The 72,089-nt window shown below is 35.6% G+C and overlaps 1 protein-coding gene across 2 annotated transcripts; it reads right to left on the bottom strand.

Annotated features, from left to right (window-relative positions):
* Positions 1–3,612: 3,612 nt before the first annotated feature.
* Positions 3,613–15,447, bottom strand: tcaim (T cell activation inhibitor, mitochondrial). 2 transcript variants are annotated; one of them, XM_058748147.1, is made up of 11 exons: positions 14,729–15,447; positions 13,517–13,562; positions 13,247–13,379; positions 12,868–13,018; positions 11,724–11,979; positions 10,028–10,150; positions 8,629–8,726; positions 8,439–8,530; positions 8,102–8,334; positions 6,465–6,596; positions 3,613–4,750 (listed from the first exon to the last, which is right to left on the bottom strand). In XM_058748147.1, the coding sequence occupies exons 2-11, from the start codon at positions 13,546–13,548 to the stop codon at positions 4,525–4,527; spliced, it is 1,476 nt and encodes a 491-aa protein (XP_058604130.1). In that variant the 5' UTR covers positions 13,549–13,562; positions 14,729–15,447; the 3' UTR covers positions 3,613–4,524. The 2 variants fall into 2 exon arrangements, with proteins under 2 accessions (XP_058604130.1, XP_058604132.1); XM_058748149.1 differs by lacking the exons at positions 13,247–13,379; positions 13,517–13,562; positions 14,729–15,447 and adding an exon at positions 12,602–12,621 and having other exon boundaries at positions 12,868–12,987.
* Between the last annotated feature and the right edge of the window lie 56,642 nt (positions 15,448–72,089).

Below are 72,089 nucleotides of genomic sequence, written 5' to 3' on the forward strand. Positions count from 1 at the left end.
GTGAACGGATGATTGAGCATTATTGATGGGGCCGTGGGTGTACGCAAGACAAAAAAGGTTAGTAAACATGTTCTAGGACATGAAGGTCCCTTTGTATACCATTATTTCTCATTAATTCTCCCAGCCATCATCTTTCAACAGTACATGCTAATTTCCCCCCACACCTGAACCTATGAAATCAATCTCAACCTTTTTGTAATCAATACTGCCCCTCCCAAGGGCCCCTCCTGTAATAGATAGCTACCACATGTAGGACTGGCTTTTGTGCATGTTTATGGGCACTTAGGATGGGGTGCTGGGGTGGCTCTTGTGACAAGGGAGGAAGCTTCTCGGTGGGGCTTAGGCTCCAGATGCAGGCTGCCCAATAAAGCAGTGGGATGCCAAGCTGAAAGACAGGGCTTTGGGAGGGACCCTTTGACCCCATTATTATGGCTGGGATTAGGGGTAGTGGAGGCTGCCCACACTCAGCTGCAGAGCTCTGGCCATCCCAAGGACATTCCATTGATCTACATGAGGAAAAAGCCAGAACGGGGGGTTGGGTGAGGGCAGAGGCTCAGTAAAACCAAGCAACGCAAGGAAGGGTCATGTCACATGGTGGAAATGTCCACAGGCAATGTAGACAAGGGTTGTGCGTACGTGTGAGTGTGGATCTGTGTAATGAAGCGCTGATTCTTTCTCAAGCCCAGGAAGTAGCTAGTCCTTTTAACTGTCACTCATAATCAACATGTAATGAATGCTTTTATTAAACTCCTATTAGTGTGTTCCCAGCTATCAGGGAACATCAGAACTTTTTAAAAACATTTTTAAAACATAAAAAAACAATGTTTTTATAACTTTATGGGAACATTAGCAAACCGTTATGAGCCATATTTTTGTTAGCTGGGACGTAGCCCAAGGAAACTCTCTGTATGTGATTGTCCATTTTTGATGGCTTTATGAGATTAAACCTCAACAATGCAACTGATAGATTGGTTATCAGCAGGGGTTTCCTGCAGGCCCGTCTTAGTCACAGGATTACATTTATATCCACTTACTGAACAAAGAGTCTTGACCTGTCATACCTTGTCGTATCACTGTTGAACTGACTAATTGATAATTAGTCTTGCTTAGCTTGTGAACATCTTTGAGATAGCTTTCACTTTAATTGCTATGAAATACACACTGCTGAATATACATGGAATGTTGGCAGAAAAAAAATATAGATATTCTTCAATTTCATTCATGTGACTTTTCCACTCACCCAGTCATTTGTAGAACAAAGTAATGGCACTAAATACAAAACCAAAAGAACCTTACAAAACAGATGCTACCTGTATGCATAACATTGACATTTTAGGGTAAGGGTTAGAGTCAAAAGTTTGTAATAATTAAGACTTTTTGTAATGTTTTTTTTTTTTTGTCTCACTAAAATGCAGTAAAATCAGTAATGTTGTGAAATTGTATCACAATTTAAAATAACTGTTTTCAAATTGTAATGTATTTTAAAAAGTCATTTATTTCTGTGATGGCAAAGCAGTATTTTCAGTAGCCATTTTAACATGCTGATTTGGTATTCCAAACTTTTTACCGGTAAATATTATTCACAATCCAGTAAGAATCTGTGCATTATGCCTCTCATGGATTGTGGGTTTAATATCTAATGTCTATATCTATGTTACATTCAAGGCACAATGCTAACTTGAGATCTGTTAAAACGTATTTTGGGACCTGGTATGGATCAAACCTAATGATCAGCATTTTTCATGGTGTATTTGCCACCATTACTTTGCCCCACTGATGGTCATAAATATGGTGAATGGTTAGAGAAAAAGTCATGTGACTGGAACAGGTTAATCGAGAAAACTACTGAATGTCTTTCACTCATTTACAGGTTATAAACTCAAGATGCTGTGAAGATGTTCTTTAGTAAAAATGTGTAATATACATGACGCAAAATGATAATTATTTAGTATTAATAGTTCTAAAGCTAATTGTAAAATTTGACTTATAGCAGTAGCATCTTTGGTTTGTTTCTTCAGAGAAGATATGTGTGTTATCTCCTTCCCTTTAGAGTTCCTCTCGTTTTCTGATGAGGGGGTTTCTTAAAGTTCACTAATGAAGGAAAAGAAGAATGTCTGTCAGAGTTCCTGTGGCTGACCCATTTATTACCCTTAGAAAATGGGATGTGGTTGTATATGAAGATGTCAGACATAATCTTAAATGACACATCTGCACAGTGTTATAAAGCCATAAAAAGCACATTGGGCTGGATACTAACACAGCTTTTAATTAGACCCCAAACCTGCTTGTCATTCAAATTTCAAGTTCTCATAACAGCATTTTTTCATATTTGTGTGAATGGATATCATTTTTCATGGTCTGACAGTGCATGGTCCAGGAGAGCAAATAGGATCTTTTAGTTCATAGTGTAACCTAAACAATTTCATTTTTGAGATGCATTAACAAAACATAGGGCCAAATGCAATTTGGCATAGAAAGACCATTTAATAGCTATTGCTTTTATTTATTTACTTACACTATGTAACCGATTATTTGTTCACAGCCCCAACAACAATTGCTGATTAGTAGGTATTCAAGTATTTTCAAGTAGTTTAATTTGTAATGATAATTTAGACTCCAGGCAGGGTTTTTGATGTACAGTATAATGAGTAAAATGAGCAGGAAAAAGAAAATCCTCCTGCCCACAGTGAAGCAAATATGTCTGACTGGTCTGTGACCTGCTTGCTGATAGCCTCTGTCTCGATCCTCTGAGAGTAAATCTGTCTAAAAGCAGACAGTAGAGGGGGGCAGAGCATGAACAGACTCACAGGTAATGTTTGAAAGGGCTGAGATAATGCTCAAAAATGTGAGGGTGCCTGCAAGTTCAGCTTCGAGATGCATAATATGACATCTGCGCTACCAGTCAAAGTCATTTTTACAAATGTTTCTTTAAAAGAGTCTCTTGTGCTCACCAAGTCTGCATTTGTTTGATAAAAAAAATACTGTAAAAACAGTAATATAGTGAAATATTGGATTTTATATTTTATTCCTGTGATGGCAAGGCTGAAAGAAACGAATACTTTTATTCAACCAGGATGCATTAAACTGATCAAAAGTGCCAGTTACAGTTGACAGAGATGTTTAATAATAATAAAAAACTGTTCTTTTCAACTTTCTATTCATTAAAAAAAATATTCATCCACAAAAATAAGCAGTGAAACAGCTGTCAACATTGGTAATAAGAACAATTATTAATACTTGATCACTAATAATCCTGCACATCCTGCACATCCTGATGTTTTTGTGGATGTATATATATATATATATATATATATAGTCTAATCTAGAATGGTGAAAATTATTTGGCACACTAATAGATAAAAACCTGTTGATACAAAAAAAAAAAGACTACACACTAGGCATGTGCTTACACATAAAAAAACGAGTCATATTTTCTGCGGTTATTGCATCATCATTATTGTAATTAACCCAAACTATTCCTTTAAAATAGTCCTCCTGGCTATTCTGACTCTGGATCATCCAGTAGACTACAAAATTGGGAAAACATTTATCTACTATAAACCATGTGTTGCAATAATCTTCAGATTCATATATCACACAACTTAATTATTATATTATCATTTATTCATTCCCGATAGAGTGGAAAATTCATGGACTCTTTTAAACATTGTAAACCAACAGGTTCATATTAACAATGTATACAATAGTGACTGGTTACATTTGAACCATAGTGTAAATTTGTGTGGCTACACAGTTTTGATATTTATCGTACGTACAGATATCAGTATAAACCTTTGAAACACAATAGCAGCAAACAACATGTATACACTGTACACTACATCTTAAGACAGATTATATTACAGAATTTAGGATTGCTAATGTACAAACACTACATTGGAAGAGAACCCAGTCAGATTTTCAAAGAACACTTTTCGCTTTTCCAATTCTTAATACTTATATATACTCAGCATTTAGACAAAATCATTCGTCCAAACACATCTGAATTTTGACTGCATTTTAGATTTTGGCAGTTGGTACTACAGTTTTCAGTCAGGCTTTTGAAATGATAAAGATGACTCAAGCAGTCACTCGTATGGAGCATCATTCCAGAACCAATCAAAAATGTATTTAAAAACCCAAAGTTGCATATTAAACTACCAAAACATGATTATAATTACTGCAGTTTTAAATCTCTGATATGGTGCAACTAGCAACTGATCGTTTTAAGGCAAAAAAGAGCCTTATCAGTATTTCCAAGAGCTATTTTCATAATAGATTGAGATATGATACTTAAAAAAAAAAATGCTCATGTGAAATGTTGGCAGTGCAAATAAACTTTGTGATGTAAGTTATAACATACATCACATGACTGGGACCCACTGCCTCAAAAGCACAACACTATGTGCTAGATCCAAAGTGCAGGTATAATGCCTATACACTAGGCCAAATCTCAAAATCTTCAACAAATTGTGACTATGAGCCTGAGAGGCATAGTAATAAAGTCCAAATAGAGTTCAGTGTGTTTCAGCACTTCCAGTCCCAAGGAATACACAGATCCCCATCCTGCATGACTGAATAGAAGTGAGAGATGTAGAGATGAAGGCCCTGCATCTGAGGCGATTTCTCCTCCATCAGACGCCTGCAGCAGGGGATCATCTGACTGCTCGACACACTGGGCTCTTTAGACAGACTGCGCAGAGACAAATCCTGCAGACAATTCGAAATGATGTTTTCTTCCTCCGCCTCCAACCTGTGTAGAAGGGAATAAACAGTCATTATATTACAAAAAAAAAAAATAGCAGCCAGAGACACTTGACAAACATTTTAAGACACATTCTCTATAGAGCAGACATTTGTTTTTACAATTTTGCTTATTAGGTAAAATTATTGTTTTAACAATGTTTAGAAAAACTGTATAAAAAAAATAAAAATAATAATAATTGTTAAAAATATGAAATACATGATTCTCAATATAGCACTGAGATTTGACTCATTCTTATCGTTATGGATGAAGATTTTAATCACGGCTGCATTTATTTGATCAAAAATACAGTAAAAAGTAATACTGTGAAAGAGTATTATAATTTAAAATAGCTGTTTTCTAGGTTAATTTTTAAAATGTAATTTATTCCTGTAATGGCAAAGCTGAATTTTATGCAGCCATTACTCCAGTTTTCAGTAGCTGGGTTTCAATCACCCTGTTTTAATGCCCATTTTGAAGTGTCGCATGAGAAACGTCAAATTTCGAATAAAAATCCCTTAATTCGCAAAAAAGTTTTTACGCTCGCTTGAGGTGGTTTTTGACTTGTGCGAAAAAGGGTCAAAGCGAATAAAGGGAGATGGAAATGCATTTTGCGAGTAAATTCCTCCAAGCGCATCAAAAGTCATGTGACTTTGCGCTATGAGACGGGATAACTCGACTAGCAGCGGACTGATCTCATTCACAGCATCCGAAATGTTGTTATGGTCGTTCTGAAATGCCTGAGCAAAGTCTGTCATCAAAGTATTTCTGTATAATTGTCCTACATGACTGTGTTCCCAAACAGCAGCTTTCACCTCCGAAAGCAATGACAGCATTTACTGTGTTTCGTCTGCTCGCTCTGAGGCGCAATTCATTTTTCATATATGAAGATGATTATATTCAGTAGCTTATCCTAGTTTTCTATAGGCTATTTAGTACCAGTTTACCAGGAAGTGACGATTTTGTTCTCTTTGACTCGTTGGATGGAAACGGTGCTCGTTCGCAAATGTTTTACGTGATATTATATTGCATAAGTTAAATTCACAACTTTGGATGGAAACCCGGCTAGTCACATGATTCTTCTGAAATCATTCTAATATGCTGATCTGGTGCTCAAGAAACATTTCTTATTGATATCAATATTGTACTGCTTAATATGTGATTAACAGAAAGTTCAAAACAGCAGCATTTACTTGAAATGGAAAACGGTCACTTAATAAAATTATTATTTAATAAATAAATAACAAAATATACCGATCCCAAACTTTTAAATGAACAGTAGTGTAAATCTCAAAAGACAATAATTCTAGTGGCTAAAAATAACCATTGTAATAAGCTAAATTACGCCAAAAAATTTAATTTTTGTATTGTGACTTTTTTCTTTAAGTGTAACAGAATATGAAAATAAACATAACTGGTCTTTATAATAATATACGCTTACACTATTTTAAGGTGTCCTTGTTACAGTGTAATTATACATTTAAGTACTGAGCAATATTAATTAACTACATGCACTTACTGTAAGGTTAGGGTTAGGCTTAGGGTTACTTGCAAGTAATTATGCATAATTAATTTTTATTATAATAGTAAGTACATGTAACTTGTGTAACAAGGACACCTTAAAATAAAGTGTTACCTAATATACTGATGAATCATGCACAATAAGACAAGATAAATCATTTCTGATGTCACGTTAATGTGCAATGATAGGTCAAGCACTCACTTGTCTCTGCGTTGAATGCGTCTCCGGGCCACCTGGGCCTGGCTCTGGAGGAAGTTCTGCAGCTGGAGGGTGTCACATATAGTGGGGATGATGAAGTGGCCCATCTCATGCAGGCAGGGGGTGGAGCGGTCACTATGGCAACAGAACAGAATAGAAAAACAATGATTGACGGGACATTAAGCAGCACAAAGACTTCTAAGTGAACAGTGAGGATATATCAGTCAGAAATGAATAGAACACAGGGAACCACAGGAATAACACTGCCATTCATATACAATCTGCTGTTAACAGACCAGTATGGTCTCTCGTTTCATTTTCATGTTTATCTTGACCTTTTAGTGGAATACTATTCTTTACATTTTCCACAGCAATCCATTTAAAGCTACAGTGCATAATTTATTGTAATATCACTTGCTGTTCATATCAAGATACCAATGATAACTACAATGATACTTTATTAGTGTCCACAACAATGGACAGTACAGTTTCTTTGTTGTAAGCAAACATTACAGTTATTTTGGATTTCGATTTGCTGATGGCATCAAAAGAAAATATTTTAATTAAAACAAACATACTGCCATTTAGATTTAAATTTTAAGTGGCATCAACGGAGAACAGGCTTTTTGGTCACATAATGTGACAGTTATGTTAGTCAGATTTCATCCATAACAATTTGATTGGACTGTTGGCTATGATATTACTGCCTAATATTAGTTTTAAATATTTTATATTTAATTTTTGTTAATGCACTACCATTTATTTTTAGATGGGAAAAAAAACAAAAAACACAGGTATGTGTGTGTATATACATATATACACACATATATATACATACATATATATATATACATCTGTATATCTATATATCTCTATATCTATATATGTGTGTGTGTGTGTATATATCTACATCTGTATATCTATATATCTCTCTCTCTATATATATATATATATATATGTGTGTGTGTGTGTGTATATATCTACATCTGTATATCTATATCTATATATATATAAATAAAATAGTTTCCACAAATATTAAGCAGCACAGTTGTTTTCAACATTGATAATGATAAGAAATCTGTCTTGAGCACCAAATCAGCATATTAAAATGATTTCTGAAGGACTTTGTGACACTAAAGACTGGAGAAATGATGCTGAAAATTCAGCTTTACATCACAGGAAATATTAAAATAGAAATACGTTATTAATTGAAATAATTTCACAATAGTACTGTTTTTACTGTATTTTTGCTCAAATAAATGCAGCCTTGCTGAGCATAAAAGACTTATTTCAAAGACATAAAAAAAAAATCTTACCAACCCCAAAGTTTTGAACTGTAGGGAATATTATAAAAACATTAAATTATTTTTTCTCTTCTTTTATTATGTTATAAGAAAAGAAAAGTTGTTTCAGAATTTAAAAAAAAAATTCCTGATCCAACAATATAACAAGAATTTATTTATTTTGTGACTTGATTTCATGGTAACTTTAAACCTGTAAGCTTGCCTTACGTACTGGGTAAATCAGTCTGGTATTGTTGAGACTCAATTTCTGAGGACCTTGCCTCACATAGTTGAAGGTCGTAAACACAGAAAATACACACAAACAAATGGCTGGAATTGAAGCATACGAGTATTTACTTTTCCAAGGTCATTGTGAGGCCTTGCATGCTGCGGGGGTGTAGAGAGAGGCGCTGAGGCAACAGTCTCTTGTGGAAAGTGTTGAGGGTGCTGTAGTGTTCCTCCAGAGGCAGAACTGGACCCATCCGCTCGATGTGGATTACCTGAATCCCTCCCAACAGGTGACTGATGCGCTCTTTCAGCCAGTTCGACTGCTGGAACAGGCTTCGGTAACTCTGCAATCTTTCAAAGAGCTGAGCATACAAACACATGCATCTTAGTTGGCGAAATTGTTTATGATTTTTTATTTTTTTTAAGTTAGGAATACCATAAGACTGGTTTAATAGATGAGCTGTACCTTTGTCCATTGATGGTGGACATCCATTGTTCCTAACATAACATGCCCTGAGGCATTCATCCCTGACTGGTCAGTAAAAACTATTGTGTGTCCTATGTTTTGGAAAAGAAACAAAATTAAGCAAATATTTGTGCAAATTGAACACTTGGGCCATCTAATCCAATGGCATGAATCTCATTTCCATGGTTACCTCTCAGGATGTGCAGAGCCTCAGGGCTTTGTGTGAAGAGACGACCCAGACTCTGCAGCTGACTGCATTTGTGAGCAAAACCCCATTTGCGCTGCCACCTACAGGACAGAGAAGTCAACATACTGACAACAGGATGCAAGAACTCGATCCTCTGTCCAATTGTTTTACACATGCAGACAGAAGTTTAAAAGTATGGGGTTGGTAAAAAAAAAAAAATGGTTTTTGAAGTCTCTTATGGTATGCATTTGATCCAAAAGACTGTAAAATACAGTGAAAATTTTGTAAACATTTTCTGTTTTATTATATTTTAATTTGAATTTCTACCTGTGATGTAAAAGAAGGATTTTCAGCATCATTAATATAGTCTTCAGTGTCACATGATTCAGAAATCATTCTAATATCCTGATATGGAGCTCAAGTAACATCTTTTATTATCTTCAATGTTGAAAGCAGTTGTACTGCTTAATACTTTTGTGAAAACCATGACATTTTTTTTTTTCCCCCAAGATTCTCTGATGAATAAAAAAGTTGAAAAGATCAGCATGCATTTGAAATAGAATTTTTCTGTAACATTATAAACGGTCACATTTGATCAGTTTAATGAATTTAAAAAACAAAAAACATTACCCCAATTTTAAATATCACTTTTTTTTGCTTGTCCTCCGCACAGACTTTTTACATTTCTTTCCATAATAAAATTGTGTTAAATTCTTTCTATAATAAATTTAAAGTCAAAGAAAATCCATTAAGTAACCTATAAAAATCCAATTTTCAACCCATTTGGTACTTAGCCTATGTGTACTATTTGTAATGTATGTAGTTTAATTTGAGAATATATTTAATAAAAACAAATGGAAAAATGTATCATTTCACAAAACAAACAAACAAATACAACAATCAAAATATCAGTCAAAGGTAAATTAATACCTAAAGTAAGATTTAGCAGACTATAAGAGCATATGTGACCCTGGACCATAAAACCAGTCGTAAGTGTCAATTTGTCGAAATTGAATAAATAATAAGCTGAATAAATAAGCTTTCCATTGATGTATGGTTTGTTATGATAGGACAAAATTTGGCCGAGATACAACTATTTGAATATCTGGGAAAAAAAATCGAAATATTGAGAAAATCGCCTTTAAAGTTGTCCAAATGAATTCTTAGCAATGCATAATACTAATCAAAAATGACGTTTTGATATATATTTACAGTAGTAAATTTACAAAATATCTTCATGGAACATGATCTTTACTTAGTATCCTAATGATTTTTGGCATAAAAGAAAAATCTATAATGTTGACCCATACAGTGTCTTTCTGGCTATTGCTACAAATATACCCCAGCGACTTAAGACTGGTTTTGTGGTCCAGGGTCACATATAGTCTGAGTTAGAGCTGACCTGATATCCAACAAACCAAGTTTCTGAATCAGCTCTCTTTTCAGTCTTTTCAGCTCCTCACGGCGTGGAACACTGGCATTCTGTTTCTTTGTGGCTTCTGACTCATTGTTTCTCAGCCATAAACTGAATATAAAGACAAACAATAAAAGCAAAACAATGTTTAAGATCTGACAATAAGTTAAGTGAAACATTATATATCCTAGATACATTAAAGAAGAGTGCCAATGAACTATGCCTGATACCTTTGTTCATATATTACATACAGTATTGTCTTTCACGTGCATTCTATATTAGGTCTCCCAAACCCTTTCTAAACATATTACAAAGCACAAAGTTCTTCCTCTCAAATGGGTCAGAGAGTACACAGTAATCGGGTTAAGATTTAGCCAATTCCAATATCAACACGCCACACAAAACTACAGCAAACAATAATCAAGTTCAGGTTTAAACCTGTAAAGTTTAGCATATGAAATAATGACTTTTTATTTTTAATTTTTAAATGGAACAGTTTATTTACCCTTTCTTGAATCGAAATATAAAAAAATACAAATAAAAAAATAATAATTAAAAAAAAACTGAGCAAAAATGTGCAGTTCCTGATATTTATATGACCAAAAACTAAGATGAAATTCTGATAGCGTGTAATGTAACAGACTACTTACATTAAATGTGTATAATTCTACTCTCTCTATATCTCCCAACAATACGTCTTAGAAAGATGCTTTGTTTCATGATCAAAGCTCAGTAGTGTCACAATGATAACTGTACAAAAAAGGTCCCCCAAAGCCTGATGCATCATATTTAATACTCACATTTTTACATAATTTTTCTGAAACATAGTGCAAGTAAACCGAAGTTGCTTCAGTCGAGTAAGTGTTCATCTTGATAAAAAAAAGTTTTTTATAATTTTACTTGCTAATAAAAGTATAATCTTTCAATCACACGAAGGCATGTAATAGATTGTGCACAACATTTTTTTTTCAGCAAAGGTTTGACCATGTTAATAATAATCAAATATAATACAGTAAGCTTTAAAGGGGTTGAATGTGTGTACCAAGGTTTTCATTGAATTTCCACAGCCTCAGTATTTCCACAGCTTAAATCTCAGTCTATGAGGCCCACTGAAGGGTTTCTGCTGAGCCTGGGCTCATCTGTGGTTCAATGTCCACATTACTCCTTGTACTAAACGGCACAAAAATCATTGTGGAGTCATTAATCATAGTAAATACAAAGAATGGCTTGAGAACGTTACATGCTGTGGAGAAGGACAAGGTTAATTGTAGAAACACAAACAAGGTTTCTGGTTTGACACTAAAAGTGCCAGCTGGGCTCTTTCTGGCCGCTGTGATACACCCACCGGTGTCTCAACAGTCCTACAAAATTCTACAAAAAGTTGAACATTAACCAAACTTTTGTGCAGAGACCTCGTCTAGCAGTTAGGAGGTCTAACACAAGCTATGGTGTTCATATGGGTTACATGAGTTTGAATCTGGCCTAAAACATTTCCAGTTTTCATTTCCTCATCCTTTCACCTTCTATCTACCGTCCTCGCACTTAAAGTGCAAAAAGCATGTATATGAGACGTGGTAATGCTAAGAGTGTACAGGGGCAAGCTTATCTGATGAAATAATAAATAAATTAAATCAATACAAAACAATATAGCGATTGGTGGCCAAAAAAGGGTCTCTCTCAATACCTGAGTGTGGGCTCCACTCTCCTGGCTTGTTCTAACTCCTGCTCTGGGTCCCTGAATCCTGTGAAAGTGTAGTAAGTCTTGTCCCATTTAATGGGCCGATAGAAAGCTGTTCCAGGCAGTTGTGTTGAGCTCTTTCCGGTCTCAGCCTTGAGCACATCCTGCATGTGTTCAATCGAGAGACTACAGGACCTCAGGACATCCAACACTGTGCTCAGAACATCCTTAGACTGCAGGGTGAAAGTCACTGAACGGAATCCTGGGAAATGTAGGGTTATCCAATTAAAATCATGTGTTGAAAAACAAATTATAGATTACTCTTTAAAAGTAAAAAAAAAAAAAATATATATATATATATATATATATATATTAGTGCTGTCAAACGATTGTTTACATAATGTGTGTGTACTGTGTATATTTATTATGTATACATAAATACACACATAGTATATATTTTGAAAATATGTATATATTTATTTTCATATAATTGATATTATATACAAATATTTTAAATGTATAAACAACATATTTTACTTAAATATATACATGCATGTGTGTGTATTTATATGTACATATATATACACAGTACACACATTATGTAAACAACACTTTATTTTGGATGTGATTAATCACAATTAATCATTTGACAGCACTAATATAAGCATATTTTAATATATATATATATATATATATATATATATATATATATATAAAATTCGTCTTATCAAACTTGTGAATACTTTATGAAGTAATCATTTATTTAAAATAGAAATCTTTTGTAACATCATAAACATTTTGTCACTTTTAACCAATGTAATGCTTGCAGAATAAAAGCATTAATTTGTTTAAAAAAAAAATATATATATAAAAAACGTACTGACCCCAAACTTTTGAATGATAACTGTTAAAAAAAAAAAAAAAAAAAAAAAGATGAAATAAGATAAAAAAAAAAGACTTTAGTTCAGCGGAAAACACAATAAAAAATTACAACTATTATCAGAGATAGTGTATGACTTTAGGTGACTTGGAATATAGTGCATGAGTCAGATGGTTTGTTTGTCTGTATGTTTATTTATTTATGTTATTATTATTTAAAAAAAAAAAAATAATAATATCACAGTGTGAATCAGAGTTGAGCTGGTGTTACCTGAGGCTAGCAGACTGTCACTGGAGTCTGCTCTTTCTTTTGTGTCCCTGACATAAAACGTGAGGTTTGCAGGTTTGGGGTACCTCGCCCCAGGCTTTTGAAGATTCTCCAGATAACCATTTAGCCTTTTGAGGGAGTTTTCATTCACTTCCTACAACGGAGGAAAAAAAAAAAAAAAACTATATAAAACACTCACACCTGCTCTGCAGAGAGCTGTGGATATATATAATACACTAAATTATATAAATGTATAATAAGCTGTGGAATATATTAACAAATATCAAACATTATCATCATACATTGCCATTATGTAGTTTATGCATATAATAAAAATTCCATTTAAGGTTTATACATTTTATAATTATTTAATTATTATTACTCTCTCTCTTGGATGCTGGCCAAAGAAATCAGGGTGTACTGCAAAGTAAAATGGCCGCAGGGCATTAATGGCATCCGCTCCTGAGAGATTCCTCCTCTGAACGATACGAGCAGAAGCACAACTACCACCAAGCCTGTAAGAATGAGGATGATATTGGTTAGATGCTTAAAGTACACAACATAATTCAGCAAAATGTTCTTTGCAGCTGTCTGTAAGGACTATAATGTGATAATGTTTCCATTTTTTTTTCTTCATTTGGGTAAAACTTACCTAACATAACGCAGGAAGGTGGTCACATACATCACGTTAGTTCCTTCTGGTAAGAGAAATCAAGGAACGTGAGAAAGAAAAAGCATGACAGACATCAGCCTCTTCAACGGTCAAAATCAGAGGACAAACGTTATACTGCATATCCTCCACGGTGTATGTATAATTATATATCTTTAAATAAATGTCTTTAAAATTTCATCTAAAATACAGTAATGGAAAAAGTGATATTGTAAAAAAAAAAAAGTTTACAAGGTAAATAAACATTTTCTATTTTTATATAATTTAAAATGTAATTTGTCCTGTGATGGCAAAGCAGCCGTTACTCCAGTTTTCATATACAGTAAGCCATCAGAAATCATTCTAATATTTAATATTCTGATTTGGCACTCAAGAAACATTTCTTATAAAACACAATTTTTTGTAACACTGTAAAAGTCTTTACTATCAATTTTGATTAATTTAATAAAAAGTATCAATTTCTTCTTCTTCTTCAAAAAAAAAGCTTACTGACCTCAAACTTGTTTCTCTAATATATATATTAGTAATATATAAATTATGTAATTATGGTAATTACACAATGAAAACTATTCTAAACAAATATAAACTGCTATATTCTAAATTCTTAAAAGTAACATTAGCCACCGTTTCACGACAAGAGTTTGGAGAAATACACAGAATGTCAAAAATGTAAATGTTTTTATTCATAAATATCCCAAAAGTCCATTCTCTCTGAGATTTTATTTTATTTGATCTAACTTTTTATTCTTAATGGCCAGGTACACACCCCCATATAACCAGCACTGTCTGTGTGCAAATAATTAGTTTCATGCAAATATAACATCAGGATATATGGTTGAACAAGAATAAACTCCTGACTGGACTTCAGCAGAGACTGTTAACTCAGGTCAGGTGTTCTTGACCTACATACTGTTCAGAGTGTAATCACAGTCCTCTTATTTTGACACAAATTAAGCGAGAAAAACAAACACGATGAGAAACATTTCCACCCAAAACAAAACACTATCCATTAAATTTTAGAGCAATCAGCACTCAATACACTCAACACACAAACACTGATCAACACTGTAAACAAGGACAAACACAAACTCTTGGCGCTCTTAAAATAAAAACAACAGCTCCAGGCTTAATCAGCCACGCACACATTTTATGTCAGCATGAAATACTAATGTCCAAAACACTAAAATTATTTACCTGTGATTAGCAATCTTACATGTTCGCTGTGGTTAAAACTCAACCTGAACTCATGTACTCCATTCAGGCCTAATCATCCAGGCAGGAGTAATCAACTGCCTATCTCTGGAAAACAAGCGCAGCTCAGCTGGCGGCACTTGGATCAGGCAGAACTAATCATCTGCCCATCGTTGCTCTGTTTGTACAATGAAGAGCGCGATCTGCCAGTCCTGCCATCTATAGGTTATTTTGGGGTTATCATTAAACTCCAAGATATGTTTTAGCTATTCAAAAGGGAATAAAAGAAGACTGCAAAAATTTGTGACTCTTTATTGATTTAATTATCTTTAAAAAAATCCACACATAGCCTAGTGGATTTTACATTTTTTGATGTGCCACTGAACTTAGATTTGAGGCTAAAACATAAAATGAAACGTGAAGTGTATGTGCAATCTAAGTCAGCAAAGTCTTAATAATGTTAATGCAACAATATGCATAAAAATATATATATTAGTTATTTATTTTTGTTTGTTTTTTTGTTTCATAGCCTATAGCTTACATTCATGTGCCTGTTTAGTCCTTCTTATTACAGAAGAGACCTAAACATACGTATAATAGCCTATGCTTTGTGTACACTTTTTTGTATGCTTTTGAAATACATAGGTTTCATTTACTGACTTATATGATTCATATTATTTATTATTTCCATGATATAGCGTTAGCCTACTTGATTTGTGTACCACCTTCTGCACATTTGTGTGCTGTTATGTATTTTATATATGTTCTATACATTTACATTGCAATATTGCTTCACTGTTTTGATAAAGACTTTTATTGGTTGGTGCTACCCTATGCCATTTAAGTAATCAAAAGGTGTTTATATATATATATATATATATATATATATATATATATATATATATATAGGGCTGTCAAATGATTAATCGCAATTAATCACATACAAAATAAAAGTTTGTGTTTACATAATAAATGTGTGTTTGTGGTGTGTAATTATTAAGTATATATAAATACACACACATTCATGTATATACTTACGGAATATTTACATGTACATTTATTTATTTATATTTTTATATAATTTATATTAATACAAATAAAAATATTTCATATATAAATACCATATTTTTCATAAATATATACATGAATGTGTGTATATATTTATATACATAATAATTACACACCACAAGCACATGTTTATTATGCAAACACAAACATTTATTTTGTATGCGTTTAATCGCGATTAATCAATTGACAGCCCTAATATATATATATATATATATATATATATATATATGAAAGCTTCATTTTCAGCATTCATTAATTTAGACTTCAGTGTTACAAGATCCTTCAGAAATCATTCTAATATGCTGACTTGGTGCTCAAGAAACCTTTCTTATTATTATGACAACTGGAAATGGTTGTTCTGCTTAATGTAGTGTGAAAACCGCAATAAAGCGTCTTTTTCAAGTTTCGAACAGAAAGTTTGAAGAATGACATTTATTTGAAAAAAGAAATCTGTGATATTATAAATGTCTTATTGTCATTAACCTTTTTGTATAGTAGAGACTCAATTTCTCAAAAGAAAAGAAAAGAAAAAAAAAAATACTTTTAAACTTTTATATATTTATATACTTGTTATATATCAAAATCAAAACATTTATTTTTTTATGGCCACAAAACAAAGAGACTTAATCCTCCTTAATGTTCTTTTCTCCTTTATTTTCTCTTTGCCTCTCTTATACTTTAACAAAAGGTGCCCCAATTTGTGTCAAGTCATCTTAAACACAGTTTCTGGCAGAAACGTTCTGTTGTAACACATTGCAACGTGCCAATAACAGGAATACTTGTTGGGAACACTGTAAACCTGTGAGATGAAAGTGGAATAATGCTGATGCATTCGCTGTAAGAATGAATTCTGTAATAGTGTGACTGTCACAGGCGTACAGTAGCTAAAGGCAATAGCCACTGGTGTGCTGCAGGCAGACGTCATGCACATCTTGACTGCTATACTCAGCAGGGTCAGAACACATCTGGTCACTCTCGAATGACCAGAGCAGGACTCACAAATCAGATTGTGGAAATCTTTGATATGGCACCAGTACGGCTGCCGAAACATTGAGCAGAGACAGTGACAGGACCCTGAGAGACACATGCTGCTGTCCTTTGAGGAAGTGCTGTGCTGGAGCTGTCAGCAGTGGCATCAGCTGCTCTTCTCAGGTCATTTTATGCATGTTTCGTGTAGGTGGGGTGTCTGCTGCTGTTGGAAAAGAGTGTGTGATGTCTGTGTGTGTAGTGAAACCATAGTGACACGCTGTTATTCAGACTACATCAATAGGAACAGACATTTCTTTGTGTTACTGAAGGACTACAGCTGCTAATGTACAGTATACATTGTCTAATAATCTTTTCACATTTTTTGGGGAGGTTAAGATGGCCTGTATCCACTAGATGGAGCAATGATGACACTTAGATTTACTTATAATATGATATTTGTGACCCTGGACCACAAAACCAGTCTTAAGTTGCTTGGGTATATTTGTAGCAATAGCCAACAATACATTGTATGGGTCAAAATTATCGATTTTTCTTTCATGCCAAAAATCATTAGGATATTTAGTAAAGATCATGTGCCATGAAGATATTTTGTAAATCTGCTGCTGTAAATATATCAAAACTTCATTTTTGATTAGTAATATACAATGCATTTGCATTGCATTTGATTTTTTTTTTTTTTTTTGCACCCTCAGATTCCAGATTTTCAAATAGTTGTATCTCAGCCAAGCATTGTTCATGTATCAATGGAAAGCTTATTTATTCAGCTTTCAAATTAATAATAAAAATAAATAAAAAATGTATGGGTCACATTTATGGCTACTATGATGATGATGAAGAAGAAGAAAAACAAGATGTTGACAGAAAATATAAAGGTAAGACAAAATTTTTTTAAATAAATTAAAATTATTATTAAAATTTCAATGCAAATTATTGTGTTCATCTGATTTTAATGTGTTTTATAGAATTTATTGATATAATTACTAATAAAAAATGGTAACAACTTAGTTTAGTGACCAGTTTTCACTATTAACTAGTTGCTTATTAGCATGCCTATTATTAACATATTGCCTGCACATATTCTGCATATCTATATTTTCCCTTACTCTTACCTCATACATAAATTTAACAACTATCTTAATAACTATTAAAAAGCAAATTGGGAGTTTATTGAGGCAAATACTGTATAGTTAATAATATAGTGAGAATTGGTCCCAAATCTTAAAGTGTGACAAAATAAATAAAATCAAACAAAATAAAAGCTTCAATCAATGAAGAAAATGAAAACACAGTCATTTTATTATCTTTTATTATACTTTTTTTGTTTTGTTTATTATATAGTTTTTAATTGAATTTTATTATCATACATATTAAGTTCCAATATACATCTGCTGCACAAAAAAAGATGTTTTAAAAATCATATGACAAGACATTAGAGTTTACCTTGACTGCTAAACAAATATTCAAGTACAATTCTAATCTCTCAATGATATTAAATTCTTGTTATTAATATCAACAGTCACTGTAATTGAATTCACTGAACTACTATAAAACACACAACCACAATAATGCACCAAAACCTCTGTAAGTTCAGAGCAGAAAATATACAGCATCTCTACTCCATACGTCTTCATCTGTCATCAGCAGACACGGGTTCATTTTTATGACATATGGTGGGAAAGCTCTCACTGGGTCAACTGACAGGTTCATATGAGAGTGTGTGAATGGCGTCGTTGTGTGTGATGAGGTGAGACCCTGGTGTTGTGAAGAAGCCGTACCCTTTCACCACGGCGGCCTGATTCACAACACCAGCTGCCCTGCCCCATCTTCGAAGTCTGAACACATTCATTTATCAACATCTTCCTCTATGCGGATCCACCTGTCAATCAAAAAAATACAAATAAAAAATCACATATGCACCCTGGACTGATATTAGTCAACTGTACTGCATCATATTTAGATAAAACTACAATTTAAACACAACTGATGCAGTCAACTTTTTGCTTTTGATTGTAGCATTTAAAACATTTTCTGTAAAGCAGCTCTGAAACTATTTGTATTGTGAAAAGTGCAATACAAATAAACATAAATCGAACTGAACATAGCAATATATTCATACACTTTAAAACAATCCATAAAAATAGGACATTACCTGTTTCATTACCTGTATTTTGAATTGTGCACTGAATTGCATAATGTTTTAGAGTTGATGGAAATGTTTGTAAAATGAATGCATCATGTATTGGCAGAAAATTATAAGTACATTTTCTGTGTGTGTGTGTGTGTGTGTGTGTGTGTGCCTGTGTGTTTACACTATAGGATGTGCTTAAAGAAATACAGAGATGCACTTATAAATTTAGTTGATTTAAATTTCAGAATTAGCAAAAGTGATGTTTTTCATTTTCTTGAATGTTTTATATTTTATTTGAGACTTTTTAATTGTTGCAGAACAAACAAAACTAATTTCAAAATAATGTAAGTTAATTAACAAAAATAAAAATATTCAATATAAGTTTTGCATTCTTTAAGAAATTAATATTTCACAATAAATATTGCTGAAATAGTAGCAGTGAAAGGGCTGTATTATTTTAAATAAAATATTTAAAAAATATATTATGCACCTTTTCCTACTGGAACATGGCTGATTAATGCAAATTCATTCATTCATTCATCCATCCATCCTTTTTTTTTTTTTTTAGAGAATATCTAATATTTAGTTTAAGCTAAGGTTTTTCGTAAAATTAATTAATAGACACACAATAATGAGCATTTCAGGTTTCAGTATATTTCTGTAAGTATTTATCCATCCATTCATCCGTCCGTCCATGCATCCATCGGTTTCTTTTTTTTTTTTGGTCTGTGTCTAATATTTAGTTTGAATTGAAGGTTTTGTGTAAAATTAATTAATAGTCACATAATATTCTGCGTTTCAGGTTTCAGTATATTTCTGTAAGTATTTATCCATCCATTCATCTGTCCATCCATCCATCCATCAATCCATCCATCTTTTTTTTTCGGTCTGTCTCTAATATTTAGCTTGAACTAAAGATTTTGAGTAAAATGAAATAATAGTCAAATAATAATCTGCGTTTCAGGTTTCAGTATATTTCTGTAAGTATTCATCCATTCATCCGTCCGTCCGTCCATTCATCCACACTGTAAAAAGCCAATTTAAAATTTTAAGGCAACCAGCTTCAGCAGATTTTTGAGTTTTCTCAACTTGTCGTTTTAAGTTTATACAACAAAAATAACTTTTTTTTTTTTTTTTACACTGCATCCATCCATCCATCTTTATTTCTATCTTTCTAATATTTAGTTTGAACTAAAGATTTTGAATAAAATTAATTAATAGTCAAATAATAATCTGCTTTTCAGGTTTCAGTATATTTCTGTAAGTAGTCATCCATCCATCCATCCATCTTTTTTTTTTTCAGTCTGTCGCTAATATTTAGTTTGAACTAAAGATTTTGAGTAAAATGAATTAATAGTCACATAATAAGCTGCGTTTTTTGTTTCAGCATGGTTGAAGAAGCTGTTAATATACCACGTCACATGCAACATAAAAAATGACCTCACATTACAAAGCACTCTGCGTGACCTGCAGAACAAAAGGCGCAATTACTGCGTTCACCACACTGGGGAATGTTGACTTCCTGATAATTCTATCCCGGTTACAGGAGAGCCTCCAGGGTAGAAGTCTTATGAGTGTGGCGCTTATGTTTCTGATTTCAGTTCAAAGACTTAAGTGAGTTGAACTAATGCAGTAGAGTGTTTTTTTTTTTTTTCCGCAGGAAAATGACTATTTCCTGTGACTCTATTATTTGCCTATTCTGCTATCCCATCTCTATGCACCGCAGGTTAATCCATGTTAATTCCTTCACAGATGAACATGTCACAGCACATATAATATCCAGACAATACGTTCCCCTTCTAATCCTGTTTCATCAGCTCGCATGCCCTTTATGGTCAATCTAATTGCGACAAAGCCCACATAAGGGCTTTTGAGCCAAGAACTTCTTTAAGGTTTCAATTAAAGGCCGAGAGAGGCAGGAGATTTCTGGATGTCTGCCAGTGTCCTTCAAACACAGACTGTCACAGCGCACAGCCGAAGCCATAAAAAGAATAAAACAAGGCATGTGTGTGAGGAAAATACACGAAAACTGTATGCGCATTAAAAAGAGACATGTGACCCGTCTTTGAGACATGCAGAAATAATCATGCCCTCTTTCTACTCGCTGCCAGCAGTCTTTGAGGATTTTAATACCCTTATTGAAGTGCAGAGTTTAATTTTCAAATTGACCTCAATGATTTGTGTGCAGCTGTGTAGCTTTCACCTCAACAGTGTCATTGTGCTAGTGACAGATTTGAATCTTTTGAAAATGAAGGGAATCAGATGGGACAGCGGCAAACTAATACATCAAAAACAATGTGAGGCTTTTGATACTTGATGTGTATATAACAGTATAATACTTAATAATACAGTTTGTGTACGGTTCAAGTGGTGGTCAATGCATTGACTAAAAATACATAACAATTAGCAATACATTTGTTACTGCATTTATGAATTTTAGTCCTACTTTATAATAGGTGGCCTTAATTACTATGCACTTACATTTAAATTAATCATTTGATGCAATGCACTTTTTGTGTACACGTTTTTACATTGTACTTATATTTAATATATATATATATAATACATATATAAATGGACATTATCTTTCAAGTTCAAAACATTTAACAATATTTGTGATAAATTTATTCTTTTTTTGAGGTTTTTTGTTCCTCTTTGTTATATAAAATATAAAATACATTTGAATTATATTTTAGTTATGTAAATTAGAATATTAACTATTGAACCCCAAATCATCCTCATAGACACAATAGATCTAGTAAGGAATCTCGTCTTGATATTGGAGAGTGAGTTATTTTTGCAGTGATGTTTGTGCAGCAGTGCTCTTGACGGACTGAGCTCTGGCCATTTCCTGCTGAAGCACCAGCTGTTCCTCTGACAGTCTGTCTGCTACATCAGAACCAACTCATTTATCTCACACATCCCACACACGGCCCACCGACAAAACCAAAGTCAATGTCTCATCATCATTTTTTTGTCGGAAGTTTACAGTTACATACTGTAGATATACCGTATGGATTGTATCTTCGGCTTAAACCCAAAATGTCATATTATAATGAATGCATGAAACTAATTGAATAAAATCACATTACAAAATAAATAAATAAATAAATAATAATAATAATTTTATTATTATTATTTACAGGGCAGTAGCAGATAGATCTGCAGTGGACATATCATTTGTTTCACATGCAGTGTCATTCAACACAAGAAAATATGAAAGAATATACAAAAGAATCTGCAGAATTTTGTAAAATATACATATTAGAGGCTTGTTAAAAAAAAAAAGTCGGTCACATTTTATATTAGGTGGCCTTAACTACTATGTACTTACATCAAAAAATAAGTACAATGTACTTATTGTGTTCATACTGTATTGCAAAACACTTTTGCAACTATTGAGGAGGGATACAGGTAAGGTTAGGGACAGGTCTGGTGGTATGAGTAGGTGTAAGGGATGGGTCAACAGTGTAATTATAAATGTAATTACAGAAATTAATTACAGATGTAATTATATATAGGTATTTTTAAAGATATAAGTACAATGTAAAAACATGTATGTACACAATAAGTGCATTGTACCAAATGCTTAATTCAAATGTAAGTACATAGTAGTTAAGGTCACCTAATATAAAGTGGGACCAAAAAGTCCAGTAGCAATAGATCAGTTTGGCTTATGAATACTGATCACATCACATCAGATTTACCTGATATGTTGAAAGGCAGAGCTTGATGGCACTGAAAAAATGTCCAAGTTTTATGATTATGAAATGAAAGCGTGTAGAAATGTTATGGTATAAACTTATTGGTTATTGACGGTAAGTCCTTATTCGGTGAAGAACTGTAATAGATCTAATGGGACATTTCATGTATGTTTACAGAAAAAATGATATTTAAATGTACAGCTTCATTCAAATTAAATACTCAAATTATAATTTACAGTGGAATCCGTAAATCAGCATTTTATGTTTTTTCCCCTATTAGTTATACATTAGGATTTTATGTTATGTCTTATGCTGTTAAGTGTTGTTTATTGCATTATTTTAGAGTCATGATGTGTGTTACCATGATGGTGTTTTGTATCTGAATGCATGACACTGTGCACTTTCTAGTATTTGTCTTAGCTTGTGGAAAATCTGAACTTTGATTAATTGTGTAGATCCCTATTTGCCAACATATTACAAAGGTAAAAAATAAATAAATAAACTGGTTTTATTAATGTGACTTCTCATTTCCATTCCGTCCAGGATCGGGCTCCTTAGACAGGAAACATGGTCAGTTTGTCGCACTTGTTCTGCTTGCTAAACGCTGGCCCAAACATTAATGGCTCCTGGCCGTAATTAAAGCTCTTAAGGAAATTACCCTGAGCTGAGTTCTGTGGAGGCTGCTGCGGGGGAGGACTCCATGGCACAATCCCAGCCAGCCTTGCCTCCTCAAACACGGCCGAGTTTGCATCAAAGTTCTGATAGACCGACCCATTCCTTCTGAGCTCTCCTGACAGCTAGGCTTAGTCAGCAGAGCGCTGGCCCACCCAGCTCACATTCTGGGACTTTACTTAGCAGTTTCAACATATCTCAAAGTCCCAGCAGGAAACCTAACAGAAGGATCAATCAAACAATCACAGCCACACAGAATCAGACACAGACTGGACTTGTCTGACTTGCACTGGTTTGCTGATGCTCTGCCAAAATACAACTGTGATGAAAAGATGCAATAAATATTTGAACGCTCGGTACACTCCAATATTATTCCTTCTGTTTGTGAAGTGCAGAGGATACACAATAATAACAGAACTATAATTCACTGTTAAGAAGAAATCGTTTTTCATGCGGCTGATACTGTATAAATAATTCAAGGAGAATTGAATTTTGTGTCTATGGATGCTTGTGTATGTTTACTTTGGGTTTTTACTTTAAAAATTGTACCCAGAAGAGAGCTAAGTCTGAGAAAACCATGCTGTCAGGGACATCTGGAAACAGCATCAACTTGGAAAAATAATGCATAAATGAATTGAATAAATACATGTAAAAATGCATAAATATGCAGTTTTAGAATCTTTGTTAGGGACACGCTGGTCATTTTATTAATAGAACATAGACACTTATGGTATGCAGATTTAGATAACTAAGTAGATGTGTGTGTGTGTGTGTGTGTGTGTGTGTGTGTGTATGAATTTGATGGTCATTTTAAAGGTGCCAGACAAAACGGCAATGCGGTTTATACTCTTATCACATTCACTGCAGCTGCCAAAGGCAAACTGCATAGGAAAGCGAATTGGAAAAAAATCAGTTCATCTCCCCTATACACTCTTGCAGAAGTGGCTTTGGGGTAAAAAAAATGTAATAGACATTTTAGGAGCCCAAGGATGCCATTTTGCAAAACTCAATGTGATTCATGAACGTTAATGTAATTCACTGCTAAATGTAGTTTTATTTCAAACAGTTCATCGTTAATTGCTGAGCTTCAAACATCTTAAGACATGCTACCAGTTATATGACCTGTTAACTGGTTAATGCAGTCTGGTCAGAGTAAACTGCCTGTAACGTATAGAAATACCATGCATTGAGCGTTTTGGGTTCTCACAACTGAGTGCAAATCAAATTGTCTGTGACTATCAGTCCTATCAAGCAAAGGGAAATACATGTTAATGCCAATGATAAGAAAGAAATGAACTGTGAAAATAATCTAATACCTACAGTCAGCAGATCTATTTCTTGAATCTGTTAAGCCAGAAGGCAGTTTGCTCATTACTAGTGAAATCTTGTGACGAGCTACTGGTCTGAATCTTGCTGCATACATTAAACAGCTCCAAACCACAAACACACACACAAACTGCCTTGTCTGACGGCCTTGTGATCTCCAGACTGTCAGTAAACGCATGACATGCAGTGATAGTCCCTGAGAATGTGTGCTGCGTTAAACAATGCTGCCTCTAAAAGAGACAAATCTCCCGTTTTACTTCTTCAGAAATGTTTCCCATTGTTTGGAATATAACCAGATTCTAAATATTCTAATAGAGATTTTAAAGACTAAATCTAATAACTACAACAATTAAGAAACACAATGCAGGAGGATAAATTTAAGTCAATCTGATTCCACACTGCACGACTGTTTCTCCATTTCTGTGTTCCCTGCTGTAGTCAGACAGTAAGGGACAGCCTCTAGACACAAAATGGCCGTCTTTAACACCCATTATACGCTGTTGTTCAGCGGTTAGCAATGCTAAATGCTACGTTTGCTTTCTGCTTTGTCTAATTTCGCTAATGGAAATACTAGTTTAGACTCATTGCAATTCCCAACCTATTATGCGAATTTAAATTCTCTTCAACGCATTCTGAAATGATTGAAGATAAATTCTTAAATAGATGCCTAACCGTAGGCTGGGGCTTATCTGGACCTGTCTGTATCCAGACAGGTCTGAGAGCCTGAGAGTATTTGTGTGCTGGGCAGGCGTGGCACTGCAGTCAGAAAGAGAAAAGAAAGAGAGAGAGAGAGAGAGAGAGAGAGAGATGTTTGTTTGTGTGTGTGTGTAAGAGAGCAAGATAAAAACAAATTGAGAGAGTTTCCCTTTACATTGGACCTCTTGGCAGCACAACAAAGTCATAGAGGAAAGACAGCAATGTCGCAGCACTCATAAATGCATTTTTCCTTTCCAAGGAAAGGAAGGGAAAGGAAAGTTAAAAGAATGAACAGAATAAAGAAAAGAGTACAAAACAAAAGGAATTTGCTTTGCAAGCAAAAAAAATGAGAGAGAGAGAGAGAGAGAGAGAGAGAGAGAGAGAGAGAGAGAGAATAAAAGAAAAGGCGGATTAAACTAAACAAAAATGAAAACAAAACACAAAACAAACTGAAACAACATGCATAATGCTAAACAAAACAGCAAAATCTAAAAATAAGAGAGGGAGAATAAAAGGAAAGGCAGTTCAAATGAAACAAAACTCAAAACAAAATGACACAAAACAAAAAACAGAAAGCAAAAACAAGACAAAACAACAACAACAACAAAAACAAATCAAAACAAAAAATAAAACAAAAATAAAAATAAATAAAATAAAAGCAAAATCTAAAAAAGTAAAGACAAGGAATTTGTGCTGCAGTTCGACAGACAAAAAATGCAATTTGTTCGATGACATGGCATTAATCTGAAAGGCGAGAATTACTTTTATTCAGTTATACTGCACTTCTAAGCACAAATACCATGCTAACCAAGCAGATCTACCGTTTATGTCGACCAGTTCACAAAAGCATATGAAAAAAAAAAATCCAATCATAACTCCAGACAAGCAGACCACAACTATTTATCCATTAAGTCTATTAAACCCAAATGGGAAGATCACTGGTTACATTTAACAAGTGTGATGTGATCACATTTAATTTATTTGAATTACATGTTAAATATGAAGCGGCAAAGATAATGCTTTTTTAAATGCTGGGACTCCCTACAATAAAAATATACGGTGTAATATAATTTACTCTCTGCATTAAAAATATATTACTGTGATTTTCATGTTCTACCTTATGTCCTGCTAAATTGAGCAGACGGACGGTGAGGACATTCACTGGAAATGCTTGAGAAAGTCCATTAAAGTTGTCTTCTGCTAATTAGTCCCGCTATGATTATAGGCCTCCCTGTAGAATCCACAAAATGCAAGTCATTCTGCAGCCATTCCCGTCCCCTCTTCCCCCCATCACGATCCTGCTTAATCATCATCGCTATTAAAAAATCCATAACGACAAGAATCTGTTGAGCTGCGTGGTATATGATAAAATCAGTCATCTTGTAGAAGTGGGTTTTGATTGACAGCAGACTGCAGACCCATTACTGTGGGCGGGTCAGAAGCAGATGAGAAAAGCTGCTCTAACATGATGTGCAAGGCACACAACATTAACTGCATTATGTAACGATTAGCAGTTATGCCTAATGATGGCCAATAGGTTGCTAAATGATTCCGAAATAATGTTTCAATTTAGTGCCATTAAATATCTGGTCCAACAAAGCATTTGTTCAGAGCTCTTTAGTTGTTTGGTGTGAATGTTGTAAATATGTACACTCGATGAATGGAAACATAATAGCAAACATGGAATAATGCAAAAGCAAACATCATAAAAACAACAACATGCATGTAATATAACAACAAAATGTTTTTTTTTTCAGTTTTTAACAGCTGCTTTAAAATTATTGTAGGCCTACATATATATTTCTAAACAATCTAATCATTTGTATTCAAATTGAAGTACTAAATTAAGTAGTTTTATTGAAGAAGTATAAATATAGTCCTTGTTACAGTGTAATTATACATTTAAGTACTGAGTAAAATTAATTAACTACGTACTATATGGTTAGGGTTTGGTTTAGGGTTACTTGCATGTAATTATGCATTAATTTATTGTTCTTATAATAGTAAGTACATGTAACATGTAACAAGGACACCTTCAAATAAAGTGCCCCCCATTTTTCTATCCAAATTGAATTTAGAATTAACTGTGATTTTGCTTCTTACATTTTAAAGGTCTAACAATTAAAAAATCGGAATTTGCTCTGGACATGAATGTGTTACAAAATTTGATCAACATGTTTTTTTGTTTTTTTAGCCAATAACATGTAATGCACCAAAATAAATAAATAGCTGTCAAATGCAAATAAACAAAATTTCATATTTTATATTGAGCTTGGATCAATTTGCAAAGAGACAGATGTGGAAAGGAACCTTTGAGTCAGTCACAGGAAGCAAGATTTAGCCGAAGTCTAAAAAGGCTGTGAATTTATTTGATTGATAATCTGATTACTGGTGAACACAGCGCGAGTAGAGAGAGAACGAGGAAATAAAAGAAATGAAAGGAAGCCTGCATGCTGTCGGGGTTATATTTGCTGAAAAGATCTATTGGCATGCCAGCCTGGTGCTTTCACACTATTCAAAGACACACACTCGTTCTCACACACACTGACACAATGGGCACGCGGCTACTCTTCTACCTGTCAGTCGAAACAAAGAGAGGAAAGGAAATACAACTGTGCTACACAAACAGACACCGCTGCTGCTGCAAAGCTGGGGCAGCCGAAAGCATGACAAAGCAAAAAGAGGATCATTTATTCACAAGGAGTATTAACATAGACCATTTTTCATCTGCTATTTTACGAACACATTTGATTAACTAGATTTATAATGAATGCGTACTTTCAATGTTTGTTTGTTTTTTTGAATGTAACATAGTTTTACTATAAATTTGTTTTGTCTTGTGCCTAAAACACTTCAGAAAAGCTAACATTAAATGATTTAAAGCTAAAAATGTTTTTTTTTTTTTTACAAATATATAACATTTTAAATTATATTATATGTGATGCTGGAAGTCGCTGGGGTATATTTGTAGCAATAGTCAAAAATATATTGTATGGGTCAAAATTATTGATTTTTCTTTTACGCCAAAAATCACTAGGACATTAAGTAAAGGTCATGTTCCGTGAAGATATTTTGTAAATTTCCTACTGTAAATATATCAAAATGTAAGTTTTGATTAGTAATATGCATTGCTAAGAACTTCATTTGGAGCTTTAAAGGTGATTTTCTCAATATTTAGATTTTTTTGCACCCTCAGATTTCAGATTTTCAAATAGTTGTATCTCTGCAAAGTATTGTCTGATCCTAACAAACCATACATCAATGGAAAGCTTATTTATTCAGCTTCCATATGCTGTATAAATCTCAATATCGAGAAATTGACCCTTATGACTGGTTTTGTGGTCCAGGGTCACGTATAAACATTATATTAATATAAATGTATAACTATCAGTGAGAACTTAAATCACAATTATATAACAATTTGAGAGTGTGTTGCAGTCAAAAATGATATAATGAAGATATATGAGTCATCACATTTGTACAGTAAAAAGAGAGTTATTTTTTTTCATTCTGTATTAGCTTTAAAATGACTGAAACTATAAGCACAGTTTGAGTTTTAGTGGCATTTAACATATTTCCAGCTGCTCTTCATAATGATGTAAACATGAAAAACAAGAAGACAATTTTATATAATTTAATGAGATAATGCATTAAAATATGAGCAAAACGAGATATGATTATTGCGATATACTTACACTTTAGAGAGTCCACCCGGTGTTGTGTAACATCATTCAGGAAGCGCCATTCTGACTGCTGCAAGAAAACACAGGGCACATTATTATTTAAAAATGATTGTGGTTTTGGAGACTAAAATATCAGCCACTGAGAAATTACACAATTATACTGAATTATAAAACAGCAAACAAATCAAAACTAATGTATGGGCAAGAAAAGGAAAAGATTTGTTATAATTTCTTTCAAATTTATTTGAAAAGTGATGAACTCTAATTAAAAATTGAAATGTCAATTTCAGTTTTTAAAGGGAGATTCAGTTAACTGGTTCTAAATAGAAGGTTAAATTTGCATGAAATTATTTAGAAATGCAGTACAGGAATTCTGAACGCTTTAGGAAAATCTGTGAGACAGCATTTCTAATCTAACACACACACATATGAATACACACTTCCACACACACACACCCTCCCACAAGCTCAGCATGTTATAGCGAAAGTTAATTCAGGACTAAAAGGGGGGACAAAATATATTTTAAACATATAACAATGTGATCGCTCGGTCAGCGCGGACTGAGAGTGATAGAGAGTGATAGAGTGATAGAAGCAAACAAACAGAAATGTAAGACAGTAGAAGAAGACAACAGTGTACTTCTGGCTTCATTCATGAGGGGGAGGGTCAACCGCAGCCAGACTCGTTTTTCAAAGTTATCAGTGTCATTAATCACCTGGCTCACACTCGGGCTCGATATCAGATTTAAGCCATATGATTACACTCATTGATTGAGCGGAGGTTTTCTCCAGCTGCCTGCTTGCTGCTGTTCCGGCCCGATTGTTTATTAATTGACTAACCGATTCAAGGACAAAAGCTGACAAACTGGACCATGAATAATTCTCCCTTCACTTGCACTGCTGGGATCACATGAACTAGTCAGGCGATAATGATCATGAAGAAAAGAATCACTCTCACCGACTTATGATTTGTGATCATGTGACACTGGATGCAGCAATGAAACATCTTATCATGACTGAATATGAAATATTGTTTTGTGTTTCCAGAGAAATCCCCTAAAATGTCCCCTCCAAGAGAGCATCACTTCTGTTTGGTAAATCATTTACAGCTAACAGAAGTGAAATATTTAGAAATCATTTTCATACATATTTATTTTAAGTATTGATTTTGTTAAATGAATTTAAAATAAATAAATCTTTTTATAAAACTGAATATTTGCACATTGCTTTTTAAACTGACTAGATCATTAGTATATTTAGTATGTTTGGTTTTCAACTGTTTAGTTTGTTTTTAGTGTTTATTAAACATCTAAAAATGACGGATATATAGCTTATGCATAATCCTTAAATATATATTTTTTTATTACTGATTTTGTCAAATAAATACATAGATTTTTTTGTAAACCTGAACATTTGCACATTTTTTTAATTTTTATTTGTATGTTTGACAGGGAGAAATGACTTATGCACACAGATTTGATCTTTAGCTGATGTAAAAAGTGTAAAAATTATATTTATACATTTTTACAGTATTGCTGATTTTGTCAACTAACTAACTAACTAACTAACTAACAAAGAAACTAAATAAATAAATAGATTTTTACATTTTTATACAGCTGAACATTTTAACACTGATTTTTAAACGTTTGTATAATTAATGGTTTTTTTTTTTGCAGATTTTGCGTTCGTTAAAAAACCTAAAGATGACAGAGATATGATTATACATAATCTGTGGCTGATGTACAAAGTGAATTATTTATTATTTAATTAAGATTGAATTAATTAAATTATTAATGAATAAATTACATTTATTTTTCATTTTATTACTGGCTTTAATTGATTGATTGATTGATTGATTGATTGATTGATTGATTGATTGATTGATTGATTGATTGATTGATTGATTGATTGATTGATTGATCGACTGATAGATTTTGAGATGATAGATTTAGACTTTTTGATTGATTTGTATAAGCAACTATTTTTTGTCTATATGTCTACATCTGATGCAAAAAGTGAAATGTATATTCATCTTAATTGTATTATGTATTGATTATATGTTTTACATTATATGTAAAATAACATAAAAATAAATGAATAAATAAATAAATATTTAGTTCACAATCTAGTTTTTAATCAAGCTAAGAATTTTCTGATCTTAGTATGTATATTTCTGAACTGCCACTGAACAAGGTGACGGCTGTAGGCACACACAGCATGAAACACACACACACACACACACACACACACACACACAGTAGAGCTCAGCACAGCAGCTCGACTGTCTAGCACAGCTGCTTTTCCTCTATGAGGCACACGCATGTTGATTATTTCACAGAAGGCCATTAGTGACTTTAAAAGATCATTTGTGGTGTGGGCTATGGGCTGATAGATGGCTAAATGTACAGTACATTAACCTTCTCTCTTTCAGATAATTGCTGGCTTCCTGCATGCTGATTCAATCTGCGAGGCTTCGGTTCTTGCACTACAGGAAATAGTATTCCTTGAGCAGATATTGTTTTATAGAGTATTATGATTTATTCATGAGTATAATTGTGTTGATTATAAAAATGAGTATGTTAACATAATTATTTTAAGGACAAGGATATGACTGATGAATTTGACTAACGTTTTTGTCTTTTTTTATAGAAAGAAAATTAATAAAATGAATGAATAAATGAATGAATGTGATTTAGTCATTGACAGCAAAAAGCAAAATGAAAGAAAGGGCATTTTCACAGCGACAATTTCAATTAATTCCATCACACTGATGATTTTAATTGAGATCTTCAGAGATATTTCCCGAACAGAGACGAGAACCGCTTACAGCTCCCTCTAAGCTGATCAAAGAATATCTGTCCAGTACTTTTTAAAATTAGGATGGGAAATTGGAGCAGCAAAAAAGGAGACTTTAATTTTACAGAATTATTGTGACGCCCAGGGGCATGGACCAAATGATTGCTGCCTGTTCTAAATTGTGTAAAAATATAGTTTGCCATACGGACTAGGCCGTCACTGCTGCTACTGGGGCAACCTGTATCATTATCTAGATCAACACATTGCTCTACATAAAGAGTGACTGAGAGTGTACTACGCTCTCAGAAATAAAGGTACAAAAGCTGTCACCGGGGCGGTACCTTTTCAAAAGGTACATGTTTGTACCTAAAGGGTCCATTTTGGTACCTTAAAGGTACATATTAGTACTTAAACTGTACATATTTGTGAACCTTTTGAAAAGGTAGCACCCCAGTGACAGCTTTTGTACCAAACCGAAGAAAGTGTCACCGAGGAGACAAATGCTAAGAGAAACAACCGAAGACACGCATGCCAAGAGTGTTAAAGACAGAACTGACAAAACGGTTGCAATTACCATTTTAAACCTGCTTTTTTTCTCTCTCTCTTCCCTCATCTGCCTCCCCTTCCAGAGCCCCCCACACTCAAGGGATTATTTTTTTTATTTTATGTCTGCTGTTAAGTTATATTCCGCTCTGGCAGGACTCAAGTGAAGTCTGTCTCTGAAAGAGGGAATTAAGAAAATCGGAATGGATAAATTGTGAGTACATGCTTTTGAACGTGTGTGTGTGTGTGTGTGTGTGTGTGTGTGTGTGTGTGTGAAAGGCAAAGGCACACAAAATGTATTTTATCAGATTTTCACTTTACTAAAGCTGGTGTTCATATGTAAAAACACTAAGGTGGCCATATTGGTTTCACCATCAAAATAATCAATTATTAGGTTGTTTCATCTGATTTTTTTTTTTCTGAAGTTTTATTATTATTATTATTTATAGATTTAACTTTTGAATTGTTTCTTGAATTGTTATAATTTTTTGTAATTGAAATGTTGTCATTGTCTTGTCATTTTACATTTATTTTTTAGTACTTTTGCTTCAAAATTAAATTATGAAAATTATATCATAAAAATATTGATTGCTTTTTTAATAAGCTATGATTATCATGAAAGAGATTATCATAAACCAATTAAATAGTCATAGTGTGAAAATGAATATCAATAATATCATCGTTATACCCCCACAACTAACAATTTTGCAAGTAATTTATTTTTATTTTTTTTCAAAAAGTGAATATATTTGTTGTTAAGAATACAATGACAGTGAAGAGAATATTTGAGATGAAAGATACACATCCAATCACAATTATTACAATTATTACTTTTTAAGTCAAATTTAAGTGTGATAATGTGATTTAATGTTGTGTATTTAGGATAGCTATGAAAATAGCTTTAGTAAGACAAAGGAATCTGGCTTTTGTTTAAAAAAAAAAAATTATAATAATAATTGTTATCAAACACAAAATATATTTTAAGATGTGATGAAAAATGCCAATGACAAAAATGACAGAAGGCTTCTGTGATGCATATAATGCCACTGCTGGACATTGTTAGTGGACAAATTAATACTGACAGTGTGAAAAGTCAGTATCTAAATGTCCACAGGGCCAAAAGTGTTCACATCTGGAAAATAAATTAACCTAGATAGATAGATAGATAGATAGATAGATAGATAGATAGATAGATAGATAGATAGATAGATAGATAGATAGATAGATAGATAGATAGATAAAACGCTTTTCAAAAAGGTTATAAATTGATTTGCATTTTAATGAGTGAAATAAGTATTTGATCCCCTATCAATCAGCAAGATTTCTGGCTCCCAGGTGTCTTTTATACAGGTAAGGAGCTGAGATTATGATCACTCTCTTAAAGGGAGTGCTCCTAATCTCAGTTTGTTACCTGTATAAAAGACACCTGTCCACAGAAGCAATCAATCAATCAGATTCCAAACTCTCCACCATGGCCAAAACCAAAGAGCTGTACAAGGATGTCAGGGACAAGATTGTAGACTTACACAAGGCTGGAATGGGCTACAAGATCTTCGCCAAGCAGCTTGGTGAGAAGGTGACAACAGTTGGTACGATTATTCGCAAATGGAAAAAACACAAAATAACTGTCAGTCTCCCTCGGTCTGGGGCTCCATGCAAGATCTCACCTCGTGGAGTTTCAATGATCACGAGAACAGTGAGGAATCAGCCCAGAACTACACGGGGGCAGCTGGGACCATAGTCACCAAGAAAACAATTGGTAACACACTACGCCGTGAAGGACTGAAATCCTGCAGCACCCGCAAGGTCCCCCTGCTCAAGAAAGCACATGTACAGGCCCGTCTGAAGTTTGCCAGTGATTCAGAGGAGAACTGAGTGAAAGTGTCGTGGTCAGATGAGACCAAAATCCAGCTCTTTGGCATCAACTCAACTCGCCGTGTTTGGAAGAAGAGGAATGCTGCCTATGACCCCAAAAACACCATCCCCACCGTCAAACATGGAGGTGGAAACATTATGCTTCGGCGGTGTTTTTCTGCTAAGGGGACAGGACAATTGCACCACATCAAAGGGATGATGGACGGAGCCATGTACCGTCAGGGCATTGAAGCCAGCCAGGGCATTGAAAATGGGTCGTGGATGGGTATCCCAGCATGACAATGACCCAAAACACACGGCCAAGGCAACAAAGGAGTGGCTCAAGAAGAAGCACATTAAGGTCCTGGAGTGACCTAGCCAGTCTCCAGACCTTAATCCCATAGAAAATCTGTGGAGGGAGCTGAAAGTTTGAGTTGCCAAACGTCAGCCTCGCCACTTTAATGACTTGGAGAGGACCTGCAAAGAAGAGTGGGACAAAAAATCCCTCCTGAGATGTGTGCAAACCTGGTGGCCAACTACAAGAAACATCTGACCTCTGTGATTGCCAACAAGGGTTTTGCCACCAAGTACTATGTCATGTTTTGCGAAGGGATCAAATACTTATCTCACTCATTAAAATGCAAATCAATTTATAACTTTTTTGAAATGCGTTTTTTCGTACAAAATCAGCAGGGGATCAAATAATTTTTTCCCTGCTGTAGATAGATAGATAGATAGATAGAACAATGTTTTCCTTCTATTCCAGTTCCTGCAGTAAGAATTCATGGAAAGGAAGCATCTGTTATCCTCAAGCAGCGAATGTAAAATTGCTGACAGTTTGTGGCTAAGTTTGGGCCCAGCAGCAGAAAATCCCCCACCGAGGAGGTATGGGTGTGAAATCCATTTAAGACTGCCGCGGGCGCAAGCAATGTCATCCTGTAGAAAACAGGCTCTGCAAACTAGTGCTACAAGCCCTTTGTGTGTCACTCTATCACTACTGTGCAGAGTAGAGCATGATCTAATGTGTTTGATGGCTGAACGGATGAACTGTGAAGTTTAGTTGTGCAGCAGACAAATATGAATGTGCGATTGTTTTTTTATACGGTGAGGAGAAAGGGTCAGCGAAGAGCCAGAGAGAGAGCGCAGAACAGAATTACTTCAAAGCTGCGGTTATTCAGGTCTTGCTGTCTATTAAAGCACACATATTAAGAGCGCATGAAGAGCTCTTCTCTGGATTATAGAGCCACAGCAATTCAGGTTTCACAGCAACCGTTTCCGAAATCTGCTCTGATCCTCGCTCCACACACGCTTTGCACGAACACGCAGAAGAACAGTTCAATGGCATATCAACATTGATTTAGTACAAAATGTTCATCTTTGTTACCTGATGTCCGTATTTTTTTGCCTCGAGTGTACATTTTCATTATTACCATCACAGTTTGTCTCCTGGCATTCCATGAAAAATGCCAATTATCCTCATGTCATAATCCCAGTGTCGACACACTCATGATGCCGACAGCACACTAATGCCATGTAACTAATCCTCTTATACACTGGCAATGCAATTTCAATGCATAAATATTGACTGTTTTTACCATTTTCATTTCCATTATTCATAAATGACAAAGCAGAACTCTTTGGGATTTGGCAATGCACATTTATGAAGTCCAAGAACAGTATTTTGAGGAATAAAAAACAGTCGCACAGACCAGTAACCCAACATCTTAGAAGAAAACAGGCAATTTTTCAAATTTCCGACATAGTTGCGTGAAAAAGTTTAAAAGGAAATGGCTCTCGGTGTAGAAAAAGCATCTTTTTATTTAAATTACGTTTTGAAGTGTGTAATTTCTAATCTTAAACCAACCCAATCTCACAAGAAATGTGGAAAATTTTACATTTGGGAGAACTGGTGGCAAATTCGTATGATTTGATCTGTAAGAAAATGTATTACTTTTTGAAAAAAAGTAAGCATGATGCTCCACCCCTAAACCCAACTCTCAGTTGGCCCTAAGTGAAAACACATGAATGAAATTATACAAATTTATACAAATTCGCAACAATGTAAAATAGCTATGAATTGCCATGAGAGTATGTTGACGTGAGCTGGTGGTGGCACTATCTTCATATCTGACCAATGGCATTTGGTAAGAATGTTTAGTTTAATTTGGGAACCAATTCTCACTATTAACTAACTATTAACTATGAATTTTGCCTCAGTAAACTCGTAATGTTCTGTTTATTAATAGTTAGTAAAGCAGTTATTACATTTAGGTATGGGGTCAGATTAAGGGCTCTAAAATGTGGTAATGCAGAATAAGGCATTAATATGTGCTTTATACTGTAAGTACTAATAAGCAACTAGTTAATAGTGAAAATTGGTCCTTAAAAAATTCTACCTTTAAAAATGAAAAACACAAAAGCTTACTAAATAGTCCCAATTAATTCCAACAAAAGATGTCGGATAAATTTCACTCATTTTAGGCTTTCTCCCCTCCCTGCTCAACTGAGAAACTGAATATTACATCAATTTCACTATCCCAATTTCCCTTGACATCTGTTAGGCACGCTGTCTTGGGCGGAAAAAGTAGCTGCTACTGAAGATAAAATCTAGTAAATCTTCAGCAGTTTTAACAGGGATTTATAGTGTGATTTACGCTCCTGACCCTTTTGTAGCATGCTAAGCTTTAGAAATGAAAGTACGGGGAGTGGATGGGAGGGGGAGGAGAGAGATGAACTGAGGGGAGGGATGGAGTGAGTTCATACGAGGCTGAGTCTACAGTTCAAGCCAAATTCTTCCACTCCACTGAACACTGAACCGATGACTCCGTGAACTACAAAGCATTGAGAAATATGGTGAAGGACTGCGAGTAGTGTACTCGTATATTTCATTTAAAGTGGATGCCATCATCAGACCTGACTTGTCGATTTTGTAAGGGAGGGTACAACTCTGTGTTTTGGACTTGTGTCAGAAATGATTCATCATGTAATTATATTGCATACATGGATAATGAGATTAAATATACACTTTAAAATACACCGAATAAAGAATGCAAATACACAACATTTACATCATATTCATCTTAGAATAAAACTGTTTTATTTGTTTGGCACATGGACATAGTTTGGCAGCGGAATTTTCATACATTTTGAAACATTGTAGTCCATTACATTCCTTCCTAGGAGAATAATTGTGAATCTGCATTGTCAGACAAAGCGAAACATGCAAGTCAACTGGACCAAAACGCAAATGAACAAAGAGAAAGCATATACTAGTGTTATGTACCAAGTCCTGTTCTTCTGATAAGAATAGTGCACAATACCTCCTCACAGTTGAAAGCAATTCTGGCACCGGCATCTGAAAGCTGAAAAAAGTCTCTCTGATAATGCCTCTTATGGTTGGTAGAGCTACGAACAGATAAACCCATGGTGTAACCTATAAAAATAGCTCAATTAAACCTCAATCAAACTCAGCCTTGTCAAACAGAACTAATATTATCCTTGTCATAATAATTACGAAAATTTCCTGCCAATAACTCCCGTGGTGATAGCTCACCTTTTGATATGGAAATAGGCGAGCACGGATTCAGCACGTTTTCGTCAGGCAGCCGAGGAGGACAATGAGGGGAGGGAGAAACGGAGGAGAGAAAGAGAGAGCGGAAAGGCCAGACAACCGCTCGGTAAACGAGTGTGATGGAATGTGGTCTTTGGGAAGCGCTTTACAGCCGGCGACATGGTTCGGTCTTGGCACATTATGGGAAATGAATGAATGCGAGATGTCTGTTCTAACAATCAGACGGTGAGGATGGGTGATAATGGGTGGAGATGAAAAATGGATCAATTGTAGTTTATTCACCACAAATTCCCATGATAAAAGTAATATTCCATCTTATATTTAAGAAACGCATGGTCATGTGGCATGTGGGTGGTGTGAAGACAAAGGCAGCCGTTGGAATCGTTTCCTGAGGTACGAATTCAAACTGAATTTTGTTGTTTAAGCCTCCATGGTTCATTTTGCATTCGCTGATAAGCTAAATAAAATTACATGAAGAATATAACAACAAACCATTTGCAGTGTCAAATGTAGTCTACAATAAATATTCCAGGAATCTTCTAGGAAATCACACTAGGTGCAAGAACAAGACAGCAAAGTACAAAAGAAGAAAGTGCTTACCTTTGTGTAAGTGCATCAGAACACTGGAGACTCACAAACACACACATACTCACACACACACGTCCTGACACGAGCGACCAGACAGACAAGAGAACCCATCATTGTTCTCCACTTTCTCCACCCACACAAAGCCCACGCAGCGAGTGTGTGTGCAGATACGCAGGAGCAACAGAGAACATACACACACATACAGGAACACGCATGTGTGTGGTGTGTCTGAGTGTGACAGCGTGAGAGGCTACACACAAAGAGACTCCGGTGCGGTCACATGACACATGTGTGTGTGCCTGAGCGCAAGTATGTACATGAATACGCACGCTGCTGCGTGTGTGTATGTAAATGAAGGGGAAACAAATGAAGGGAAACCCTACAAACCGCCATCAAAGAGATGTGGATATAGAACACATCTGTTTTACGAGGCCCTCGGGGAGCGCAGACGCTCAGCACACACAGTCACCCTCCTTGTATTATTAATAACTTTTAATGGTGCCATTATATGGAATATTGGCTGTATTGCTTTAAGATGGGTGAGTGTCAGAATTCATAAGAGCAAGCAAAGAGAGAAAAGCCCCTCAGCTTGTCCCATCGTTTGGTTTAACACTCTCTATTTATTTGTCTTTGTCTATATATCTATAATTTTGTTAATTGATACAGATTAATTTATCAAATTAATTGCAATTAACAGATCTATTTGCTAAGAAAAATATTTAATGATAATTTAAATATATTATTGTGTAAAATGAAATAACAGAATAAAATTATAAAAAATAAATGACAGAATGCATTGATTTATTTTGTTTTTGTTGCAATTACTCACACACCATATATATATATATATATATATATATATTTTTTTTTTTTGTGTCCATGAACAGGTATTTTTCCAGTTAAGGATGAAAGTAAGAGAGAAAGAGGACAGCAGAGATGTGGTTTTCAATCCTGGTCCAGAAGATCTGACACACTCAGTTCAGTCCCTAATGATCTGATGATCTCAATCAGGTGTGTTAAATATGGAAAAACATACAAAATGTGCAATGCTTTGGCTCTCAGGAATCAGAATTGAAAACCACTGGATAGAGCCTAGCTCAGGAACGGAAATGGGAGGCTAATTCCGGCATAGGAAACCAATCAATGAGAAAAATGAGGGAGTGCGTGTGTGTGTGTGTGAGAGAGAGAGATAGGGATGGGTGGAGGGGGATGGGAGGCATGTTATCTCTTTAATAGACTAATCAGCGTTGGTATTGTGCATTTGCTCTGCTGAGAAGCTTTTGTCTGATATCGGCATTATTGTGGCACTGAATAGAATTTAGTATTAGCGAGTGCTGTGCTGAGGATTAACCAATAGAATAATGCACGCCAATACATTCCTTCACGTAAAAGCGATTTTAATAATAACTTAATTGACGTAAATAATAATGGCTTGTTTTAAATCAATATTTTGCAGTTTAAATTAGGGCTTTCTATACTGTACTGCTAAGACGCTTTGAACACTCTCTTGTTTGACAGGGTAATTGTTGTATTAAAGAGAATTTTAAAGCAGCTTGTCAGAGTTTAATTATTTTTATGAGACAAAACTGGTAATACGAATGTGTTCATCCAATGAATTATAATTGCTTTAATGCAGCAGTTAAATCATTTTGTTAATTTTGTATATTACAATGACTGAGTGACATTTGTGATATCATTAAAGGCTAGATAGCATTTATGTAAAAAATACTTTTTAGTTTTAATATGTGCTTTTGCATTGCAAAATAATTGTTGCTTTAACAGAAAGATCACTGAAATTAATGTGCAGTTTCACAAATTCATGAATATTAATTAAGCGTTAGTTATAAAACTGGCCATTGTAAGTTTGTACTAAATTTAAGAGTGAAGGAAACCTTGAATGTTGAGTTCAACATATAAACGCAGTCTACAATCTCAAAACCTCCATTCAGTCAACACAAAGCAAGCGACACGCTCATTCGCTTTACGTACTATACACACATACCTTTCTCTCTTGCCATCTTTTAAAACGCATCTAACATAATTTGCATTGCACAAATGCAACTCGAAAACACGTTCATTAGAAAACGAATTGCTTTCAAACGGCCTTTGTTAACGGTTATGGTTTAGAGAACAAAGACGAGGAACCTCCCTGGTGCGCTGGTGATTCTGCCTACACACACTTCCTGAGCTCCTCACCATATAGCGCACATCCATCCTCGGAGGAATTCTCTGTCAATCACAGAGCCTGTGGGCAGCACTGCCTCTACGGCCATTTTGTGAGCGGATCCACAGGGAGAGCTACGTATTATAGAGATAGATTAATGCTATTTTTATTTAACGATCTAAAGAGCTCCTTCATATATATATATTCAATATATTACAACATGAGTTAAATGGAGAAATACTAAATACATATTTTTTCCTCTCACTTTCTTTCTGTCTTTGTCTTACACTCAAGTCTTTCTTTGTCTTTTTCAAATAGAAAAACTGTTTTCCGTCCACCCTAAAGCAGCTGTATCTATATGAACACTGTCGCTCACTAGTATTCTAATAATGGCTAATTTGTCTCATTAGAGCCACTGGAATAAAACTCAGTCATGCATATTTGTGACATATATCCCAGATATCAAGGTAACGGTCAGAAATAGTTACTCATAAATGCGTCTTTTGATTTGTAGCATCGCTCGTTTACAAATTACATTAATTGCCTCTTATACAAGAAAAAGCCAACAGCGTTACACAACCGCTTGCAGGCACACAGCTTAGGTAAATCCTCACGGTTAGTCCGGCATTTGGTTGCGTATAGCACCACACCCAAAGCCACAGTGAGCATATGGAGCACAACTGAGTCCAAATGGTACACTGAACAAGCACTACAATCCAAATAATGTGTATCAGACCTAAATTGTGTTTTGTTTAGGGGGAAATGCAAGTGACTTTTAAACATGGCTTTAAATGAACCTTGACAGATGTCAATGAGTAATCTTCAATTAAGATAATGAGAAACAGGCCTCAAAACAATTCAGTCTATGGCTGTTTTCAAAGGTCTCAATATGCTGGAATTTTCTAGGCGCTCATCAGTTAGTGTTTCTTCGGGGTGTGATGAACACATAAGCAGAGAAATGCAGAAGCACAACAATGTCGTTGGCGTCAAGACGGCTTTTGCCACAATAGGGGCATTTATTCAGGACATCATGAAAACACATGTATGAATCACACTCCAGGCGGAACTATATTGCTTTATGAGGCTCATTCTACATCATCAAGTGGCCATTATCATATGTCAACTCTATTCAAAAGAAGGCATCAAATGCACACTTGCGCATATATATGTGTGAATAATGGAGATGTAGTCGGCTGACACTGACATCCTTCTGCTAAATACGCAGCATTCAACTCAATATGGGGTGATTTAGCAATCTTCGGTGTAGTACATAATTCATGTATGTTTCAAATCTTTTATCTGTTGATAAACTAAATGCATGGTCAATGATGCTAAAAATTATCCTGAAACCATGAGCGTACATTCAGCAAGTCGATTTTCTGCATATCTGCAATGAAGTGCGTATCCGTGGATGCTGTTGGTGATACGGGTTAAATGGCCTTTCGAAATATAGTAAGCTGAGAACAGGAAATGTCAGGGTAGACTCCTACTGTGTGGATGGACGCAGGTGAGAGACACAGGCTAATGTACCTGGGTTCCCTCAGCTCACTAATGAAGCCCCCCACTGACAAACACACACAGACATACATAGCACACATACATTACCTTTACCTACATACACAGACACATTTTCTGACAGCACGTACACAAAATGTATTTTAGATAAATAGATTACTGTAAATATTAAACAATTCCCAGTAAAAATGTAGCTTGGATAGCATTTTGAAAAAGGTTCATTTGTATGCAGGTCAACATGAAAAGTCGACTACCGCCCAGGCAAGGTTCAGTTGATGCCGTCACAGTGCGACCACACCTGACCTCTGAGTAGTTCTCTCAGAGACATTGGCCTCCAAGGTTTCCCCATATTAAAGCTATACCTATTAGAGCAAAGAGGCTAAACTTTATCTGTGGGGGTCTCTAAGATGTCCCTTCCTTCTTGCCTTAAAACGCTCTCTCTACTCCATAGGGCAGGGCTTACTGAAGCTTTCTGCATCTACGGAGAAGCCGCTTCCTGCACCTTCGCCTAGATGAAAAAACGACTATATACTCACGACTCCAGCCAGTTCTATACTCTCTGCTTGATGTATGAGAATGTGTGCATGCGAACACATGTGTGTCCTTATGCATGTACTTGCGTGTGAACCGCTTCCGATTCCTTGCAGTGTGAACAGGGCTTGCGCAGTGATTTCTGGACAGCCTTTGCGGCGTAACATAAAATTGATCTCATAAAGGTGTACGTTTCTCCCAGCCACATGCGTTTTCCGTATTTTCGAAAATTCCGAGGGCTTCTTTGAAAAGTCTCATTGTTTAAGGAACCCCAAAGGGACAGTTCCTCGTCCACAGCACAGCTTGACAGAGAAGTCACTGTTCTTAGAGCGACGCTACAGTGGACAGGTTAGCACAATAATGTGACAGACCATTATACAAAGAGAACATGCACTTTATAAGGGCATCACCAGTGGTGTGCACAAGACACACACTCCAAATAAAAGAAGTATGGTCTGCAGGGCCTCAGGCATTAGAACATACACACATAGACAATGTCAATGAGTGTGTGTAGTACATGTATGTATGTGTGTGTGTGTGTGTGTGTGCGTGCTTGCCGCCTGCACTTACCCCTCGGATACCCTCATGATCTTTGCCGACAGTAGTGTTGCTTGTGTCCCGTCGCTTCCACGAGCTTCCCAGCTCTGATCTCACACACACTCTCATTCATACTTCCTTCCTCTCGCTCTTGTTCACTACGCTTCTTTCTCCATCCTTGCTTCCTAACTCCACTCACACACTCACACGCTCCAGGAGAATGAGATCGGTAGCCTCACCCTGGCACAGCGAGTAGAGAGACACATGGGAGGGGTGTTTTGTAATCTGCCAGGTCGTACCACCCACGGGAGAGTGCTGACGAGAGGGGGAACGGGAAGAGGGGAGGGAGAGAGGAAGCCATGAGCGCTCTCCATCTATACCATCACCGACACCCTCCGTCTGACTGCGAGTGGTCTCTCCCACCTTGCGATTGGATCTCCTGCCTTGTCTTCATTAAAATTCGAGCAAAAAAAGAGGAGAAACAAGGGGAATGCCTTCACACTGGAGATTGATTCAGCTATTGGTATTTGCCAAAGACATAAGGATTAGGATAAGTCATCGAGACATGCTAGAATGAGCAAGCTACCACTGCCGTGCTGTGCGTGAGCTGATGAAGCAGCATGCATGAGCTTACAGTGGGAGTAAAACTGACTGTAGAGTCACTGTACGCAGTGGAAAGTGAGTGTCTACCATGCAAAAACAGCTTGCCTATACGATATAGTACATTATCACTCAAGCAGATTAAAAATAAATCAATGCTAATAGTGCGAAATTAAGGGATTGTGCGCCTAATGGTCGACACCATTGTGACGAAGGCTGTGTTTGTCACTACATGCTTCATTATAGCATTTAATTTACTCACTGACTGTGGACTGAATGACACAATGACTCTGTGTCATGTTTTGCAGGAAATGACATGTCCGTGCAGTTACAGTACGCAGTGGCTCCGACTGTGTGCGGCTACGTTTTTGCATCTGGGTTTATTGGGTGGGGTTTTCCACTTTGGCTTCAGAGCGAAAAAGGAAACCAGTTATCGTCTTAAAAGCACTTTTCTATGCGCGAAGGTGCCTTCTCGTTTATTTATCTGTCGGAAAACGAATGGAACACTAGATGTGCTCGGATCGGCGTGTGAAGATGCATGAATAGCTACATTAGCCGTCCCATCACCCATCAGTGTCTTCAGCAGTCACTAAAATCAATGACAGAAATATGTTCGGAGAGATCAGCACAAAAGGTAGTGTTGCGCACGCCATATCTCCATTTCCATGATTCCGAATTCGATAGGTCAAAGCAAAAAGGGCTCAAATTTCAACATGTATGCAATCAGGATTATGGAGATTGAAAGTGATCCCAGGGATTAAATAAAACCATGGGTGTTGTGACATATCTGAGCACCTTGGGCAGCATGCTAAAGATAATTTGATGCGAGTCGGTTGGGCGTATTGTATCAGGTTTGATTGACATAGATCCCTGCAGTAAAACAGCCAAAATCCATCAAGGCGATTTGATTGGCAGGTGGGTGTGGGAGGGCAAGTGCAATGTGTTTAACTGTATTTGTATATATAATATAGCTTGGCAATGTGAAATCTTCATATATATGACATTGCACAAACTGGCATCGGTTTAAATTTGTATAGGGTTAATTTCTCATGCTTTTTACTTGTCTTTTCAGATGTATCCGTACCTACAATACAAGCATTGCATGTGTATCTAAATGCTAAATTGTGCACATTTTAATTTACATGAGTTAGTGCTTAAGATTTAAGCATTTCTAAAAGTGTTTGTAAAAGACTGTTGTGCATGTATGTGAAAATAGAGGCTGAAGATGGTTTTGCTCCCTACCCCCAACAAAGCGAACACATTTACACGCCTCACTGCCACCCCAAGCTACTGACACTAACAGTGTATGCGTTTACATATTTGTGTGTGCTTTTACAGTTATTAACCTTGTTAATACTCTACATGTAGAGATTTTAAATGCATCATAGAGCTTTTGTGGCAATAAGAAGCATTGTATGCATATGTGTACATATGTGCCAGTTTGTGCATAAACATGGTGACTACTGTGTTCATTCACACCATCATATTGTCTTTCTACAATTGGTTTGTTCTCAGTCTTTTAAAGAGCTGTCCCTAAAATAAAAGAGGAAGGCTGTTTAGGCAGTGAGCACACCCTATACCTCTATTAAGAAGCATTGAATGCATCTGTGTACATACGTGTCCGTTTGCGCATAAATGGTGGCTACTGCATTCATTCATCCCATCAAATTGTCTTTCTACTCTTGGTTCATTCTCAGTCTTTTAAAGAGTTATTCCTGAAATAAAAGAGGAAGGCTGTTTAGGCGCTTCGACAGTGGGCACACCCTATAGGAACGCCTGTCTGCCTTCTGTCTTCTCCGTCGTGCCACAGAGGGGATATGATTAGCCAGCACTACTCGAGTTTGATGCAAGAATGGAGGAGAATGAAAGCATATGGGGGATGGTGGGAGGAAATTGGCCATATATGCCTTCCTTGTGATGGCCCTATTGATTTTGATGTATCATGAGACAGTGGTGAGGTTAGACAGCAAGACGGAAGAGAATTAATAGCAGAGAAAGGGATAGAGAGGGAGATGCGACAGATGGAATCAAGAGACTATATGGAGCATACAGGAGAGACCTTTGCTAGTCACATGGAGAAGTTGTCTCAAGGGTTAGATCTTAGTAGCTATGACGTTTGAAGTCAAAAGTCCAATTGCACAAATGTTTTATTCTCAGTCTCAATTTAGTTGTTTTGTATGTTGGTTACAAACAACTACCGTAGTTCAAAACCATTTTAAATTTAGTTATCATTTGCTAACCTCATATTATTCCAAAATTGTTTGACTTTCTTTCCTCCATGGAATATTAAAGAAGATATTTTCTCATTGTTTTTTTTTTTGTTTTTTTTGTACAGAAGTCAATGGTAACCAAAACTGTTTGGTTATATACGTTCTCCAAAATATCTTCTAGTGTGTGTTCTGCAGAACAAGGAAAGTCATTCAGGTGGATTTTTTGGTATACTACATATCTGTTTAAATTTCAATAACGCTTGTGGATAATTTTTATATGTTAACTTTTCGTTCTGTCATTTTCTGTTGTTTCATGATTTGTGTTGTGATTTGTTTCATAAACATTTGACTATTTTAATTTAGCTGAAAAATGTTGTTTTACAGCAGGTGCCATTGTGACAACTTGCCCCATATATGCTGAAAACATGCTGTGCTACTGGTTGATATGTGTTGAACAATTTTATTCCTGGACAATAAAAGTGAAAATTATTTATTTATTTAATAGTCAAGACTTAAAGGGACTAAAAAAGGGACTTACTGGAGTAAAAACTGTGACAACTAGTCCCAGCACCCTTGATATATATATATATATATATATATATATTTTTTTTCTTTTGCAAAGAACAATTTAAATGGAAAACATCATGCACTGTATTATTACACTATATGATCTGGAAGAGAATCAGAGAGGGTGAATGAAGGAATAGTAGCGAGATGGCGAGAAAGCAAGACAGATGGAAAAGAGAGGGAAAGAGAATATACATTACCTTCTGTGATGGCGAATGAGGAAGCTCCATTGATTTGACTACATCATGTGACATCCCCCTTCGGCAAATGTTACAGTCTAAATAGAGCGTATTTTGTGTGTGTGTTTGTGCATGTGTAAGCCATCACAAGCTCCATAGACCAGCTCTTTTTCTAATAGATTCCATCTGTCTGCCCCAAGCCCCCACCGAGCAGGCAGAGATACTGCTAATGTTTATGCTCACACCTCTGAAGAGATGGAGACCCCCGGTGCTTGTTCTCAAAGGCTGGACATCAGGGTCACCATAGCATATCATAGAAGATAGCTGTAGTTTAACATTAAAAGCATAGCTATTTATATTTACTTAACTAGCTCTGTTTTTGAAACACCTTGTCCAGTAACAAGCTACTTCTACAACAAGACTTAAATTTACAGAACATTGCATTGCTGTGTTTTGTCACACAACCCACAGCTCTGCAGCTGAGCAAGCCAAGGCATTAATCATATTTGGTCTGATTATTTTTAGTGTACATTTATCAGTGGTGGACCAAGTACACAAGCATTTCATATATAATTTTAATTTACAGTCGACAATACTAAAATTCAACATTTTACACCATCAATGTAATCCCTAAATACTAAATTTCAACATTTCGCACCAGCAATATAATCCCTTCACGGAATCAAGCTCTAAGAATCAAATAGCTCCTGGTTCTTGGCGATTTTGAGTTGGATGTGACTAATTCTGTGAGACTTACTGTGACCGGATCATTAAATCAGTGAGTCATTCACTCGAGAACAGCTGCAATTGGATCATTCATCAGTTCAGTATAATAAATGGTTCAGTGTGATTTGTGAACCGATTCATTAAACAGGACTGTCTTAAAAGAGTGATTCTTTTACAAATCGGACATTACTATCAGATCTCAATTTCTTTGGTTCAAAATAAAGAGGAGAGATTTTTTTTTTTTTAAGAAATGTAATGGAGTAAAAAGATATTATGCTTTGGAATGTAGTGAAGTAAAATCTCCAGTCACACTTTATTTTAAGGTCCAATTCTCGCTATTAATAAACCATTAACTATGACTTCTGCCTCAATGAACTCCTAATTTGCTGCTTATTAATAGTTAGTAAGGTAGTTGTTAAATTTAGGTATTTGGGGGGGATTAGGGATGTAGAATATGGTCATGCCAAATATGTGCTTTATAAGTACTAACAAACAGTCAATATGTTAATAATAGGCATGCTAATAAGCAACTAGTTAGCAGCAAGAACCGGTCCCTATACTAAAGTGTAACCGAATTTCCCTATATACTCCCCATCAGTTACAAATACTTCAATTTTACTTAGAGTCGCAAAGAAACGTAAGTAGAGACTTTTTCATCCATTTTGTAATGTACATGCAATGGATTGTTGAAAAAAAATATAGGGTGAGATCTTAGTTCTATGCATCAGTTGTTGATTGGATGTTGAAATGTGGAGGTGGATAAACACAAACTCGCAGGGATGGGGTTTAGCCAGATACAATGATTGGTGAAGTCCTGCATATGTCAACAGAAAGAAGTCTGCGTTTTTCACTAGAATGTCCAGTTATGACATTTGATTAAATATATTTATAATTTATGAATGAAACATATGCCCGAACGAATTGTTCACAGATCAGATCAGATCAGATGAAATCTTTTACATGCGTAAAATCTTGGTACAAATGTTTTCACACATAAATCTTAATTCAATAAATCTCAATCCAATAAAATCTGCAGTTAAATTAATTAAAAATTTATAATCAGATTTGGAACCGATTATGTACACAAAAATGACTGTGACGAAAGCCCTTATGTGGAGATGGTTTGGGTGTGTTTTAGCGCACTCCACATTCATTGACATTAGAATGAGTACATGCATGTATGCTCCTGTTGTGAATAATCCAATTATTAGTAAGGAGACTCCTTGACTTTTTACATAGATGAGGTGTGTAGTGTTTGTAACTTGTAGTGTAATTAACTACTTTTTCAAAAAAGCAGGCTTACTATAATTTAACCATTAATAGCTTTTAGCTTGACAAGTTACAGTTTCAAAGTAGTTTTCCCAACACTGCTATTGGCAATGAGTTAGCGATTTACCGCTTTGTGGCTGTGCAGTGCGGATATGTCCTGCAAATTAGCACTAAATTTGTTGACTAGCGCTTCATGGAGTAGGTTTGGTTGGAATCAGGGTCCAGTTATAGAGGCTGCTGGGAATTTATCCTCTCATAATCAAATAAAAGCCACTTATTCTCCTTGTTTCCACCAAGATGCTGAAGCCAGCACAAACGCCAGGCTCATCATACACTGAGGGCTTGTTAAATGCGCCTTACTGTCTGATATAGACATTAACTGATTTCCAGTATGTGTGTGTGTGTGTGTGTGCGCGCACGTGTGTGTGTGTGAGTGTGTGAGTGCTGAAAAGTAAAGAGCAGGCTGTCAGTTTCTCTGGCTCTTGAAATGCATGGCTGCCCACACGCCTGTTTGAGATCCACCCAGATGTCTCAGGCCCAGCTCAACCCTCCTGCTCCTGAGTAGGATGAGAGGATGTATGTGCGTGCATGTGTGTGTGTGTGTGTGTGTGTGTGTGTAGGTAGCACACAGACAATTGTCAAAGCTCAGCTATTTAAAGCCAAACTCCACTGCGGTTCAGCATGAAGGGTGGAAAAAGCAATAGGAGTAGGAGAAAAAGAAACGAGAGAAAGAAACTGGAAGGAAAATCCCTTGAACTGGAATGAACATGCTCTTCGCTTTTTTCTAATCAATTAATAATCTATTAGTTCTCAGATCAATCAAATGATTCCTTCAAATTGTGTAGATTATTCTTGTGTGAATTGCTAGCCGTGTCTAGAAAAAGGAAAGCATGGTGGATTGTTTTTCTGATTGGTCAGAAATGATGACACTTACTTTCCTGACATCACTGATGGCTGAGAAATGTCTACAGAAATAGCAGTGAATCCTGGTCAGAGACGTATGACATAGCATATTTTACTATTTTATTACACAGCTCTCTGTAATACTTTACCATGAGTTGGTCAGTTGTGGCATTGAGCATTCAAATATTTTTCTACAATAATTGTAATTCGTACATTTCACCTTTGGCGATGGCAAAATACTAGTGTTATTTTTATGCCTCTCATATCACTTTATGGTCTATTCTTTTTATACCAATATGTTTCAATAGCTAACTGGTGCCATCTTGTGAAAAATAGCCTTGGATGGATATATATATATATATTAGGGGTGTCAACGTTAACGCGTTAACGCATGCGATTAATCAAAAAATTTTAACGCGTTAATATTTTTTTAGCGCAAATTAATCGCTTGATAAGGTTTGACCCCAACTTCTTCCCGTCATCGTCCATGACTGTGATTTACGCGATTACATTTTTTAATCGATTGACAGCGCTAATATATATATATATATATATATATGTATATATATAGACATACATACATACATATATGTTAGTTAATTATGTTATAATAAAGTAACTCAGAGTGCATATTATTAATGCTATATAAATTAATAAGTAGGGTTGTAATCCTTTGACAGCCATAACTGTAATATTCTTGCAGTATTTTGCAATGTTGTAGTGTTTTACTGGTTTAATAGTCATTGAATTAAATCAAATCTAGAACATTGCTGGAACAAACTTGTACAAGTAAGTTTGTCACGTGGTACATTTCTGGACCAGTTGTTTGTGATCACAGGATAGGGCATTTTATATAAATCCTGCTCCTGGAGGGCCACTGTCCTGCAGAGTTTAGCTCCAACCCTACTTAAGCACACCTCAACAAAGATAATCAAGGTTTTAGGCATATTAAAAATCTCCAGGCAGGTGTGTTGAGGCAAGTTAGAACTAAATTATGCAGGACAGTGGCCCTCCAGGACTGAGTTTGGACACCCCTGATGTAAGAGATGGCAGGGGTGGATATCCAAACAGTTAATCACGATTACTTTGTACAAAAATATAAAATATAAACTTTATAGCTTATTACATCTGTAAACCACAGCCATTAAAGCATTTGGAGGCTTGTTACCGATGCAAGATAACATAAATGCCACATTAAAGTTAAACGTTTTCAGGATAGGGGAGAGCAAACGTGGGGTTAGTTGTAACACATGTGGTTTAAATATTTCCACACATGTTAGCATAACCAAATTTATAGTATTTACTGGTTGCCATATCCACACTATATAGGGGGAAAAAAGTGCGGCAAAATTCAAAAAGCATTTGAAGATATTGCCGAACATTTATTTTATCATAGTAAAAGTACATTTCTGGCTTAAGTAAATTTTTCATCTCAATTTTTAGTGTTAATTTAAAATGAGACAAATATGCTATTATTTTAAACACAAATCTGTTATTAAGAAGTTTATATAGTTCTTTAATGCTTCGCTAACTAGCAGAAGACACTAACCAATTTTAAATTCCAGTTGCGCAATTGTGCCCTGCTATTATTAAACTATGCTATTCTTTTATAATAGCAATGTAATTTACACTATTTACTTTTATGAATCTTAATGAGAAACCACAAGAAACAGGTGAATAAAGACTGACGGTCAATGTTTAATGTTCAGAAATGATTATTTCAAGAAATTTAAAGCATTTTGGCTCGTTTATGTGGGCCGTCCCAAGCATGGTTGCAATGTGTTTGTTGTCAAACTCCAAAATCAGAATATTTTTGATTCTTAAAAATTGCCATTATTTGATTTGAAAAAGTTAATGATTTTATTTTATTGTGAAAATATTGTAGTTTGTCTTGCATATTTTGTGCATTAGATCAGATAAAATTTTAAGCTGTCATATGGTCATGTTACAATGTGACACTCAGATGTTACAATATATCCCACCTATGGGGCATGTTGTCACATTTCACTTCCATTTTTTGAGGGTAAATAAAGAAAAACGTATACACTGTAATTATGAAACAAAGAGACATATTTGTACTAGACAAGTGTGAAATTACTGTGGATAAAAAAATTCATTTAAAAAAATCAGTCGTAATTTTAGGCACCAATCGTTGGAATTAATATATTTAAGCATACTTTTCAGGTACAAAAATTTCATACAATATATTAACATAATAAGATGTGAATGTGGCTCAAAAGATGTTTCAGCTTATTAGGAATAACCCTTATATCATGCACAGTTATTAGCTAACATCATTTGCTGGCCAATGGTCTAAACACAAGATTAAGTAAAATCCGTAATCCACGGAATTTTTAAAAGCATATAAAACCTGTAAAAATGTATCATGTATACTACACTTTACTGCAAACATACACCCACCATGATAACCAGATGTACTTACATAAAACATGAATTCAGTGCCCTTGGGGTTGTTTCTTTTGTTTGTGATTTTCTTAACTGACACCATTTTGCCTCCAGGACAGTGGTTTCATTGAAATTACATAACAGACAGCATCCATTAGCATTTGCTTTGGATCTTCTGAGTCATAATAGAGATATGGGCTAGCTTTCACGTTTACACAGGCTATTACCGAGTGGCATGTCCACAGGGCATGTAAATTTGCTGTTGAGTTTATTTTCACGCCTCCATTCTGTTTGCATTAAGTAGAAAAAAAACTGGAAGTTTGTAAAGGGCCGTGGATCGCAAACAAATGGTTAGAGGCACTTACGGCAAGAGATGGGTTTGGTAAATGTCTAAATGTCCAGACTGGACTTGCCTGGAAGTGCAATCTCCATACCAGCCTTCCTATTGACCCCTGCTGAACCAATGAGTGTTTCTCTGAGCCGTGGAGGAAATTGCATTCACTCATGTCTCCAGTCTCGCAGCTCCCCCTTATCAGCTCTAAAATGAGTCAGCACTTCTGTTCAGACTTTTCCCCTTTCCCCCAGCCTCCGCCACCTTCCCAGAATCCTGCGCAGGCTCCCAGACTGATCCGAGCCAAGTGCTCCCACAGGACTGGTTGGAAAGCAATGACCACCAGCAGCCATTTTCCTGCTAGACATGAGTCAACTACAGATCACCTCATGTTACTTCAGCCAATTGTGTCATTGATTTGCAGTGGTGGACACATTTTGCAATTTTATGTACTTCTTCCCATAATAAGGAAGATTAGTCGATGAAGACACACACTATTAAAACATTAAACGTCAGTTTACTAAAATATCAGTTTAAGGTCATTCAAACCGTGCAAAATAATAAAATAGGTTACACTTTATTTCGATAGTCCACTTTAGACATTCTACTAACTATAAGTAACTTTGTGACTACATGTCAACTACATGTCAACTAATTCTCATTCATTTGCAACTACATGTCTACTAACTCTCAGAAGGGTAGGTTTAGGGTTAGTAGAATAAGTTTACATATACTTGCAAAATTTCTTATAGTCAGTATGCAGTATGTTGTGGACCCATCAAAATAAAGTGTAAGATATTTATCAGACAGTCTACTAATACTCTAATGACTGCTAGTTGACATGTAGTTGCAAAGTTACTTACTGTTGGCAGAACGTCTAAAGTGGACTATCGAAATAAAGTGTTACCATGAAATTTGGCGACATAAACATGCAATATGTAAACAGACGTCACATGGGGCAAAATGTGTTTACATTTTAAGAACAATGTTATGCAAACATAACAATTTTATTTCATTTTATTTCAACTGCACTAGAAGATGCATGAACATTAATTTGCATTATTTCAACATTTTTTATGAGTTATTTATAGTTTTAAAGTCCTGTACAGATGGTGACACACAAATGTGGACATGTCCATATTCAGTCATTTTATACAATAAAAAGCTTGCCTTTTCACAATAACTGACATGACCTAAAGATGATTTCCATTTACAATAAACAATACTGAAATTCGGCATTAGTAACTTACTTTATGCGCCATTTTGCAGTCACATGTTCACTCAAGCTCCGAGAATCTCTCAGTTCACAGATCATTGAATCAGTGAGCTGTTGTGCTGAGAACAGCTGCAACTGGATCAGTCTAATTCGCAAATGAACCATTCAGGTTCACTGAAAAGACTCAGCTCGTTCACAAATCAGATTTGGTTATTACATTTCATAGTAGGTTGTCGATTTTTATTTAATTTTTTTCTCGAAAGAACAGTACGTTTTGAGAATGAAAAGTATGCTTTGGAATGCAGTGAAGAAGAATAAAATCAATTAAATAATGCATTAAAAAATGAATAATAAAAAGTACAGATACTTGTAAAAAAAAAATACTTTGTCACTGTCCACCGTGGTTACTTTGTAATGAATATATGTGTGTGTGAGTGTATTCTCAGTTTCGGCTCCTTCAATTTCATGATTAACACAATATTTTACATATTCAGTGTGCACCTTGCAAATTCAATATTTCACCAGCTGCTAAAGTTAATCTTATTTGGTAAACATAAATTATTCTCACAGCACTTAAGTCTGGCAAATAACTGAGAGCACTTAGTGTCTGACTAAAATAACATTTGCTAAGTATTTTGTAGGGTCCACAAATGTTGATATAGCTAATTTATCAGTGAAATCTTTCAAAAGACGCATGTTCATTTCAAGCATCAAATATTGTTGGCAAGAGTGTCTTTATTAGGAAGTGATAATTCATGAGGAGATAATTCATAGAGGTCTCATCATCTCTCTATTAAAAAGATCAATATGAATCTCAGAATTATAGCAGACTGCTCTATCCCTGAGAGAGGGCCATGGCTGTTTTATTTTTAGCGCTACAGTTCTTTTATCATTTTATATAGCTATTATTATGCCTTAAGTGTGTTTATATATTGTGGAATAATTAAAAGAGTTTTGCTTAATCATATCAACCTGTTTACAGCATTATTACAAAGTAATAACAATGTAATAACACAATAATGTTGCTTCTTTTAGTTACACTAATCTCTAACAGATCACAGTTAATTTGCTGGTTGTGAAGATGTGCTATTTTGAATAACAGGCCACTATGCACATAAATTACACATACTGATGGAGTTAACAGAGCAAAACAGTGCTTCATCAAAAATAAGTGACAGACCTTTAATAATCCTTTGAATTCCATTTACTGATGCAGAAATGCCTTTCTTTTTTCAAGACAACATGAATTCCATAACTTCATCATTTGAAGGAAACATTATTTGATCTGAAATGTTTTATTCCCTGACAGTTGTGATCGCATCAGTAAGCAGTTTACAGCTAAATCCTAAATATGACAAACAGAGCATTATCTAGTGTTATGATTTTGCTAAATAAAGCATGAAAGAGAACAGAACTGTCCTGAATTCTTTTACTCTATGTGTGTGTGTGTGTGTGTGTGTGTGTGTGTGTGTGTGTGCATGCGGTTCCCACTGCAGTACTGGGGGTACGGCTCAGAGAAAAGGCTGATTCACTGGCGCTCTCCTCTGTGCCAAGCACATGGCAGCCTGGCAGAGCGACTTGGCATGCTCCACCCTATGCTCACAAGAGGGCAAAGCAATGACAGAGAGTTGAGAGAGAGAGAGAGAGAGAGAGAGAGAGAGAGAGAGGGATAGAAAAAGAGAGTTCAGCAAGTTTATCTATGATAGCTATTGAGGAACTAGCTACTGTGGTAACAGATCACCACAATCAACATGGAAACCACTTAAATTGACTCTGCAGGATACATTATCCATCACAGAAAACAACAGACAATACTATGACAGGCTATGGTCATAACATCTGAATCTCTTGTGATGTACTATCAAAATAGTTTCATACACAATGACCACTAGATGACAAAAGAATGCTGGCAAAGTACGATAAGAGATTTCTGACAAATCCAGACTGCTGCAGCTAGATTTGGTCTAACAGAGCGATTCCAGCAAATATTCGAACAGACAAAAAAAAAAAGAATAAAATAATGACATGAGATTGCAGTGAAATAAGCAAATTATGTAAATACAACTTCATTTCATCATGCTCAAACTCAATATGATCTTGGAGTCATTTAAGTTTAAATGTGTATTTGTATTTTTGCATTTGTTCAGTTCATTTGACAATATTACGTTTTGATGATTTATTAGTTATGAGATTATATGTTATGGATGTATTATGGTTTGGATTATGCATTATGGAGTTTTGATTATGAATTGCAGTATAGACCTATAATGATATGACATATAAAGTTGTCTCTGCTACTCATAGTCAGGAAAAAATAAAATAAAATAAAACCTCATTGGAAATGTGCCCCTACTGATATTTTTTGAAATAAAGACCAGGGGAAATACAATACCAACAATCTTTATTCCTTGATGACAGGGGCATATTATCAATAAATAAGTAATTATTTTCACATGGTTCCTTGTACAATATGTTATGATGGGGATCAGTTCCATGAAACACTAATCAAGACACTTGATGAAACTGCTCAAAAAGCTGTAGAAGCAAACTAAAATGGCATGGTTGCTTCAACAAAAGCTTTAATTTTTGTTTAAAAAAAATGGCGTGGTTGCGTCACTTTTTCTTTTTGTAATATTATTGGTTTATTTTAGAGTATTGCTTTAATGTAGGTAGTGGTATGTTATTCTCAAATACAATACAGCATTAACCTTTTAGCATCACTCATAAGCATTTCATTTCCGAACTGCTTTGATAGTACAACCATTAATGAAATAAACCACTGCCAGGTTCACATTCTTCTGTTTAAGATGAAACTGAATGGACATTTAGTACAACTCACTGGGCATTTCTGTTTGAAAGTATCGCAAATCAGGAATCAACGCAACACCATTTTCCAAACTGCTTTGATAGTATGACAACCAATGAAATAACACATTGGCCACATTCATGTTCTTCTGTTTAAGATAAAACTGAATGCACATTTAGTACAACTCACTGGACATTTCGGTAACACTTTATTTTAAGGTGTCCTTTTTACACGTTACATGTATTTACTATTATAATAACAATAAATTATGCATAATTACATGCAAGCCAAACCCTCATCCTAACCCTAACCATATGGTAAGTACATGTAGTTAATTAATATTGCTCAGTACATAAATGTATAATAACACTGTAACAAAAGTATCACAAATCATGAAGAAACGTAATACCATTTTGCAGAAATGTCGCCACAGGCATGTTTTTTTTTTTTTTTAATTAGCCTGGGTTGATTACAACTATTCTTGATCAACTGTGGTCCATTTGCATTTTAATATCAGGATTATTTCTAAGGATTGTCAAATTCCTTTGTGACTGAAATTTATTATGAAATTAATTATTAGTAAATTTGATATTTAAAGTCAAACACTCAGAAACCATATGCGCTAACTTCAATTCTTCCATTTTTGATGTGGAATATTTGAATAACTATGAAACTCGCTGACGAACTACCATAGTATGATAGAAATTAGCAAGTCACAACTGTTTACTGAAACTATAACTTTGTTGTACATCCATCTTTTGAACAAATATAGAACTATCAGTAATGACAGCACACAGGTGGTGGAGTGAAAGTTCTGCTAATTAATTTGTTCAAGATATAATCAATGTCAGATTATTGCTGTCAGAAACATAAGCACTACTTTCCTATTTTTGTTCTTTATTTACAAATGCTGATTCACATATGTACACTGTTCAAAAATATAGCGCTTTCATTCTCTTGACACTAAAATGAAATTTGTATACAGTATATATTGAATAAAAGAAATAGATTGTAATGCATGTTAGCTTGCTTATTTAGATCACGATCTATTTAAGTCCACATGATGTACTAAAAAGAAATATGCATAACCACAGGTCGAAAGCTGGTGTTCCAGCAACACAAATTTGCAATGCTGTTTGCAAACTTTCATTGGAGCTATGGTTTCCGGAAATGCTGAATCTTTAAATCTTTATACAAATATTGGCAAAAATAGGCTGTTTTATATTACACTGAATTTTTAAATTGGTATTGAACTGATTGTTGGTGTACAGTTTCATCCATACCATCTTGTTTATATGCTTGATTAAATGCATTCTACAATCTCCACAGAGGACATAAATGCATTGCAATTTCACATTAACAAGGTATCTTATGGTGGCAGCTTAATTCAGTTACCTGATTTTTTGTATTAGAAGCCATATGATGCCTTTAAATGCTTGCTAGATATTGTAACAGAGCTAGTGACAGTTGCAATTGCAAAGGACTATCAATAGCAGAGCTCTTTGTGCACTGCAAAGGCAGGTCTCTCTTCCAGGCTTTGCTTCCTCTTTAGGTTTTATTTCGGGCTATTTTTAGCTGACAGAGAAACGCTATTTTGGGAATAAGGCCCATGTCATTGATTATGTTAAAAGAAAGAAGCTTCACAGATGCAGTATTTACAGTGTACAGTGTATAGGACATGATGACATTGTCACAAAAATAGAAATGGTGAACGATTTATCTCATAAAACCACAGAAGGGAATAGTGCATTTGTGTTAGTGTGAGCACTTTGTCCAGATTTATATTCCCGCAGTGTCTAAAATTCATTCAAAATCTATGATATAGAGAAAAAAAAAAAAAAAACTGCCAACCAACAAATAAGCTTAAACATTCACATGAAATAACGTTTAGAGAGGACAGCACGGAAACAGGCTTCATTCAATAGGCTGGATTGATCCGTGTGTTGGTGGCATAAGCACATTGGTTGTGGCGTAAGTACATTGGATGAGGCAAGAAAAGGGAGATAAATGGGGGGATGGAGACAGGAGAGGAAAAAAGAAGGATGGCAAGAGAAGGGAACAGCAGCGTAACATCTAATTGCTATAAAGCAGCCTTAGAGTCTCTTCTCTCCCACATGCACAGCTCATCCCAGCCCGGTTAAACTGGGCTCTGCTCGTTAATTTGCTGTTAGGCTGCTGCCTCTGAGAGGACACATTAGCCAGACTCAAACATGAACAGACAGAGGGGTTTTACTGGATCCACCACAGGCATAGGGCACATATTTGCATTACAATGGCAATTAAACTGGAAATAAATGGTTTATAGTCAGTCAGTCATATCACGGGTGCTACGTCTATTACAGCAGTTATTTGAGCTGTATCCCATTACAGCTCACTGCTTGTTTAAGCAGGCATTTGCATTTAAATACCTACAATGTATATACATAGTATTAATAAAGGTTTACATTACCAGTCAAAAATTTGGGCACAATGAAGTTGTTTTTTAATCATAAAGGGATAGTTTACACAAAAAAATGAAAATTCTGTCATTATTTATTCACTCACATGTCATCCAAACCCATAAGACTTCTGTTTATCTTCGGGAACACACATTTTTAATACTCGTATTGCCATTATTTTTGTCTATCTATTAAAAGTCCACTCAACCAAAATTGTCAAACTTCAATGAATCAAGCAGTTTAATCTAAGTCTTCTGAAGAGACATGATCGTTTTATATGATGAAAAGATTTACTTTAGGATAACACACATTAAAAACAACTTACATTTTTACCACAAAGCAGATATTCAGTGTGTTTATGTTTCTACAGAGCCCCAGAGCACATCTGCCTATAGTGCCATGGACCAACGGTGGTTTGACATTCTAGGGTGTGTATCCCAAAAGCATCATTAGACGACTATATTCGCAAGTTCCATTGTTACCAACATAGTTCAACGATTCGGCGTTTCCCTAAACCATGATTCAAACGAACATTCGCAATCTGCATCGCAAACTTACGTGCTTGGAACTGCAGCTCTCGACCTGTGGTTAGAAGCATAGTTTCTTGTTAATAAGACATATGGGCCTAAATAAATTATACTCTTAGGCACAATAAGAACGATCTATATCTTCCATTCTATCTAAATATGAATACATCTTTATCTATATATTTTTGCACGTCCTCAATAAACATCATTTTTGAAGATGAATCAAACATCAAATAAAGCAAAATGACAGGGTAACAAAAATAAATAAATAAAAATTAAGCAAGTTAGTCCTATGTTCAATACAGCAGCATCTTAGAGATCTCTAATCAGTTAAATAGGAGAAGTTATTACTACAACACATGCGTGTGACGTCATTAACAATGTCCCTATATTGTTGAACAAATGTGGTTCAAACAACGGAGGTGCGACCATGTTCGGGAAACAGTCATGACTAGCTAGTTCATTTCCACATCAACATTGCATACTACAGTGGTTAATCAGCGAGTTAAACATCGTTGTACAGGAAACGCACCCCTGGAAAGTTCTGGCAAGTTAGCTTTGGAAAGCTGTTTCAAACTCATGAAACAAACTTTGTATTGGCCTGAAGCATATTAGGGCCTTCAAATAACTATATCCATACATCCATTTTCCAAACCGCTTGTCCTACTGTGTGTAAAGTCACAGGGATGTCAGAACCTATTTTATTGTACTACTATATTTAAGGATAAATAATTAAGCATATTGTGGTGGATGCCACTTTCATGAACCATAAGACAAACATGTGATACTATGCAGAAATTGCCAGGGTCAAGTGAGAATGTTCAAGAGTAGCGTTTTGGTGGCACAGGATAAAAGTTGCTATACAGCGACTTATAAAACAGCCCTGGATTGGTCATACACTCTGGAATGTACGACTGACAGGCACCATTGTAATGTGGCTATAATGACATTTAGTCTAATACTGTAGTTCTCATTGCCTCCTATTGACAACACAGAGTGGGGACAATCTCTTCACACAATCTCATTTGCAAAACCCCACTAATAAACATGCTCTCTCTCAGTACGCCAGCAGAAAGCTTGGGGTGCAAAATTTCTGCATCTGGATCTACAGTCCATTTGCAAATTATTGGACCTTAATTAACTCTAAGTGTTCTCCAAAAATGCTTCCAGAACAGGGAGAGACTCCTTGTAAACTTGCCATAAAGAAACCCATTTCATTTCCAAATGCTTCTGCTGACCCAGCGAAGAGCGACAAGGGAAAAAACGAGGAAAGGCAGAAGGAGAGAGAGATAGGAGGAGAGAGAGAGACAGAAACCTCTTTCCATGCCTGTGCAGTTTTCCGACTCTTCATCATAATCCAGGATAAATCCTGCTGGTGGTATTGTACTCATCATTCGGTTCTCTCGGCCTCTGCTGCCTGCAACCCCCCACCTCCACCATCACCCGCACCCACCCACCACGACAAACCTTCAATCAAACTCTCTTCTCATCTGCGGCCCCAGAATGCCTCCTTAATGTTGCTATTTCAGAACGAAATCCACCCTTTAGCCTGTCTCTCCCTCCGGGGGGAAGCTCATTGTAAAACAAACCGTCTGTCTGTCACAGACCCTGTGTAGGTGTAAACGCACTCACACTGCCTCGTCTGCATACATGAATATTTAAATACGGAAATTAGCCCGTTACCTCGGAATGCAGAGAGAGAGACGTAAAGATCCGATCCTCTTAGAAAAGAGAGATCAAATAAGGTTTCTCTCAGAGAGGTTGTGGGATTAAATAGACAAATTTGAAACCTCCGCTGAGGACATTTCCTCATGTTCGGATAATTGCAGTAAAAGGAAAAGCGACACTGCTGTCATTAGCGTTAAAAATGATTGTTAGTCAGCAATGATTGCTGCGTCCTCAAATCTGAAAATAGACATTAGAGGATACTGTAACAGAGAAATCCATTCATGATCCTGACAGATGTGTGCTGTGAAGAAGATTGAGGAGTTGGGAGTAGAACAGCACACCATAAAATGCCAGAATATCAGAAGCTTTAACATAAATTTTTAACCTATATGCTCAATGGAAATATTTTGCAAAACATACCTAATAGCCTACATACAATTCACTTCAGTTTCCAGCTGGAATCACCACTAGAGGCAGTAAAATGTTCACAACTTCTATTCTTTTTCACACAAATTATGATTACAGAGACATCTACTAAAGAATTATTTTGAAACAGTTCCTTCCACAATACTATGTTATGATCTTAAAAGGCTTTTACCATAGCACGAGATTTACACATTTTGATGTTTACAGTACATAAACAGCTTTACATGTATGGCTTTTCTGAAATAGTAAACAGAGATCCCAAGTCTGCTTATTATAAGTGACTTTGGGCTTGTTTTCTCAAGAAGGCGCTTATAGATTTGGGGAGTAGCAGGCTGCTTATTTCCAAAACACAGTTGTGTATTTGGGCTTTTTAGTGGTTGGCACCTATAGGACCCATGGCACCCATTTATCATTATTTAGTGTGCGATGATGTTTCTCTGTCTGTCAATGCCATAGCAATCAATGCTCTGTAAGTGCTCTACCCTTTTCCACTCAAATGGTGCTGTTATTTGTGGCAAAGCTGCATGTTTAAAGACCATGTTACTGAACCAGCAAACAGACTGTCACTTTTTTATCAGTCTATTTTGATTTCTGAAGCAATTTGCTTCATTACAAGCTGCTTTTAATGCAACTGTGAGAAATGTATTAAATAATAAAATTTGTAGTCATCAATGCAGGCATATTATATTAATAGATAATATAATATTTCAATAGCCAGGGAAAATAATTATTTAGATAGCCAAGGAAAGCGGCTGGAGTTTACATTTCTAATTTATTTGTATTTCTTATGTAAAATTATCGACAATAAAATCACCATTTTAAAAACAGTGCATTTATGCCATGATGCATGGTCTTTGAATAATGTGCTGGTCTATAGCGAGGACTTCTTGAATGAGACTATAACGGTATAAACATGATCAGTGTATGCAGACTGCTTATTTTTCTAGAAAAACTTGGCAACTGTTAGCAAACTTCCTTGGTAACTCACCTGGTACAGCATTCCACTCCTGTTAAACACGAGTCGCGATAAAAGAACTCAAAAATTTGTAGAAGCAAGCTAAAATTAATGGTTGCTTTAGCAATTGTGTTTGCTTTAACACATTCTTATGTTTTTTTTTTGTTGTTGTTTGTTCGGTTGTACATAATATTAGTATAAATAGTGAGTTCATTTGTGTGGGAGTTTCATTAGAAGTCACCATTGTGATAATTAGTGTTCCCTTAATTGAAAACTTGGGCTTTATTTACTATTCTTTTTTTTTCTTTTTTTTTCATATTACAGGCCACAATTGGTTGCACAGTCTTATATGGAGAAACAGACTAAGAAATATGACTGGCTCTTAAGTCTAATCATAACTTACAACCTACACTAAACAAAGTGAATCACCAATGGAGTCAGTATGTTAAGGTTTCATTGGCAACACAAAGGTTTCAAAAGTTTCATGACCACGTACCATTAGCTAAAGAAGAATCAAATATGTCTTTCATGGAGAATGCAATCTCAAAATCCATTTCAACAAACTGAAGTTGGTGGAATTATTTACAAAATGACATGTTCATAAATACTATTTTACTTTATATTATGTGTGCTGTGCGTTTTTATGCATGTCATGTAAGCTTAGCAACATACTAAAGACAAACTGTCAGGCTCAACATTAAGTTGATTTGGACATAATATAGGAGGTATCTGTGTTTATGTACATGATTCTATTGTGAAATATTTTTCTCGGATTTGTGAACAAGCAACTGACTGCGTATCTTTATTTTCCAACAAAAAGAGTGAATTATTTGAGGATAACATTGTTTTTACTTTTACTTTTATCTTTCCTGAAGGATCTAGTTCATATAGAGTTAGAAAAGAGAAAAATGGTATTATTTCTTTGGAAAATGAAATTCTAGATGTGTTAGATCAAGTTGGAGAAGATGTCAAATGAATCATTGCAGGGGACTTAAATGCTAGAACTGGTAATGAATGTGATTACATGGAGTGTGATGATTCTGAATATATTGCATGTGGTAGATATTATAGTAATGATCATTTTGAAGGGTATAGAAAATCAAAAGATAAGGTTGTTAATACATTTGGTCGCTGTCATTTAGATATGTGTCGTAATTTAAACATTCATTTTTGTAAGTGGAAGAACTGGGAAAGATATCGATGGAGAGTTACATTTATGTCAGCAGCTGGATGTAGTGTGATTGATTATTTGATTATATCCAGTGAACTCTTTACATATGTAAACATTTTTGAGATTGTATATGTAGATATTTCTGATAACTTCCCATTATCATACACCATGAGGTAAAAGGGATACTCTACCCCAAAATGAAAATTTGGTCATTAATCACTTACCCCCATGTCGTTCCAAACCCGTAAAAGCTAAGTTCGTCCTCGGAACACAAATTAAGATGTTTTGGATGAAAACCGGGAGGCTTGTGACTGTCCCATTGACTGCCAAGTAAATTACACTGTCAAGGCACAAAAAAGTAAAAAAACATCGTCAAAATAGTCCATCTGCCATCAGTGGTTCAATTTGAATTTTATGAAGCGACGAGAATACTTTTGTACGCAAAGAAAATAAAAATAACGACATTTATTCAACAATTCGTCTCCTCTCTGTCTCTCTGCGTCAGCGTAGCGCCATTTTGGAGAGCATCCGATGGACGCAAAGTGCGTACGCTATTCTCTGTCATCAGTAACGCATGGATACGCTGTTTCCGTTCAAATCAAAGCGTACAATACGTACGACTATTTTGACGATGCTTTTTTATGTACTTTTCTGTGCCTTGACAGTGTAATTTACTTGGCAGTCAATGGGACAGTCACAAGCCTCCCGGTTTTCATCTAAAACATCTTAAATTGTGTTCAGAGGACGAATGAAGCTTTTACGGGTTTGGAACGACATGGAGGTAAGTGATTAATGACAAAATTTTCATTTTGGGGTGGAGTATCCCTTTAAGTAGTGTTGAATCAAGGACAAAAATGTCGAACAATCACAGTGATGTAAAACCCTGGACAAGATTTTAATGGGGAACTAATGGTGAGAGGCAGTTTTTGCAAAGATTATCCTATTCACTGAATGGAAACTTTTCAGATGGATTTTCTACTGCAGTGGATGAAGATACTAATATAGCAGCTAAGATGTTGACAGACTGTTTACATGAAGCAGGTAGATTTCTAATTAAAAAGTCTATATTTAAAGTTAAACAGCCACAGTGGTGGGATGAAGATTGTTCATTTCAGAAATCTGTAAAATATAGTGTTTTAAATCAATTCAGAAGAACAGGTAATGTGGGGACTATGAACAATTATATTTTTGAGAAATGAAAATGTAAAAAAAATATGTAATAGAAAAAAACAACAAAAGTATCATTTAAATGTGTTAGGCAATATACTACAGGAAAACAGGAAAACACAGCAGCTGCGGAGGACAATTAAAAGTTATGGAAGGTCTAATAATATCTCACACGATAAGTGGCTGGAATATTTTATAAAGTTATTATCTGACTCAAAATTTAATATAGATGCTGACTTTGAAAACTTTGTCGCAGATTGTGTGAATAATCATGAAGTTGCATTATTTAATGAAGATGAAATTTTGGTAACACTTTACAATAAGGTTCATTAGTTAACTACATTAGTTAACATGAACTAATAATAAACTGCACTTATACATCGTTTATTAATCTTTGTTAATGTTAATTTCAACATTTAATAATACATTATTAAAATCTTGTTAACATTAGGTAATGCACTGTGAACTAACATGAACTATCAATGAACATCTGTATTTTTATTAACTAACGTTAGCGAAGATTAGTAAATACAGTAACAAATGTATTGCTCATGGTTAGTTCATGTTAGTTAATACATTAACTAATGTTTAACTAATGAACCTTATTGTAAAGTGTTTCCAAAATTTTAGATAGTAGTATTACTTATAATGGAATTTTTAAAATTATCTCAATGAGTAATGGAAAGGCCCCTGGACCAGACGGTATTATTATTGAGATGCTGAAAGCAGCATCACATATGTTATGTCCTATAATGCTCTCTTTATATAATACAATATTAGATACAGGGGAATTCCCAGAGATTTGGTGTGAGGCTGTGATTTGCCCGCTATACAAGAATGGAGATAAAAATGATGTAGGAAATTATTTTTCTTTGGTAAAATTTTTACAAAGGTCTTGAACTGGAGATTAGTATCTTATGTAGAAGTAAATAATATGTTTTATGAAGAACAAGCAGGGTATAGGTCAGGTTATTCTACAATAGATAATATTTTTATTTTACAGTCGGTGGTTCAGAAATATATTACAAAGCAAAAAGGAAGGATGTATTGTATATTTATTGATTTTTCTAAAGCTTTTGACAGTGTTCAGCATAATCTTTTGTATTTCACTCTCATTAAGAATGGCATTGGTGGAAAAGTTTTTAGTGTATTGAGATCTATGTATTCTGAACTTAAATCATGTGTGAAAGGAACCAATGGTCTAACAGATACAATTAACTAAAACTAGTGTCTATGTCTAATCATCGTTATCCAAGAAAATGTTCAAATATGCTTTTTCAGTTAGATGAAGTAGGTAGAAAAACATGGGTTACTTGTATTAGAGTTCTGCTGTACTTTTATGGTTTTTCTAGTGCCTGGGAGGCTCAAAGTGTAGGTGATATAAGAATATTTACAGCTATTCTTAACCAGCGACTGAAAGAAAAAGCACATGAGGCATGGTATACATCAGTTTTGGAAAATGAGAAGTTAAATATATATTCACAATGCAAGTCTTATTTGATACAAGTGAGCTACATTGCGTCTGTATATAACATGCAACTGGTACAATCATTGTTTCTTTTTAGATGTTCAAGTCATCATCTTGCTATAGAAATAGGCAGATGGAGTAATACACCAATGACAGAGAGAATCTGTAGTTATTGTAAGTTAACATGAAGATGAGAAGCATTTTTTGTATGATTGTTCCTTGTATGAGGATTTGCGCAAGAAATACTTCGATGACCTTGTTCTTGTTGGTGATGTTTGTATTGATGTGTCAAGTGATTCGGGGTATGCATGGAGATTGGCATTGTATATATATCATGGAATGAAGAAAAAATTATCTGCCATGTCATTATGATTTTGTGGAACTATGGGCCGAGAGGCCATGTATTCCTGGAATAAATTTGAAACTTGAAACTTGAACATTGAGTTGATTTAGAAACAAAACAAGGACATCGAAGCAGTAGGAATGGAAGTTTCAATTACAAGAGCTATTTGCCTTTTAATAGAGATGCACACCTATACCCTTTACACATTAACTGAGCCTGTTAAAAAAGTTTTAAAAGCTAAATTTACAGTAACATTGTTGTCATATTTTGTTGATTTGAAATGTTACTGAAACCTCATTACTTATTCATGCTGCTGTGCACACTTGAAACCTTAGCACCAGTATAGTTCTGTGGACATCTGTACAGTAAATATACAGGAGATATATGATTCTACAGCATAGTTACTGTATTCCCAGCCATTTCCAACTCCTGTTCAATGTGAAGTGACAGTACAGTTGTCATTTAATTGTGATAAAATATTATAATATAATATAATAAATATTCATATTAAATAGACCTACTACAGTTAAAAATAATAATATTGGAAAATTATATTGCATGGGCCTATAATATAAATTCACTTTAAAACTTCTGCCTCCTCCACATAAAGTTTTGTAATGACATTCTTTGTTGTTTTTGAAGCACTTCAAGTTTTCTTCAGTTTTATCCACTGTTAATGTGTCAGAGGAAGTCAAGACTATTAGAATATGCTTCTGTGTGACAGTGTGTGTGTGTGTGTGTGTGAGGTCTTTTAATGCGTGTGAAGACGATACTTGTGAGCCGGCTCAATCATAAAGCCATTACCGCAGTCTTATGCTCACTCTCCCTCTCTCACAGATTTTTCTAGAAATCAGATTTCCTCTGATGACATTAGCGTGTAATAGACAGTGTGCCTCTTACCCCTAGCATGCCCTGAAGGGTTGTGTAAATGGACATTTTACCACCTCTATAATCTGCTGAGGGCTAGAATACGGGACAATTGTAAGCCTGGAGCACATGGTGTTCTGGAGGGCATTACTGTACAGCAGGTATTTATCAAGCATTTAACGCAAAATACAGTAGTGATATTGATAGTAACAGATATAGTTACAAAAGAATAGTAGCAAAGGTAAGCGGAACAAAAAAAGGAGACTGGAAACAAAAAACGAAACACAGTCAAAAACTGATCCTCGTAATGATTTCAAATTTTAAGTATGCTTTTAAAAATATGCAGTAATGTTTCATTTAGTTTTGAGTTTTCTTTAAATAATATTTTTCTTTGGACTGAAAAATTGGAAATAATTTAATCAAATCTTAACATCAGCACTTTCTGTCCTTAACAACAAAATTAAACCCATGAATATGATATAATGTAAATTGAATTGAATAGTAAATTAAATTTAAGTGTATTATACTTCATATATATACTGTATATATATATTTTTTATTTATTTATTTTTTTTATTATTATTTGATATTATATATATATACTATTACTATTACTATAAAAAATGAAGGTTATTTATTGGCATCAATGGTTCCATGAAAAATGTCTAACATAGTGGAATATATTCTAATTTATTTAATAATATAAAGTTATTTAGACATTTTTAAACTATAAAAAAGGTTCTTTTAAGAAGCGTTCAGTTAAAGGTTGGGGAGCCTAAATGGATCTGCATCACTGCAAAAACCTCCTTTTGGGACCTTTATGTATTTATTTGTTTATATCTTTGTTGAATAGAAGGTTCAAAAGAACAGCATTTATTTGAATCAATTTTTTTTTTACATTTTAGATGTCATTTTTTAAATCAATTTAATGCACACTTGTTCCATACTATCATACAAACATATGAACGGTACTGTAAGTATATTAAATGTCATATTTTTAATATGTATACATTTTTAAATATTTATAATATTTAGCATTAAACCCATGCAGCTAAGTACACTTTAGATTAGGGAACACATATTCACTGTTAACTAAGAATATTCCCTGCTTAAACTCCTAATTTGCTGCTTAATAGTGAGTAAGGTAGTAGTTATGTTTTGGTATCGGGTTGGGTTAAGGGATCTAGAATATGGTCATGCAGAATAAGGCATTAATATGCGTCTAATATGTACTAATAAACAGCCAATATGCTAATAATATGCATGCTAATGAGCAACTAGTTAATAGTGAGAAAATAATGTGTTACGGACCATACATGTTTCAACTGAAATTTCTGCGAGAAAAGTAGCTATTAGCATCACAACTGTAGTCGCAATGTATTCTCACAGTTTTGTTTGTGAAAATCTCACACTGATAATAGCAGCACTAATGTATCAGGCTCCATCCTCTGCTCCCACTCATGTGGCCCGTCATTTTTTTCTACTCAAAGTGAGAAAGACTCAGTGGCGGTTCAGTGTATGGGAATTTCACTAAGTGTTAAGCTGCCACCGCTGACCTTATTAGCGATTGTCACCATCTCTTCTCCAGCTCCCGCGAGCCTATAGCTGGTCTCACCAGCTAAAGATTTACTATCGTTTCTCAACACAAACGGCAATTACTGCAGTAGAATTATGGTGCTATTGATTGTGAAGACGACCGGCTTTTACTGGAAGCAGCAAGGCTAGCACTCAGCCAAAGGAAGACTCCTTCTTCATTAGCTCTGCTCATCTCTCCTTCCCTGTCTTCTCTCAATGGTTTTTTCCTTTTATATGCTTTTATTCTGTTAGTCCTCTGATAAGTCGCCCCTAGCTTTATATTTAGCACTCTGAAAGCCTTCAGTAGCTCATTTGAAGCTTTTTGACTAGTAGTGTATGAGGTTCCAGACAGAGTGTGAGGTATTGACAGATAGTGAAGAACTGCTGTGGGGTTTCACAGTTTTAGCATCTATCAGTGTTGTGTGAATGAACTCAGCAAACTAAATGGCTGACCTAGTGGGGCTTTATTTTCTTACTCCCAGGCCAGAATGCATTCATGTATTTCAGTTACCGACTTGGGCTGAAAGAAAACACAAAGAAATTCAGTGGCATGTAGCAGCCGAATGAGGTGTTATGGAATGTTGTCTGGATTGCGCTGGGTTCTGGCCACATGTCCTGTATATAGGCTATATTTGCGCTTTATATATTTTATACACACAAAAAGTGACATATTCTGTTATTGTAACGTGTCTGCCCTGTCTGAAGTCCCCGTTGTCCTTATTTGGTTTAGTTCCTGTCCTCATTAGTTAATTATCTGTCATTGTCATTTTGTTCCTGTTCCTTTATAAGTCCTCAGTTTTCCCCCTGTGTTTGTCGGATCTTAAGTTAATAAAGTGGGAAAGGTGTGTTGAAGCCGTTTCGTTCTCCTGCCTTTCATTTATATTTACTACAACCACGCAACCCGTAACAGAAGATCCGACCTTAACCGAAAGTTTCTCTATGGCGGTGGAGAACAGGCTGTGGGGTTTGCGGCAGGCTGGTCGGAGATTGGAGCGGTATGTGGAGGAATTCTGCGAGCTAGCCCATCAGCTGAACTGGCGCGACGCCGCTCTTGGTGCATGCTTTCTGCGGGGGCTGGACGATGACACTATCCGTTGCGATCTTCCTACCTCGGAGTTTCCCCTGAAAGAACTTATTAATCTTGTACTGTTTCTGAATAATTCCAACTTCGAAATTCACGAAGTAAAAAACCATCGGCAGTCTCGTCGTCCAGCCCACTCAGAAGCACGCCGCATCGCGCCAGCTCACCTAATGCCCGGAACCCCCACATATCGCGCCAATCGCTCGGACCGCCTGCCCGACCCCAAATACCCCCGAGTCCTCCTCAACGCCTCCCTCGTCCTCGGCTCTAGTAGCTTCCCGACGCCAAGAAATATGGCAAGCCCGCCGAGAAGTATGGCAAGTCCGCTGGTCCCGTCCAGCTCTTCTGTGCCTCCGCTGGTCCCGTCCAGCTCTGCGCTTCAAGAGAGCCCCCTAGTGCCCGCGCCACGGCGACTCCCTAGCTCCGCGCTGCCCGAGCGCATCCAAGAGTCCACGCTTCAAGAGCGCCCCCCCAGTGCCCGCGCCACGAAAGCGACTCCCTAGCTCCGCGCTGCCCGAGCGCATCCAAGAGTCCGCGCTTCAAGAGTGCCTCCCTGTGTCTGCGCCACGAAGGCGCCTCCCTAGCTCCGCGCTGCCTGAGCGCATCCAAGAGTCCGCGCTTCCAGAGCGCCCCCAAGTGTCCACGCTTCCAGAGCGCCCTCAAGAATCTCCGCTGGTTCCGTCCAGCTCCGCGCTTCCAGAGCGCCCTCAAGAATCTCCGCTGGTTCCGTCCAGCTCCGTGCTTCCAGAGTGCCCCCTAGTATCCGCGCAAAGACTGAAAGCCCCTAACTTCATCAAAAAAATGTTGGGGGCTATATACCTGTGATCCTGTTAGCCATAGTGGCCACGCTCAGGACTTTGGTCAGGGCCACTATGGCTCCCCGGTTTAGGCCTCTCAAGTTCCCTGCTCCTCCATGGCCTTCCAAGCCTCCTGACCCGCCATGGCCGCGGGAGTCCCCTGACCCGCCTGGGTCTCGAAGAGTCTCCTGTTCTGCCCTGGATGCCTCCCCAGTATCCTAGTCCCACACCGGCATTCAGGGCTCCCTCCCCCCCCTCCCCGGTTGTACTGTTACGGCGCGGGACGCGCCTACCGGGAGGGGGAAGTACTGTAACGTGTCTGCCCTGTCTGAAGTCCCTGTTGTCCTTATTTGGTTTAGTTCCTGTCCTCATTAGTTAATTATCTGTCATTGTCCCCACCTGAGTTTGAGGAACATTTCCTCTTTTGTTCCTGTTCCTTTATAAGTCCTCAGTTTTCCCCCTGTGTTTGTTGGATCTTAAGTTAATAAAGTGGGAAAGGTGTGTTGAAGCCGTTTTGTTCTCCTGCCTTTCATTTATAGTCATTTATATTTACTACAACCACGCAACCCGTAACAGTTATTCTGTTACACTATGAGACATGCATAAATGTTATTAGTGGTGTTTATTTGGGCATTAATATTAGTTACTACTGCTTATAGATATAGTTTTGGAATTTGAACAAACCATAAGCACTGTAGAATAATTTATGTCAGTTTGTGCCACAGAAATAAATTATACTTTGAATCACATGGATAGAGGCCAGATTTATAATCAATAATAACAAAACATAAAGTAGGTGAAAAATGCTGTAAATTTACATTAAAGGATTTTATTTTATTTTAAAGCAAGACACCACCACATTCAAAATTCTTGTTTCATTTTGTTGACTTACATGAGTAAAGGGTTTTAATATAGCAGCCAGAAAATTATAATAATAGTAATAATAATAATACAATCCACATGTTTTTTGTGTGAATAAAATGTTGAATTAGTCAGTGTGAATAATACATGAACAAACATCTCTGTAATAAATAAATAAATAAGGTGTATGTACTGTAAATGCTACTGAAGATTTCTGGCTCAGTGCATGAGAAAAAAAGACATATATTCTTATTGACATTACAGAAGCAAATATGTACTAAAATAAACACTTACATGTGTATTTTGGATGTTTTCCTTGCACTAGTCTGAAAGAAGATGTTATAGAGACAAAATTGTCAAAAGAAATCTCAAAACTGACCAGTGTATGTAAAAACAATGGCTGGCCTGTATTGTTTTATCTTGCCAGTAAACAATCCTCTT

The sequence above is a fragment of the Onychostoma macrolepis genome, chromosome 16 (assembly GCF_012432095.1).
Source record: "Onychostoma macrolepis isolate SWU-2019 chromosome 16, ASM1243209v1, whole genome shotgun sequence".
NCBI classification, from domain to species: Eukaryota; Metazoa; Chordata; class Actinopteri; order Cypriniformes; family Cyprinidae; genus Onychostoma; species Onychostoma macrolepis.

Excerpts from the sequence above, each read along its gene's own strand:
- tcaim (XM_058748147.1), bottom strand. The coding sequence starts at position 13,548 with ATGTATGTGACCACCTTCCTGCGTTATGTTAG. Across the intron at positions 13,380-13,516 it reads ACCTTCCTGCGTTATGTTAG|GCTTGGTGGTAGTTGTGCTT; the intron begins GTAAGTTTTACC and ends TCATTCTTACAG. Across the intron at positions 11,980-12,867 it reads TGACAGTCTGCTAGCCTCAG|GATTCCGTTCAGTGACTTTC; the intron begins GTAACACCAGCT and ends TACATTTCCCAG.